This window comes from Xenopus laevis, chromosome 3S, assembly GCF_017654675.1.
Source record: "Xenopus laevis strain J_2021 chromosome 3S, Xenopus_laevis_v10.1, whole genome shotgun sequence".
NCBI lineage: Eukaryota > Metazoa > Chordata > Amphibia > Anura > Pipidae > Xenopus > Xenopus laevis.
The window spans coordinates 25,564,424-25,636,512 of record NC_054376.1 but is presented as its reverse complement, the minus strand read 5'-3'; the positions used below and the strand labels follow the sequence as shown (position 1 = coordinate 25,636,512).

General features: G+C 40.7%; 2 protein-coding genes across 2 annotated transcripts; both read right to left on the bottom strand.

Annotated features, from left to right (window-relative positions):
• Window positions 1–27,166: 27,166 nt before the first annotated feature.
• nkx3-1.S (NK3 homeobox 1 S homeolog) lies at window positions 27,167–28,571 on the bottom strand. The gene is made up of 2 exons (NM_001085700.1): window positions 28,340–28,571; window positions 27,167–27,576 (listed from the first exon to the last, which is right to left on the bottom strand). The coding sequence occupies exons 1-2, from the start codon at window positions 28,569–28,571 to the stop codon at window positions 27,167–27,169; spliced, it is 642 nt and encodes a 213-aa protein (NP_001079169.1).
• Window positions 28,572–46,198: 17,627 nt separating this feature from the next.
• On the bottom strand, window positions 46,199–54,180 carry nkx2-6.S (NK2 homeobox 6 S homeolog). Its single transcript, XM_018255087.2, has 2 exons — window positions 53,722–54,180; window positions 46,199–47,392 (listed from the first exon to the last, which is right to left on the bottom strand). The coding sequence occupies exons 1-2, from the start codon at window positions 53,954–53,956 to the stop codon at window positions 46,839–46,841; spliced, it is 789 nt and encodes a 262-aa protein (XP_018110576.1). The 5' UTR covers window positions 53,957–54,180; the 3' UTR covers window positions 46,199–46,838.
• Window positions 54,181–72,089: the final 17,909 nt, after the last annotated feature.

The following is a 72,089-nucleotide window of genomic DNA, read 5'->3' as shown; positions in this document are numbered from 1 at the left end:
CATATTGTCAATTTCCCAGCTGCCCCAGTCATGTGACTTGCGCCTGCACTTTAGGATGGAACTACTTTCTGGCAGGCTGTTATTTCTCCTACTTAGGGCTGGGACACACTGGGCGATTTGGGGAGATTTAGTCGCCTGGCGACTAATCGCTGCGTCTTTCCACGACCAATCTTCCCCGAATGCCTCCCCTCGCTCTGCGCCTGGCTAAAATGAAAAATCGTCTGCGCTAATCACACGCGGCGATTCGTTTTCCGAAGTCGCCCGAAGTTTCCTCGTGAGGCAACTTCGGGCGACTTCGGAAAACGAATCGCCGCGTGTGATTAGCGCAGGCGATTTTTCATTTTAGCCAGGCGCAGAGCGAGGGGAGGCATTCGGGGAGAAAAGTCGCGGCGATTAGTCGCCAGGCGACTAAATCTCCCCAAATCGCCCAGTGTGTCCCAGCCCTAAAGGTAACTGAATCAGTCTCAGTGGGACTTGGCTTTTACTATTGAGTGTACCAGGGAGCTGTTATCTTGTGTTAGGAAGCTGTTACCGTACCATTGTTCTTTTGTTTGGCTGGTGGGGGGGAAAGGGAGGAGGGCAGATATCACTCCAACTTGCAGTACAGCAGTAAAGAGTGAAGTTTATCAGAGCACAAGTCACATGACTGGGGGCAGCTGGGAAACTGACACTATGTCTAGCCCCATGTCAGATTTCAAAATTGAATATAAAAAAATCTGTTTGTTTGAAAAATGGATTTCAGTGCAGAATTCAGCTGGAGCAGCACCACTTTGAAAAAAAACATGTTTTTTCCATGACAGTATCCCTTTAAGGACATTTTTCTATTTCCAACCAAAATAATGCCCCCCCCTGAAAGTGCATTGTGAATAATGGGAATTTTATTATAAAATAATAATTATTTTCAAGTGATTTGTAATAGTTACTTTGAGCGAAATTATTCATATTGGTTATGCATTTAAATAATAAAATAATCTTAACGGGTAAGTTGCGTTTATATGCTGCACTGTAGCTGTTATTTTGACAGCTTGTTGGCATTTATAAATTAAGGGCTAATGTCTTTGCAGCAGCAGTATGGCAGCCCCCAACTGAATGTAAATTCAAATGTCCAGAAAGGCCCTGTGAGCAATAAGCAATATCCGCTATACATTTAAGGGGAAGTAAACCGAAGTCTGTTTTTTTTTTTATCCAGCAGTAAAAGTGCCTTGTTTGTCAAATGTTTACACTGTGCTGGATCTGTACGGTATAGTATATGCAAGACTGGGTTGGTTTCTTTTACAAGGGGGGGGGGCTTGTTTTACAGAGAGTGATGTAATCCCCTTCCCTATTGATCGGCTTTATGATGTCATATCCTGTTTCAATCGTGTCATGCTGCTTGTGTCTGAAACGCACAAATATCTGAATGTAACTTGAACTGGTGTGTGTGTCGTTAATGGAAGAATTGTATAATTGTGTAAGTGGGCACAGGGTTCTGACATTCATGTGTATTGTCTCCATGCTGCTACCGTAGACATGAGCTTTGGAGCATCAATAAAAGCTGTTTTTACTGTGTCACCAATTGCCATGGCTCTGATTGCTTTCCAGAGTGTGTGTGTATTTATCTGGTTGCTGATGCGGAACCTTTGCCGTTTGTTGGTGCTGATGAGATACTTCTGTTCCCATTGGGCTTTCTGCTGGTTTTTTTTGGATGGTAGTTTCCCTTGCACACCACCAGGTGGCTTTTGGAAAGATCTCTGTCCATTCACTTCAAAAGGATGAAGGTTAGGGCCACACAAAGGTTGATCTCCTTCTGTTCTTCTACTGTAGCTCTGTCTGCACACGAAAGTTTGCATTTCACTGCCGATATCAACCAAATCCGCCTGCACCTGAGCGGAGACAATGATTCCAGATGCAGGCACATCAACCAGAACAGCTGCAACGGAGGAGCGGATTCCTGTCCTGCTTTTCTCAAAAGGCTGAGATCCCCCTAGTGTGGCCCTAGCCTAAAGGTACTAGCCAATAGGCCTGGAGAACCAAAATCTGTTTCAGCTGGGCAAGTTTGATTTTCCCGATACATAGAAGACCCCATCTCCTACAGCCTTAATAGTGGCAGATGGACATATCAGTGAATGATCATATAATTAGCTTAATTCATATTATTATCTGTTATAGCACTAACATATTCAGCAGCGCTTTGCAGAGATTACATATCATTCACATCAGTCTCTGTCCCTATCACATTCACACACAGAAAATTCAATTATATCAGGAGCCAATTAAGCTGCCTCTATATGTATATGGGAGGAAACCAAGTTCCTGGTGGAAACCGGAGTGAGCCCCTGGTGGAAAACGACACAAACACGGGTATGGCAGGGGCATAGGGTTCCACTTAAATCCCCCCTACCTCCCCCCTCCATATCCTTTCTGGTGTACAGCTAGCCATAAGTTCTCAGATTTGGTCAGGATGATTTCTGCCCCCCCCCAGTGGCTGGCCATACTGTGTGACAATCAGGGCAAATATGGCCAGATATAAAGTCATTTAGGCCCATAGTTCTGATGGTTTGAGGATTATTGGCCCTGGTGGAAAATTTCTATTGGTCATCTTTCTGCATATCCAAACTTGTATTTTATGAATAAATTTGGCCTGTGGACTGCACAGTAAGTGCCCCATACTATTACCTGCATGCCATTGGCAGTGATTTAGACGGTACAACAATATTCATCTGGGTCAAGGACTAAAGCCATTGTGATGCTGAGCAGAACCAGGAGAGTGACTACTGCTGCATTGATGTTTGGCCCCTAAATACTCTCAAGCATAGAAAGATAAAAGGGGGGAGGGAGTGTATGGCACTTGTGTGTGTGTGTAGGTGCCCATAATGAGCATTAATGTATTACCCAAGCTATAGTATCTGAGATATTAAAGGGTAAATCCCCCCAAAGAATGAAACATCAGCCAAGAATCCATTTCCCCACAATGCTTTGGATGTTTAGCGCTTAATGGACCTAGAGCAGGGGTGCCCAAAAGGTAGATCAGGATCTACCAGTAGACCTTTAGTTGTGATCAGTAGATCTCAAGACACCGTCAACAAACAGCTTGTCTATATTACCCCCCTATTTGATGCTTTTCATTCAGATATTTATTACATTTAAGTTATACAAGAAATAATTGTTTCTTGAATATAGCAATATACATTTTCTCATAAATCAATATTTAAGTCATATTTTCCATGGAACAGAATGCTAACAATGCTTTTATGGATGTCGATCATAATGGGACAACATCCCTTAAATTAGACCCCGCAAGGATCGGAAAAGATGCAAAACATGGTGGGAGTCCATTCTTAGCAAGAGGATTGTTACTGTTCCTGTAACCAGGTTAGCAGCGAAAGGGAATTGCGATTGACAGAGAGTCATTTGAATGGCAGTTACAGTTTACCAAAAACTTCTCGCTGAAAATGCTTAATACTGGAATGTTGATTCGAGTGACGTTTTCTTTAATTATGCGGAAAACAAAATAGTTTTGAAACTTTGGCTGGACTTTCCCTTTAACAAGCTTGTCCATTCTATACCTAGAGGGCAGTAGTGGGTGAAATCTAAAAACCTAAGCTGACAGTTCCATGCTTAGCATGTTGGCTGCTACCCAGACTCCCCCTAGGTGAGTGACTGGGCTGATTAGCTCTGATTAGTTCTTTTTTTTTCTGCTCTCAGGTACAACTCACCTTTCATCACCCATTAGCCTGGCACGCTGGCGGCTAAATTGGGTAAAGCTCCGCCCATTGTGTGAGAGCCATACAATGAATGGCCAACTTTAGAAGCTTCTGAGGGCTGCAGTTATGGGCTGGACCATGTCTAGACTGAAATTCTGAATAGGCCTTAGCATTTAAAAGATAAGTAAACCTTTAAAATAAGTGTGTCAAATTGTTAAAAGTGTTATTCCAAGCACTTTTGTCATTTACATTCATTATTTATTTTCTTTTTTATTCCAAGATATTAAGGGATACTGTACATGTACTGTTACTATGTTCAAACAGCGCCACCTGCTTGTCGGTTTCTGACCAGTCCGACCACCAAGTAGTCAAGGAAGTTGTCAGGAGAGAGAAAGAAGCTGATCTGATGTTCTTCTGCTTAGGAAAACAATTAGAAACCTTTCTCAAATCTTTCTTAACCAGAAGAACATCAGATCCAGTCCTCTTTCTTTCTCCTGACAACTTCCTTAACTACTTGGTGATCAGACTGGTCAGAAACTGACCAGCAGGTGGAGCTGTTGGAACAAAATTCATTCATATCAACAGTACATGTTTCCCTTAGGGTAGGGACACACTGGACGATTTGTCGCCAACGTTTTAAAAAAGTAAATCGCGGCGACAAGACGATCGTCTTTTTTGAACAGACGATTCACAGCGACTATTGGCACAGAGCGATTTGTATCCCATTACTCTGTGCGGTACGTGCTCCACCCAAACCGGAAACGGTTTGTGCTTCCCGCTGTAACCTGGCGTCTTTGCGTTCTTGCGTCATTGCGTTCGCATTGTAATTTGAATACAATTGCTGCTACTTATCTGTATGTGTGTGCGTGTCTAGGAGATTTCAGTGCTTTTCTAAGTACATACTATTTCTGATATATCACTCGGAAAAGGGTCTCAGTGCGTTTTGGAGCTACAGGCGATTCACAAACGCGCTGTGGGCACAGGAGCTGGCGTCTTTCATTTGTTTTTGTTCAGAGACAAAACGAGCGATATGTCGCCGCGATTTACTTTTTTAAAACGTTGGCGACAAATCGTCCAGTGTGTCCCTACCCTAAATATCGTGGAATAAAAAGAAAATAAATAATGAATGTAAATTACAAAAGTGCTTAGAATAGCTCTCTCATCAATTTTACATTCACGTATTTTAAAGGTTTACTTATCCTTTAAGATACACAGAGGTCCAATAGTTGGTGAGTTTCTATTGTATCTTATGGCGATTGCCAGGTCGGGCCAACTGTTCCTCCAGCTGTTGTTGAAGTGCAACTCCCAGCATCCCCTGCTCATAGAAGTCCTGCTAATATTTAGAATATATTGAAAGGGCAGAGACTATATACTTACAGGGACTATTGCATGCAATATCTCTCTCTCTTCCTTCAGGCTCTGGATTCATTCTAAATGCAGTTTCCAAATTTGAGCTTGTGACCTACAGATTCCCTAAAGTTACTGCGCTTGCACTGAAATCCTGGAAATCCCCACCAAAAACTGCATTGTTCATCTCACAGCCCCGTCTCCAGCCGGCCAGGGATTCTGTTACCGTTTAGGAGGACATGTTTTGGAAGCAGCATGACCCCCTACAGGACCTTGTTGAAATTAAAAATCTTCTTCTGCTCCATTGCTCTTTTCTAGAAACATTGTTATTGGGAATAACGTCAAGTCTATTGGCACTGGCAGAAATTCTGAGTATCTCCTTACTGCCTAGTATGGGCTGCACTGTTGCTGCAAGAACATCTTTATACGAAGAAGCTAATGACTGCTCCATGCACTGCTGGGAATCCAAAGGGATATCCGTGTATCTGCTGCTTATTAACAGATGGATAAATATATTGGTGCAGGTCTCCAGGCCCCTAATGTATCCAGCTTAGAGCTGAGACCATGAACAGGAGAATGGAGGGAGAGGGATTCATTTTGTGGCCCAGGGTTTCTGCTTTGAACAATATATTCTTCCGTTAATAGGGAATTTCATTAGAATTTCTAGCCACCCAGACATTTCTTACAAATAGTGGGATGAGCAATATACAGTTTGATCCTCCAACAGGAGTCCTGCATGGAACCAATTTTTGAGACCCGCAGTCAGTGACCTGAAGTGTAATCCACATATTTACCCCCTTGGATCTGCTACCCGGCCCACAACTGCCTTATCTGCAACCCAATCTGCAACCCACCTACCACCATTAAACAGGAGTAAAATATAGTCAAAATATAGTCAGAATAACATAAGATAAGAAATATAGATGAGACCTGCAACCCAACCCACATTTATACCTGCACATGAAAATCCTGCCCTCATCCCACAGGATACCCGACCCCCTGCAGGACTCTACCTCCAACTACTGGAGAACTAATGGGGTGTCTTGGTTTTTTGTGGAGACATAATTGATCACTTGCTCAACAGAAAACAACAGATGCAATGTTTAGCCAGCAGCAGTACAAGTAGCAGCTACTGATCTCCCCATGCAATATTTAGGGATATGTCTCATGGCTATTCTCATTGCCACTATTAGTAGCACAGATTAAAATGCTCCCTGTTGCCAAATGCTTCTCATTGACCCTGATGGGAAGCACTAAGTAATGCACTACAGCTTTCAAATGGGGGTCAATGACCCCATCTTAAAAAAAGAAATGCTCTGTAAGTCTACAAGTGTATTGTTATTGCTACTTTTTATTACTCATCTTTCTATTCGGTCCATCTCCTATTTATATTCCAGTCTCTTATTTAAATCAGTGCATGGTTGCTAGGGTAGTTTACTCTAAAACTGCAAATATTACAAATTTAAAAACAATTTTACACATTTTCTCAGGATATCACTGTCTACATCATATTAAAAGTTGATTTAAGGGTGAACAACCCCTTTAAGCAAAAGGGCAACCCGACTGTAATGCTGGATGTTCCCACGCCATGATAGCTTGCATGGGTCAGATATTGAGAGGCACAGGGGGATAATGGGAATTTGTTCATTAATTGGTTGTCTTGGTGAGAATAATGCCCATGAGTTTGCCCCTGTGTGCTTATTATGAGAGTGACATCTCTGCTTATCCCTTATTATTGCACTTTCAGTGGAACACCCTCATTATGAGCAGAGATATAACAGATTTGTAGACAAACCTGAAATCCTCCGAATGAGCATAAATATCCGAAAATAGCCCATCCTGATGTTATCTACAGAACTTGTCAGTGGCATTTAGGGATTGTGCTCCTTGGTAATGGCCTGAGCAGCATTAGTGCAGAGCTGGAATGGACAATGGGATTAGCAGCTCCCCAGTGCAACGTCACCTATAAACTCAATAATCAAATGTGACGTCACTGGCCCCAGGCAAGGACAGTAAGTGTTTACTTACCCAGAGCAGAAACTCTTAGCATTACCAGTACCATTATAGGATTGCTGCTTAAATACCTCTTGTCTTAGCTGTTGTGCCGTTGCCCTGAAACCACTGCCACTAATGGTGGCCAGACACAGGCAGACGTTGGACGGATTCTCTCAGCAGGTGGGTCATAATACAATAATAACTTTCCCCATTCAGTTTCACATGTGGGACTGGTCAGATATTGATCTGGGAGACTGAAATGATGTGACCCTGCCCCCCTCCCCCCTGGCCTGCTGCTCTTCTACATATGATGCCTTCCCTGTAATCAGCTCCATTTGGCCAACCACATGGGCAGCCTAATTGGATCCGCTTGTTAGGAAATATGGCTAAATGAGCGGATAGCTTAAAGGAATTCTGTCATGATTTTTATGATGTAGTTTTTATTTCTAAATTACACTGTTTACACTGCAAATAATTCACTCTACCATATAAAATGAAACTCCTGAACCAAGTGCATTTTTTTAGTTATATTGGTGTGTAGGCGCCATCTCAGGTCATTTTTACTGGTCATGTGCTTTCAGAAAGAGCCAACACTTTAGGATGGAACTGCTTTCTGGCAGGCTGTTGTTTCTTTTATTTAATGTAACTGAATGTGTTACAGTGGGACCTGGATTTTACTATTGAGTGCTGTTCTTAGATCTACCAGGCAGCTGTTATCTTGTGTTAGGGAGCTGCTATCTGGTTACCTTCCCATTGTTCTGCTGTTAGGCTGCTGGGGGAAAGGGAGGGGGTGATATCACTCCAACTTGCAGTACAGCAATAAAGAGTGACTGAAGTTTATCAGAGCACAAGTCACATGAATGGAGGCAGCTGGGAAACTGACAATATGTCTAGTCCCATGTCAGATTTCTAAATTAAATATAAAAAAAAATCTTTTGGTTGCTCTTTTGAGAAATGGATTTCAGGGCAGAAACTGAAAAAAATTCCCTTTACAGTATACCTTTAACTTAGTAACAGACTTTAGGGGTCATTCAAAGTTGCATGGTAGGTGAATTGCTGCAGGTCCCTGCACTGCAAAACACAGCCCCCCATTAATACAATGCTGCCACCATTCGGATGTGCTGTACTTATGAGGGGTGGGCAGGGGAAGCACACAGGTGTCCCTCCAACCCGTCCCCTAAATTTCACATCATTCAGAGTTACATCTAGGTAGGGCCAGCAGGTAAGGGCCACAATGGAGCCCTGTACTTACTCCTTGTATTTTTATTATCCGGCTTGAGTGCAGCCAAACCATGTACAGAAGTTCTCTTTGAATAAGCACCAAGGTATGCACTTTTGAGTCACTTAGTACTCTTGCCCAGGGTCTTAGTTAATGATCCCTTACCCATGGCCAATGATATACTATTTACTATAACGCCTAGAATATTCAGTGAATATATAACTAGCAGGGAGCAGCCCCCATGGGCACAATCCCTGTTCAGGCCTCGGTATTCCTCTGAAAACAGAGGGGATCATTTATCAACACCTGCCAACTTTGCCCCAGAACACTAGCCAAGAGCAACCAAACAGAGATATTTTACTATTGTATATACTCGAGTATAAGCCGTCCCGAGTATAAGCCGAGGTACCTAATTTTACCTCCAAAAACTGGGAAAGCTTATTGACTCGAGTATAAGCCTAGGATGAGAAATGCAGCAGCTTCTGGTAAGTTTCAATCAAAAAATTGAGGGTTTCTGCTCCCATTGGAGGTGCCGGCATCTCATTTTTGGATGCCGGCAACCAGTCTTATTAAATTAAGCTTGGTGTTAGTAAATGAGCCTCGGTATGTGTTGATGCATATTGCAGTTAACTAGACAGAGAGAGGAACCCATACTAAGCAGTCGGATAGAGGACCACATCAATGAACCAATGCGGTCCTCGATCTGATGGGATTTTTAAAGGAGAACTAAACCCTAAAAATTAATATGGCTAAAGGTGCCATATTCTATATACTGAACTTATTGCACCAGCCTAAAGTTTCAGCTGCTCAATAGCAGCAATGAACCAGGATTTCAAACTTGTCACAGGGGGTCACCATTTTGGAAAGTGTCTGTGACACTCACATGCTCAGTGGGCTCTGAGCAGCTGTTGAGAAGCTAAGCTTAAGGGTCGTCATAAAATATCAAGCAGAAAATAAGGTTTGCCTGTAATATAAGCTGATGCTACAGGGCTGATTATTAAATTGAAATATTTCAATATTGAAATATTGATCGGGGAAGACCGTCAGAGGGCCCTATACACTGCTCCATAAGCTGCTGACGTAATCTGTTGACAGCTAATATCAGGACCATTATGTCCTTCTGGTAGAAAGAGCCATGTGTCTCCTTACAAGCTGCGGTTTACAGGCTGAGCAGGTTGGTAATCTGAGAGGCTGCTGTAGGAAGGGCAACCAAAACACAACAAACAAAAGCCACTTATTAGTTTTATGGGCTTTTGTGGTTCACAAAACCTTAGGAAACCAGCAGTTGGGCATGCACATCAGTTTTATAAAATGCCCCATGACTCCCACGCTACCAGATAAAGGCTAATGGTAGAAGACACACAGATACTTGTAGCACAAGCAGCATGAAAACCTGGTGCTCAATGTGTCTGAATGCAGCCCATGTGCAGTTACTCTGTAGCAGTACAGCAGTCTCACCACTCAGCAACCTCTCTGCACAGCGTATGCATATGCTCTCACCATGGCTTTGCAGAATCCAACCCATTTACTGGCATTGCTCAACCTGCCTATGTTATCTACTCTAGTACTGCTCAAATAAATCTCTGTCCTGTCTGATCACTCCCATGGCATCTAAAAATGTATAAGTGAAAGGGGGAGTCAACCCAGCTGTGCTCCATATTAATCACATGGTGACAGAGAAGTGGGGGGTTCTAGGCATTGCCTAAACAATGACTAATGGAGACAGTCATGCAGGATCATGTACTTCCCAACTTAAAAGCCTTACATTGTGCTGGAGGTCAGAGTTACAGTTGTAGGTATAGCAGAAAGCTAGAGCCCCCCATCATAATGGGAAGGGAAGGAAAGGATATGTAACTGAGGGATAGCCAGCCTCCCACCCTCCAGCAGTTTTATGAACTGCAATTCCCATCATGCCGTTGTTGAAAAAGTCAAACAATTATGTATATCATTTGTGTTTTCATTAATATTGTGCCACCAAGGGTTCCCTAGTGATGCCAAAGAAAATGCCCCCAAACCAGTCCCAATTTGGCCCAATACATAATTTCTGATTGTATGTATTATCTCACTACAGTATGTTACACTGTGGAATAAGGGATTTAGTGGTTTTAGGTTTGCAATTGGTCTTCACTTTTCATTTGTTGTTTCAGAATGATCTGTTTGTTGGCAGTCAATCATCTGGCTGGGGTGCTCACTAACCCTAGGGAAGGATGAATAAGAAATCGAATTTTTAGATACTAAGGCCACTGCCCCTAACAACTGGGTAGCACAATAGATTTCACTTTGGAGATCGGTGGCATAAAAAGAAACGCAACTTAGAAAACAAACTGAAGCCACTAAGGTTGCTTTTATCAGCAATCTACTAATATGCAATGGAAGGGTTAATAAAATAACCTATGTGAATCCTGGGGATCCAGAGTTTCTCAATAAAAGGTCACAATGCTGGAAGTGAGAGGGGTGTGCACCTTGGCAGTTCCACTCTTTGCCTGTTTTCTGGGTGTGGATAAAGCACGGGATGTCTCCCACAAATGCCTGTCCTTAACATGGTTGAAATGCCTCACAGTCTCTAAAGACAGTTGTATAACCACATTTTATCCCCTGCACTTTGCTGCCCAGGGAAGAGACAAAAAGACCTTTCAAAAGCTTAGCTGGAATTATGGTTTTCACGGCAGAATGGCGCAGCTTTTCTCCCATGTGAGATCCTGACCCTTCCAGGGCGGCGGGTGCAGTTAGATGTAGATAACTGATTAACCCTGGCAGAAAAGATGGATAATGCAAAATACAATACCTATCTTCCCAGGTTCTCCAAGTTTCCTGCCCGGTGTTTGGAAAAGAGGTCGGCACCTCTCCGATAATACAGTAAAAGAAGGCATGTGAAGCGGGGCGTTTATTCACGTCAGTTCATCTGAAATGTTACATCACTGCCGTGAATAAACACACAGGGGTTCGACCCGCTTTACATGCCTTTGAGTGTTTAGAAAAGATGGATAACCCAGAGCATTGTGAGAATATTATGCTATATAAATATATGATGATGATTAGGCCAATCTCGCCCAGAGCCACAGGTTGCCTGCAGAACAGTGGGTTGGGTGGTGTCGATGAGGTGACTCTGGTCCAGTGTTCAGCAGTGAACTAATCCGACCTTCAGGGCAAGGTGCAGGGTCAGACTGCAGGACCCAGTGGGCCCACCCGATCCATGCCTGCTCCCCCTGGACAATGGATTAGAAACCCTTCCCCGTCTCCTCATTCTCGTTCACAGCAACGGAGGAAGAAGGTAAAAGACTTGCCTTGCGTTGGGGGCCAGGGGTATTGCATAATTTTAACTTTCCAGACTATTAAATCAAAATGGGCATATCAAGGAGGCATGCATCACTCCCCACAAGGTCCTCTACACTCCTAGGCCCTGTAGCAGCTGCAGGGTCTGCTGCCCCTACTGGCTGATTATCTGTTTGGACAAGGTGGGATCTAGTGGCATCAAAAGGCAGGTTGTCAAAACTGCCTCCTTCCACCAACAAATTGCCAGTAACATGGAATTCAGCCACCCTGCCCAACCCTACCTTTATATGTAAGACCAACATAAGGCCGGAAAGAAGACTTTTAGAGTGAAGTGACTTTGTAGAGTAAAGCGTAAGCCAAGATTTGCATGACGACAAATAGACCCCGGTCTGTAATCAGGCCAGCGGTCTTAAACAATGTTATAGGACCATAGAGCAAAATCATTTTAGGACCCTCAAAGAAGATGACCTCTTTTAAAATTGAAGCTAAGGTTGCCACCTTTGCTGATGGCTAAACCCAAACACGGGGGAGGTTAAAATAACATTGGGGGTGGGGCAGTGATGTAGGAATAGGTATGATGACATCAGAGGTGGGCACAATGATGTTGGTGGAGTTATGACACCAGGGCAAGGTTACTGCATCACTTAGATGCAACTGGCTGGATTTCTATACAGTTTTGAATATTTTAAAGCAGGGTCCCCAACCACGGGGCTGCGGACAGTCCTGAACTGGGCCGCCAAGCCTAGCCCGCAATTAATGACGGCGTGCCAAAATGGATGGTAGCGCACCCGAATTGGATGCACGGCCCCCCGGTCCCTCCCGACCCCTCCTATCCCTCCGACCCCCCCACGGTCACTGCAAACATTTTTTCCTTTACACCAGTCCCTGAGCCAAAAAAGGTTGGGGACCGCTGTTTTAAAGTGTTCATGCCCAGTTCAAAACCACACAGATGGCACCCCCTATCTCTATCTATATTCGGCTTGATGATTAAGCCCAATCCTTTAATTACATGTATGAGATCTTTTATACAGAAATCAGTTATCCAGTAAGCTCTGAAATACAACAATGCTAATTTAGAAAAAAAATATTCTTATTTTTGATTGATTTGCTTTTTTTTTGTATATGTGATCATAAGAAAGGGGAGTATCTTAGTATTGAAATGCTTTTCATATACAGTATGGGCCAGATTATTGTTCTGGTTTCATAAGGTTGAAAACTGAACAAAAAGTTCAGACCCAAACAGGCCTTACAAAAACCGAACTGTTCGGGTCAAAACCGAACAGGTGGCAACCCTAATTAAAGCTGTTACCCCATGTGCCCGTTTTTACAGCATTTCTGCGATAGATTGACTATCTCCCTACCCATGGCCATGCAGGGAAAGCAGAACTGAATGCAAGATATAACAAGGGAAAGTGTCTCGCCTGTAGCAGGGTTACGTGATGGCATCTAATTGTATTAATAGCCTTACAAGGGCCTAATTAGAAGCTATAAGTACATATCCTGAGTAAATAGCATCACAGCCCCAGCAGGGAATCAATATTGACCCCCCTCGCCTTGTGGGATTATGGAGTCATTCAGTAGTGAATGTAGCTGCTAATTGCACATTCATTCTTTCTCGGGTTGAATTACTCAGCTCTCTGAGAATGCCAAGCACAACTGTACATTTAATAGGATTTGAATATTAACCTAAAGGCAAATATAGGCTTGCCATTCTCCAAAAGGGACATTCGGGTGTGATTAATATTTCCTTTTGACAACTCTCACATAGCTTCATGCAACCAAACTGCAAATCAGCAAACCATTATCATGAGTTTCTAGAGAGAGACACATATGCAGAACAAGTGTCTTAATAGTTCAGAGGATTTTCTCTCCACTCGTCTTCCACGTGATGGTCTGAAGTCCCAGTTGTGTGCTCTTTTTCTGTTCTGTATACTCCTGGTTGTTATTACAACACTTTAGGAACCAGTAGAGTTGTGTGCGCATGATGGCCTCATAGTAGCACAGAAAAGGACCAAGGAGTTGAGTCCAAGAAGTCTAAACTTTTTTTACTAGAGTCTACTAGACTTGTCCAACATGTGGCCCTTCAGCAGCATCTGGAGGGCTGATGTTTTTTCCACCCATGCTCTCAAATAACAATTAGGCATTTGTCTCAGGACTCACTATTCCCCTTGTAATATTTGTATCTAGTGTAAGGCAAAAGTATCAGTACAATGGAACAGGAGAAATATTTGTACAGCTGGGTAATGCTGGGTTTAAAATACAGTTTTTTAATGGCTTGACAGCATCGATGATGGTACCAGAGAGACTGTCCTTTGATTTATGTGGTGTAGTGTAACCCACAGACAGAGCAAATAACAAAGCTCCAACACTGATACTCTCTGATACTCAACACTGATACTCTCTGATACTCAACACTGATACTCTCTGATACTCAACACTGATACTCTCTGATACTCAACACTGATACTCAGATTAAACTTAAGATGTCCATTCAGGAACAGCCAGAGTCTCTTGGTTCAGTTGGCAGCCTGTAAGTGGGCCAGAACGCTTCGCCTTCCCCTATCTGATTGAGGCTCAGTTAGATACTATTAAGTCCCATTGGCTAAGGACAGCATTAACAGGAAACATTCAAATCAAAATCAGATTTTGCCCATCACTTGGGTGACTAAAACATGCAAATATCTGCTCAGTGGGTGAGATGGCCAAGCAAGCAGATTTTATATGTTCGGCCAACATAACTGCAGGCAGGGAAAAGTGTCAGGTCAATGGTGACCTAATTGTTTTATTTATATTAAACCAAGGGTATTTATAGCTAGACTAAATGTTGGTTCTACTTCTTTCTATTAAGTCTACAACACGTGTTCTTCTACTCCCCATCAGCCTGTAATAGACACACCACCCTCTTCAACATCAGCCTGCAGCAGGTGCCCCATCCCACTTATGTACTTTCTTGGATTTATTGCTTTGGATGGGAGCAAGGGATCAGGATTCCTGATTATATACTTTATTATAAGGAGGACTTTTTGGTAGGTGCACCATCCATTTCTCCATGTGCCTGCAGCAGGTCACCTACCTCTTTCTGTTGAGAAAGTGTCCCATTCTTTTGCCTGGAACAGGTGCCACTCTCTATTATCTTCCAGATCAGACTGCATCAGATGCTCCATTTAGCCTGCCTTGGAGTGCCCTATCCAGCCCTATCTGGGATACATGACCTAGCATCCCTCATGTGAATATACTCCCTAATGTGAATAACAACCTACCTGTAGACTAAGGGTCGGATTTATTAAGGGTTGAATTGAAAATTAGAATTAGAATTTTAGAATTTTTTTTATGGTCAAAATTCTCAAATTCGAAGATTTGAGTTTTAATTGAAGTAGAATTTTGAGATTTATCATACTCTGGCCCTTTAAGAACTTGAATTCGACTATTCGCCACCTAAAACCTGTTCATGTACAAGTCAATGTGAGAGGTAGATATTTAATTTTCTTTATTAAATAACCCCCAATCGAATTTCAAGTATATTCAAATTTAAACCTTTGATAAATATGCCTCCCTGTGTATTCCTTGTGAAATAATGTCCTGTGTGGCGGCGGCAAGCATCCAATGTCAGGACTTTTCCTCCTTCCCCCCTTATTATACAGAATAAATTAGGAATCAGTTATTTGTATTGTGTCCCACTTGTTGCCAGTTTCTGTACTACCTATTGATTTATAAACATTTCACTGCTGATTTGCTGAATAAGAAGCTCAGGAATCCCCAAAGGGAGACACTTGATATTAATTCCTCTTGGTTTGAGATGTTGGACAAGCCTTGGACAAGACTTGTCAAAGCTAAAGGATGTTGCTATGGGTTACTAGATTGAGCCAGACTTGTACCAAGTTACTGTACTCTATAACCCTGTCCAACTTCTAGAATAGCACAGTGTTTTCCACTTTGTACTTTTCTGATGTCCTTTTTGTGCTGGCAGCAGGTGGCAAGGGAGGAGAGAGCAGTAAGCCCTTCAAACAGGCCGGCATGGTGGTGCTTTGTGTGTCTTGGACCAGAACATTTTTGTGAGTCAGGAGCTGATAACGTGTATGTTTTACTCAGGGAAACACACCTGCCCATCTGTCTTGTTCTGCCATTGCTGTCAGGGAGAAATGCTTATCAAAATATGTCAGGATTAGTCTTTAGAGGTCTATGTAAATTCTGACCTTTCTTCTCCTTCGCTCTTCAAACAGAAGGTAAACTGCCAGCAGCAGCGATTGGCAGGGGTGTATGATTGCCAAGATCAGCACCTTGTATTCCCATCCAGCCTCTGCTCTCATGTGCCTTTGTAATGGGAATGTTCTCTTTCAAGGCCGAGTTTTGTTTGGAATCATAGCCACCAATTTACATTCATTGATGATTTAGTTATTATTTATAAAGCAGCACCAGTGATGGACTTGTCCCCCTATTTTAACATTCCCCTGAAATGACTGCCTAAAAAGTCGCCACACACTGGTCATTGTGCAGACACAATGATTGCAACAACAAAAAAGCAACTTGAGCACAAGCGTACAATGCGCTTATTTGTACCCTCATTTATCAACACAGGGCAAATTTGCCTGTGGGTGTTAAACCATAGCACCCAAACACCAATTGGCTTTTTCAGCCAGGTGCAGGTAGGGACAATGCAGGGAACAATGATTGCAAAAATTTGATTGGTTGCCATAGGTTACTGCCCGTAGGCAAATTTGCCCTGTGTTGATAAATGACCCCCAGTTGCTGGATGCCAGCTATTACGATTTATTTTTAAGGTGAAACATAGAATTGTAGGTAGAACACATGACTTTTTTTAGGTTTGTGTCAATAGCAGTGTCGGACTGGCCCATCAGGATACCAGGAAAACTCCCGGTGGGCCCAGGTGTCAGTGGACCCTCATGCTGCTAAACATTTGGCCTATTTCATGGTCATTCCCTATTTCTATAAGAACAAAGAGGCTAAATAGATGGAAAAATAGATTATAGTATGTAAAGAAAAGAGACTAGAAGAATAGAGGTTGAGTGAGAAGAGGAAGAAAATAGTACTAAGAGTGGACCCCTGGTCTAAGATTAATTGGTGGGCCCCTGATCAAAGGTTTTTAAGTGGGCCCCTGAGGTGCCAGTCCGACACTGGTCAATAGCATTACCCTTGTCTTCAGAAATAAACTCTAGTATTTGTATGTGCCATGTGCAAGAGTTAAATGAATGAATGCAATACAAATATGACATATACTGTATATACAGTATATATAAAAATAGATAGGTTGCACACCTCAATAGAAAATGAAACCTGTGTGCTCATTCATTGGAGTAAAATACGTGGCACCCACATGAATTGCACAACCAAATTGAATGAGTTTAAAGAAAAAAACTGGGTTTATTAATCCAATGTTTCGGCTCCTTGCAGGGGCCTTTGTCAAGGAGAACGTGCAGTGAAAGTGCAAGTGATGTGTAACCCCAGAAAAAAATGCCAGAATCTTTGCTTAGTAACCAGGAGACCCTCCCACACCAGTGACATCATAGTTCACACACAATTGAAAAAACCGTGAGGTAATATGAGACTAAAATAGGGAAAAGAGAATGAAGGGAATAAAACAATGGAAACATCTCCTAATGGTCATTAGGGATGTAGCGAACTGTTCGCCGGCGAACTTCGACTGTTCGCGTCCGCCGCAAGTTCGCGAACGTCGCGCGACGTTCGCCAATAGGCGTTCACGTCAAAATCGTTCGACCATTCGACCATTCGATCGCTAAAATCGAACGATTTTCGTTCGATTCGAACGAAAATCGTTCGATCGAACGATTAAAATCCTTCGATCGTTCGAATCGAACGATTTTCGGATGTTCGAAGTTCGCGAACAGTTCGCGAACTGTTCGCATTTTTTGCCGGTGTTCGCGAACGGCGTTCGCGAACACATACTCGGCGGTTCGCTACATCCCTAATGGTCATAACACCGGGGCATAAGTGCTGATATGCCCTCAGAGGCCCACTTGGATATTGCATAATTTTTAGGCAATATATTTCTGAGTAAACAGAATTTAAGTTCCCAATTATGGTAAAGGTGGACAGGCTGTTGTGACAATAAAACTGTGTCTGCTGATACAGAAGCCCTGATGGAGGATCAAGTATCCCAAGGGATCTGATGCAGTTTAACTAGCACCTTCCCTCAATGTGTCAACAGGGAGCACGGGTAGTGGAATTAACCTCTGTGCCCCTTTTCATGGTGCTCGGTGATAAGAGTTTTTCCCACAGGGAGATCCCCATCTGCCTTGTATCAGCATCCTGGAGGTGATATAACAGAGCAGAGACTCAGTATAAACACAGAGCAGTCATGTTGGGACACACATGGCCATGCAGTCTATTAACCCATTCCCATCTGGGACTTTCTGTCTCTTTAAATATTATTCCTTTCTCCGATGGAGCTTAAGGAAGAACTGCAGGACCCAGAAGAATTCTGCAAAAATATGTGCATAACTCTAGAGCATTCAAATGTATAAAGAGTTGGGGAGCAACACAAGCATGAAAATAAGTCCCTGTGGTGCCAAATAAAGTCTGTGATTGGCTATTTGTTACCTCCTATCTGGACTTGCGGCATATAGGAGGGTCTGTTTGGCCATACACCTGGTTTTTATATAACCAACACCTGCCTCCAAACTACTACTTCAAAAATAAGCACCTGCTTTGAGGCAACTGGAGGCAACATCCAAGGGGTTGGTTGAGGATCGCTACTCTAGAGACTAATGGGGGAATGTAATGTTTCGTTACTACTAAAAACGTTTTGCACCAAAATATTTAACGAAACTCCAGAGGAGGTGTTAAAACAAAAACGCCTTGCAATTTTTAATTACATTACCCCTTTAATATAATCATATGTACAGAAATTTTGGCAGATACATGGAACTAGAGTCCTGCAGCGGGTCAGGTACCCGCGGGTTACCCGCAAAAACCTGCGGTACCCTGCGGGTTGTGTGTAAAAGTTCCAGGTGCTGGTATAGACGCGGGTCGGTAGTTTATAATGACAGCACTTCCCGTTTTACTCCTTTATCTTAAATCTACTACCAACCTTTCTATAAAGTGCAGTAATTGTGCCGGATTGTACCTAATATAAGGTACTATTTTTGTTTTAATAGCCATAATTCACATTATCTATTTTTTATTTCCATTACTATGTTGTGCAATAAAGTACATATCTGTTACCTCCTCTCTCGACCGATAATAAAGTGTATTTATTGTGCATAACCATAGTATGGGCAATCTAAGCGACCCCATCCCTTTACCTTCAACTCCCATGTGCAACCCCTTTATAATCACAGGCGACAAATCTCCCCAAATCTCCTCATCGGCCACTGCCCTAAGGGCTCTTACACACGGCCGTTCCGACCTGCGCTCCCCTGCGTTCCGTTTTTTGGCGTTCAGCCGCAGGGGAGCGCAGGAATAGACGCAAGTCATGATTTGAAATGGGGCTGTACTCACTCAGGCGCGTGTAGGCGCCGAACGCAGGAAAAATGCAGCATGTTGCGTCTGAACCTGCGTTCGGTGCCTACACGCGCCTGAGTGAGTACAGCCCCATTGGAAAAAATGTAATGCGTCTATCCCTGCGCTCCCCTGCGGCTGAACGCAGAAAAACGGAACGCAGGGGAGCGCAGGTAAAAACGCTTGTCAGTAAGAGCCCTAAAAGCGCTAGTGGAAATGGTTGTCAGGTGAAATCTGGCAGTCATTTTTTGAAGAAACATTCCTCTGACATCCATCTTTCATTTATAGCAGGCAGTAAAGGGGCAATTTAGTGTAGTCTAGTGCCACTCCCTGGGATACTTAAAGTTGCAGGTGCCATTAACTTTAAGAGAATTAATTAGCAGTGCAACGAGATAAAAACCCTGAGAAATGCAAGGAAAGTAAACTCTGATATACTGGATATATGATGTACCTGTAAATGACTCAGCACTAATTAGAAGTGCGTGCAAATGAGACAAGAGGCAATTTGGAATGAGAATATCTGACAAACTGAAATTGAAAGGTTAATTGGCACTTGATTAAAGGGTTGTATTAAGCACCTCGCAGGCTGCAAATGAAAATTACAAGTTTCTCCCCCTAAAACAAAGATTTATATTTATTCTTTTTTTCTTATATTTAAGGTGGTTTAAAAAATCCTCAGGGGTTTAAAGCAGGGATATGATCATCCAGGAAAGTGCATGGGATGGTTATTGTAGTTATTAGGGAGATCTGGGCAAAGCCAACTGTCCGTTGTAGATTTTCATCTGTCATTCAAGGAATTTCATTGAGAGAATTTGCAGCAAAAGCAAAATATATATATATGGGCATTTTCACACCTTGGAGCATGCATGTAAAATGAAATACTTTTGTAAATTGTCTGAAAATATAAATGCCTACATCATACTAAAAGTTAACTTAAAGAGAAACTGACACCAGAAAATAAACTTTTTTTATATCTATCATAACATTGTCTTTGAATGCTATTAATAATCAGCATAACCTTTCGGTATCTTTTAATGTAGATTACTAAAAAATGAATGTAGCTAAAAATGCCATATTTTATATACTGAACTTATTGCACCAGCCTAAAATTTCTGCTTCTCAATAGCAGCAATGATCCAGGACTTCAAACTTGTCACAGGGGGTCACCATCTTGGAAAGTGCGACACTCACATGCTCAGTGGGCTCTGAGCAGCTGTTGAGAAGCTAAGCTTAGGGGTCGTTGCAAATTAACAAGCAGAAAATGAGGTTTGTCTGTAATATAAGCTGATGCTACAGGACTGATTATTAAATTCTGATGCTAATTGCACTGGTTTCTGTGCTGCCATGTAGTAATTATCTGTATTAATTACTAATCAGCCTTATATTGTGACATTTGTATTCTATGTGTACTGTATATTTTGAGTGGGTCCCTAAGCTCAGTAAGTGACAGCAGCACAGAGCATGTGCAGTGAATCAGCAGAAAAGAAGATGGGGAGCTACTGGGGCATCTTTGGAGACACAGATCTTTACCGCTAAAGGGCTGTAGTTGCCGTGGGCTGGTACAGAAGCCAAAAACATTATGTACAACATTTCTAGCTACTTCTTTAGTTAGACTTTAATTTTCCTTTAAGGGTGAAGACACACTTTTGAAGAAAAGAATTGTGGCAGCTAATTGCCATAATGCAAATGTCCCATGATTCATTGCAGGGACTTGTGCATCAACCTATGGCTGCAAAGTCGCCACAATCGTGGTTTTTTAAAATTCACTGCGACTTGCAGCAACAAATCACCCATCTGCCTTCGCCCTTAGTGTATGGCCATCTTAAGGGCTCTTACTGACGAGCGGTTGAAGCTGTGCTCCCCTGCGTTCCATTTTTCTGCGTTTTGCCACAGGGGAGCGCAGGAATAGACGCATTTAGCTTTTTTCAATGGGACTGTACTCACACAGGCGCGTGTAGCCGAACGCAGGTTGAGACGCAACATGATGCATTTTTCCTGGGTTCGGCGCCTACACGCTGTGAGTACAGCCCCATTGAAAAAAGCTAAATGTGTCTATTCCTGCGCTCCCCTGCGGCTGAACGCAGAAAAACAGAATGCAGGGGAGCGCAGCTTCAACCACTCGTCAGTAAGAGCCCTAAGCCTCCCCAAGCAAAAATAATCCTCCTCCTCCTATTCTTATGACAGTTAAAGGAAAAGTGGCACTAAAAAAAATTAAAGGAATGTCGGTGTACTGTTGTACAAACACACCAGTTGTACCAATGCAGCACAACAGTACATTATATTTTCATTACTTTAAAACACTTTCATTTTTTGGTGTTACTGTTCATTTAAAACTCATTCTCTTAGCAAGCAGCTCATAAAGTTATTGCATTATTTACAGTCAGTAGATGGTTTCTTCATCTATAATAGTGTATACAGTTTTTACATGGTTTTTAATACATGGTATAAATGTCTTAGGGTCCCTTAACTTTGGTAACTCAGTATGGACCCCGGGGCAACCAGTGGCTGCTGTGTAACATAGTAACATAGTAACATAGTAAGTAAGGTTGAAAAAAGACACATGTCCATCGACATTTTTTTTTTATTTTTTATTATTAACTACCTATCTGCCAGTTGATCCAGAGGAAGGCAAAAAAAAACCCATCTGAAGCCTCTCCAATTTGCCTCAGAGGGGGAAAAATTCCTTCCTAAATCCAAAATGGCAATCGGACTAGACCCTGGATCAACTTGGACTATGAGCTATTTCCCATAACCCTGTATTCCCTTACTTGCTAAAAAGCCATCCAACCTCTTCTTAAAGCTATCTAATGTATCAGCCTGTACAACTGATTCAGGGAGAGAATTCCACATCTTCACAGCTCTCACTGTAAAAAAACCCTTCCGAATATTTAGGCGGAACCTCTTTTCTTCTAATCGGAATGGCTGACCTTGTGTCAGCTGGAAAAACCTACTGGTAAATAAAGCATTACAGAGATTATTATATGATCCCCTTATATATTTATACATAGTCATCATATCACCCCTTAAGCGCCTCTTCTCCAGCGTGAACATCTCCAATTTGGCCAGTCTTTCCTCATAGCTAAGATTTTCAATACCTTTTACCAGCTTAGTTGCCCTTCTCTGTACCCTCTCTAATACAATAATGTCCTGTTTGATTGATGGAGACCAAAACTGTACGGCATATTCTAGATGGGGCCTTACAAGTGCTCTATACAGTGGAAGAATGACCCCCTCCTCCCTTGACTCTATGCCCCTTTTAATACAGCTCAAGACCTTATTTGCCCTTGATGCTGCAGACTGACATTGCTTGCTACAGCCAAGTTTATCATCTACAATGACTCCAAGGTCATTTTCCATTATGGATTTGCCTAGTGCAGTCCCATTAAGGGTATAAGTGGCTTGGATATTTTTACATCCCAGGTGCATGACTTTACATTTATCAACATTGAATCTCATTAGCCACTTAGCTGCCCAGATTGCCAGTTTGTCAAGATCATGTTGCAAGGATGCCGCATTCTGGATGGAATTAATTGGGCTGGATAGTTTTATGTCATCTGCAAACACTGATACATTACTTACAATACCCTCCCCTAAGTCATTAATGAACAAGTTAAATAAAAGTGGACCCAATACTGAGCCCTGGGGGACCCCACTAAGAACCTTACTCCAAGTAGAGAATGTCCCATTAACAACCACCCTCTGTACCCGATCCTGTAGCCAGTTTCCTATCCACGTTCAAACGACATCATTAAGCCCAACAGACCTTAGTTTAGAAAGCAGTCGTTTGTGGGGCACAGTATCAAATGCTTTGGCAAAATCCAAATAGATCACATCTACTGCCCCCCCACTGTCCAGAATCTTACTTACCTCATCATAAAATGCAATCAAATTCGTCTGACATGACCTATCCTTCATAAAGCCATGCTGATTGTTGCTCATAATGCCATTCATTAGGACAAAATTTTGAATGTGATCCCTTAACAAGCCTTCAAATAATTTGCCCACCACAGATGTCAATCTTACTGGCCTATAATTGCCAGGCTGAGATCGTAATCCCTTTTTAAATATTGGAACAACATCAGCTTTTCTCCAATCCATAGGCACCACACCAGATGACAGTGAATCTGGAAATAAGGGCTGGTCTAAAACTGAACTAAGCTCTCTTAGAACCCGGGGGTGTATGCCATCAGGCCCTGGAGCCTTGTTTACATTAATTTGTATTAAAGCTTTTTGAATCATATCCTGAGTCAGCCACTGACTAGATTGAGATGAGCCATCAGTGCAGTTATAAAGTGAGCCTGTGAACCCAGACTCCTCTATTGTATACTCTGAAGAAAAGAACTGATTTAACTGATTTGGTTTTTCTGTATCTGTTACAACCATACTGGTACCATTATTTAATGTCTCCTGTTTCAAATATTATACCCCTGAAATTCAGACCCATAGGTAGTGCACTTGGCTCAAAATTGTAAAATCCTTCTCCATTGGTATTTTCTGCCAGTAACATATTTGCCTTATCTAAGAATGTCTCTGGATTCCAAAAGGGGATTTAATTGTCTGCCCTGCCAGACCCCTCACTTCCCAGAGTGCATCTTATGCTCAGATAAACACCCTGATCTTTTCCCTCTCATCTCTGTCCCCTTATCATATTCCCCCTCCATTTGATGGATCGTATCTCCAGCTCCAGATCTTGCTTATTTATATTTCATACATTTTCCAACAAGAATGCCCCTGTATGTTTATACCTCAGGATGGAGATGCAGCTTGGATTTGAGCATGATTTGTCGGCTGACAGGTTGGGAGGTATTTCATTTGCACAGAAAGATGGCTAGGCTTTTGCTGAGCCAGTGATCCCCTAATACAGGCTTGTATTATGCCATTGCCTTCATTCTTGCTCCCAGAAGCCTCAGTGCAGGTGCTTATTATTGAATTGAAGGCATAAAGACACAAGTGTAATAAAAAAAACAGCCTCTTCCAAGCTGGCAACCACATGGGGATAGCAAACAACCAATCAAAGCCCATAAAGCTTCATATTTCTTACAAATGACTTATGGGTAAAAATAAAGTTGGAGAACTCTTATCTAAAGGTTAAAATTCATGATCATGTTATGTTCGCAAATTTAGATTAGTTTTATATAATCTAATTTACTTGTTTTAAATGTATGGATCAGTTATCCGGAAACCCGTTATCCAGAGAGCTGCAAATAAATCTCCCACAAATTCCATTTTAATCAAATGATTAAAAAAAATTTAAATTGATGATTTCATTTTTCCTTAAGAAGACAGCACCTTTTACTTGATTCAGACTTAAATATAATTTATCCTTACTGGAGCTCTTTTGGGTTTAATTTATTTTTCAATTAATTTTTTTCAGAAGGCTTAAAGTATGTAGATCCAAATTACAGAAAGATCCCTTATTTGAATATCCCCAGGTTTCAAGCATTCTGGATAATACATCCCATACCTGTATTGTCTTCTTTTGTAAGTTCCCAAACTGGGTTCTGTTTGGGCCTCTGTGTGCTTCAAATGCCAAAATAGACATTATGCCACCAGTGGGCCTAAAGGTGGCCATAGAAACATAGATAATATCGTAAAAAAAATTCATTTTTGTACAAATATTAGGTGCATGTAAGGTAGGAGATGAGCAGACCGATATTGACAGAAGACTTGGATAACCATTGGCTCATCGATCAGACTGGTCAGAAAATTTTGATTGGGCGCCTTTAAAGGCACCCGAATCATCAGATACAGGTGGAATTCTATTGCTTCTACCTGTATATCTGACAATTCAGCTCTACACGTGTGTATTGGAACGAACAATCTTTTTTGGATAGATCTTATCCAGGAAAGATCGTAATTGTAACATCTATGGCCACCTTTAGGCGATGTTCTAACTGGTGGCAGAGCTAGAATTAGGGGCAGGCAGAAGAGACAAGTGCCTAGGATGCAACAGTAGGGGGCGCTGGACATATACCTCTTCTGCCAGCATTCCCCTAACTTCTGACCTTATTTAAAGGATCAGTAACACCAAAAATTGAAAATGTATCCAAGTAATTAAAATATAATGTACTGTTGCTCTGCACTGGTAAAACTATTGTGTTTGCTTCAGAAAGACTACTATATTTTATATATTTCGGAAATCCAAGCGCCACGAGTGCATTAGCGCAGGCGATTCTTCATTCAAGCAGGCGGAAGGCAGTTCGGGGAGAATGTCGCCCTGCAGAAGAGGCGATTAGTCGCCAGGCGACTAAATCTCCCCGAATCTGCCCGTCTGCCCCAACCCTTAAAGGAGAAGGAAAGTCGTCTTGCACTTGGGGGTGCAGTAGAATTAAATAACCGACTTTTCAGTTAAAGTTCAGCTCAGGTGACCATATTATAAGGAAGGATGTGCTTAGTAGATGAGAGACCTGTGGTGTTTATACAAAGGGCCTGTAGAGTTATACTGTGTACTACATAGTACTTCTATACTGCTTAAAAGTATTAGAGTTGAAGTTACTGTTGAAGTGCAATGGCTGCATGAACCTGCTAATAAAGCACTGTTATACTCTACTCATCCTCGGCTAATAATAATAATAAACCAGCTACATTTTATACAATCTTTATTTATAAATAGTGTCAGCAGTTTCTGACTTGAAGGCATTTACTGCCCCACAACTCCCCAAAGGGGTGTCAGGGGGCTGATTGGCACATAACATAATGTTGTACATAAACATTTTTTTCCCCAGTATTCTCCCACCCAGGCTCAGCCACTAAACCAGATCTTGGTTTCTGCCTTGTATCACTGGTAAAAAGAGAAAGGTGAAAAACAAAATGCATGAATGAGAAGGGCTAAAGGGTAAACTAAAGACGGCATGAAGCATTAACGAAATATTAACATGATCAGTGCGCTGGAATAGAAGGGGAACAGGGGGGATGGGACATTTTGGAGAGTGACAGCAGAGACAGTTTTAAGAAATGTGTGGCAATCTCATAAAATATAATCCTCCAGATGTTAATGAACTACATCTCCCAGTATCCTTGACAGCCTTTGGATGATGATGGACACTGAGTTGTAGATCAACAACAGATACTGTAGAAGCCACATTTGCAGTAGAGTGTCTTTATCTTCCCATAGCTGCTTTGGGTGAAAAAAGGGAATTACTGCTTATTATGCCTGTGGCCAAAAAATAAAGCCCACATAGGATGAACTGGCCAAATCATAGTTATAGCAAATAAGGCCCATGATATTACAGAGCACATTCCCGCATTCTCCACCGTCATTATTCAGAGAAGTGCCAATATGTGCATTCCAACCTTGCACGGCCATATTCAGGCACTTCTCTGCTGGCTAAAATACTAGCCATGTGCCAGCTGCAGGGTTTCTTTGGTTATTGCTTCCCTGCAGGCTGCATTCTTTATAAGTTAAATGTTGGATGTTGGCTGCTTGCTATAGAAATACGACATCAAGAACAATGGATTTTAACAGGCGAAGAGACTTCTAAGTGCAAAGGTTACAGCAATGATCTAGCAGGCCGGAGGCACAGGGATAAAGCTCAGCCTGGGAATACCCAGCTAAGACTGAATACAGTCTGACCCTCCCTTAGAGAAAGAGATTAAGCTGATCACACTAAATTGGTTTGTAGCCCTTAATCCATAGATCCCCAATGTCAGAGCTCACAGAACAGGTTTTAGGATCTACTTATATGATTAAAGCTGGATAAGATTGTTCTTGTCATTGATACCCATGTGCCAATCTTAGGATTCTCAGGTCATGTAGGCAACGTGATGGGGCCTTGACATCTACCGTTACTTAAATCCCACCAATTTATTATATTATGAACCTCTTGTAGCAATGACTCTCAATCCCAACAGGAACCCTAAAAGCTTTGGCTAAATCACAGCTCCCACAATCACCCACGTTATTATTCAACAAGAGAGGTGTAGGAACTATAGCTTTGTGATCTACTAAAAGCAACAGGTGTTTTCAAGTCAATGTCTTATTGCAGCCATTCGTAAGTGGGTTTATTAATGTCTTTTAGTGCAATAATAATAATAGCTATTCACCCTACTACAACTCCTGACTACCACCCGTTGCCCAACAATTATTTTAAGCTAGATTTCAAGGTATCAAAATTAGTTATAAAATAGAAAAATATATTATAATTTATTAAGTCCCGGTAGCTTAAGTATGAGGTCACCAGAGAGGCGCAGGCCACCCTGCAAGGTAGTACAGGTAGGGGTATCTTTGATAGTTCTGGTAGAAGCTGAGGAGTGATGTTCTGCTGATGTTTGTGTCTCTGCACTGTGCAGGGTGAGCTGAGGACTTCTCTACCTCCTCCATATCAGTGGCCAACTGCTTCCTCTTGGTCTTGTACCTCCTGTTCTGGAACCAGATTTTCACTTGGGTCTCTGTCAGCTTCAGGCTCTTTGCAAGCTGGGCTCGCTCAGGGGCGGACAGGTACTTCTGGCTGGAGAACTTTCTTTCCAGCTCTATGACCTGGGAGTGAGAGAAGGCTGCCCTGGATCGTTTCTGTTGCTGCTTTGCCAGTTTATTTTCCACAGCGGTTATTGGCTGAGCCGTGTCTAGCTCCAGATTTTCATCAGCTGAGGAAAAGAGAGATGGAGTTAATAAAAGAAATATACAGTGAATTGTTTACTTTCCTATAGCATAATATAAGATATTAAAGTCACCATGAAGTAGTTCCGTGGCCATATAAAGACTATAAATAGGGGGACATAAGTATTTTTTTTAATAATGCACAAGCTTCAATAGTTCATGTTACTAAGTGACATCACTATATATGATGATATCATTAAGCACTATATCTGATAAAGAACAATATTTGCTTTTGTATATCAGAGGCAAGCTGGTCACGGTATAACAATTGAAAAAGTAAATTCTATAACTGCAGGGGTCGGAAGGACACAGTTGTGGGCACTATTAATATATATGCGCATGATATTCTAGAAAAATTATATTTAGATCCAGCTGCCTTAAATGTATCACTTCCATAAGCATCGATAATCTGTTGTTTGTCCTAAAAAAACTGTTTTATTTTATTATATAATTAAAAAAATAAGTAATAAGTTCCTTTAATTAAAGGAATACAACATTTTAAAAAAGGGACACATGCACAAGAAGGAAAGATTTGACGAGCACTCCATTCACTCGTTCGATTAAAAGAAGTAAATGTTTATTTCAGCATATTAAAAACATCCATTCCCTGACGTGTTTCGTATCATCCGATACGTAGTCATAGGTGACGTCCCTGCAGACAAGGGACTGTGGACTTTCCTGTTTCTGAACTACTGATCCCCACATCCCAGCTCACCTATGTGGAATGGCAAGAAGTAGGCTATCACTGACCTTCCATATGGCTGTGGTGGATCTCTGCAGGTTGGGAAGATGATTGTAGCTTTTCTGATGCGTATTTCTCCTCTGTGTCCCTCAAGGATGAATCCTGGTCTTGGTCTGTCTTTGGGAAGCCCAGGCTCTTCTCCTTGCTCCCAGGTCCCATATGTGACAGAATGTCTTGGATGAGGAAGGATCTCAGTGGCTTGACTGGATGGGACATGTCTTCTGTTCGCAGCTTGGACATCCTCGCTATGCTCTGGGCTGGGATATTAGAGGCACCAAACCTAATTCTCGTGAGTAAAACAGGCAAGGGGAGAAGCAACTTCAAAATGTTTTAGGCTTTTGAAATAAAAACGTTAAATGTCTTTTCAAGGGGAGGGTGGTTAAGTTCTATGCTGCTAGCTACCCTATCTTTGCCCACCAACTCGCCTTTCCCTCTGCTCTGTCATATCCCTAACAGCCTCTCCATCTCCAGTTCATATAGCTCTCCAGTATTAAACCAGCCTTCTGCTGATTGGCCAGCATTACACCCCTGCCTTCCCACAGACTGCCCCACACAGGTACTGCAGCTTATGTTACACCCAGGGGAGGAATCACCAAATCCTTATCTCTCCCCTCCCTGCTGGAACAGCTACTGTGCAAGACACTGCTACTTTGTGCTCCCATAAGCCGGACAGCTCCATACTCCAATTCATGTGTGTGTGTGTGTACGTATGTATATATATATTTACAGGTTGAATGCCATTCACATATAATATATATATATTCATCAAAACTGGAGCACTCTTGTAGAGAAAATTTCCCTGATGAAAGTTCCTGTGTGGAACTGAAACGTTGGAATCAGTAAACCTAAATTTTTCTTGCCTCAAAAACTTTGCTATTAACTCACCTTAGTACATATATATATATATATATATATATATATATATATATATATATATATATATATATATATATATATATATATATATCTGAACGAGCAGGAACGCACGACCATGAATGCTGCAAGGGCCGGGTGCCAGTATGTAAACACATACAAAATCCCTCCAATGACGGCACTCCAGAATCAGTCACGCTTGAGTCAGTAGATAACGATCATAATGGTTTATTAAGGTACAGACCTGTGTGGTATCGAAACGTTGGTCCACCTTATTAAACCTTTATGATCGTTATCTACTGACTCAAGCGTGACTCATTCTGGAGTGCCGTCATTGGAGGGATTTTATATATATATATAAAATATATATATATATATATAAATAAATATATATATATATACATATATATATATATACACACACATACAAATATATACACATATATACATAGAAGATATATAGTGATGGCACTCACAGGATTTTTACACAAAAAAACAAAAAATATAAAATGGAAAATGTTTATATTAGTTTATTGGACTAATACATTTTTTCCTTTTTATACTTTTTGTCTACAAATCCTGTGAGTGCCAGCACTATGTATCTTCGTTATACTTTCCTGCATGAGCACCCAGGTCTCGACTACATTCAGGGTCCATATACGCTGTTCCACATATATACATATATACATATAAATACATATATACATATAAATACATATATACACATATATATATATATTTTTTTTTAGATTGGTACCAGAAAGACCATTACAGCGTTCTTACAGTGATTGCCAGACTAAGCTGTTTAACTAACACAATAATTGTCATCATTAGCAGCATAATGAGCTTAAAGAGTCCTCAGGCACTGGCACATTAGTGGCTATCCTCTCACTCATCCTTGCATATCCATGTACCATTTGTTTACAGGGTAAACATTTCCTACTCCATGTAAATCTGCTATGGGTGTAATTTGGATGGATGAAGTCGATCCCAATGTACTCTCATTGTATGGCCATACCCTCATACAGAGAAGAACCAATGAGGATTCCAGCCAGTTTCAAGTTAATTCGGACTGGCAGGTATCCCTCTAGTTGCTGCTTGACTACATTTCCCAGAAACCCCTGTCAACAGCAAACAACATGCAGAGGTCCCCACATGGTCAACATAAATACTTATGACCCCCTTTGCAAACAGTTTACTACTATATTATTGTATATAATGGCAGTGTCGGACTGGGATGCCAGGGGCCCACCAGAAAACCCTAGACCGGGCCCACCAGAAAACTTTAGACCATGGGCCCACTTTCCAAACTATTATTCCTCTCTTCATTTAACCTCTTTATTCTCCTAGTTTTTTATATCTCCTTACTATACTCTAGTCTTTCAATATTAAGCCTATTTTGAAGAAACAGGGAATGACCATGAAATAGACTAAATGGTTAGAAGCAAGAGGGCCCACTGACACCTGGGCCCACCGGGTGTTTTCCTGGTTATCCCGGTGGGCTAGTCCGACACTGAATTATGGTACGAATATTATGCTGTGCACCCTAGTGCAGATGCAACCCCTGTAACTATAAGGGAAGCATGCCCTATGCATCCTGGAAAGTCCAAGAGCTATGGAGGCTCAGTGAGGCACTGAAAAATAAGAAATATAAGAAATAAATTATTTCCAAAAATTAGGGGCCTTAAAATGAGTTTTCTGTTTAGTTCTCTGTATGCCACAGGACTGCAGTCCCAACTGACCAATTACTCTTCAGATTTCCGTTTGCTTCAACCAATTGTGCTGTTCTAAACTACAACTCCCATCAATCTCTGTTAGCCAATGATTGGTGAGAGCTGTAGTTCAGACATTGTGCCTGCTGGGGGTTCAGAAGAAATGGAGTTTAGGGGGGTATATTGCTATAAACCCACCCAATCTCTATTCCTCATGGTGAGGGGCAGATTTGTTTTCTCAGGTGCACATGGTCTATAACATGTATTCACTCCCCAGAATGCTTTTCTGGTTACAGCTATCATTAGTCATTGGCGACAATATTTAATTATAGTTCAGGTAATTACAGCACCCAGTGCCTGCACAGCCGCACGCTTGGGCACAGACAGCCTGTCACTGGTCAGACTTGCTTCCTGGGCATAATCCTTATTGTACTCGTCTTTGCCTTTCAGTCTCAGCCTCTTGGGTTGCTTCCTTTTCACATGTAGAAACTCTTTCCACTCCAGGGGTTTCTGGATTAGAGCTGAATAATTATATATACATATGTATATGCTTTTCCCTGCTATAAACAGGAACATTGAAGTCAGACTTGTATTGTGTCTGGACAGTGCTAATATCTCTCCCATAGGGAAGCGAGGCCAATTCTGTGCTCTTCACTCACAGATATTTTATAGGAGTTTTGGCACAGAAGAAGGTTTCTGTTGTTGCAGAAATAGCAGAGATCAGAACAGCAGGCTGCAAGTCTGGGGCTGCCACCTTGTGCCAATGCTAAATCTAAAAGTTTGTGATAAAATCAATGGTGCACCAAAAAGGAGTTCACCAGTTAAGGTGGCCATACACAGCCAAATTCACTTGTTTGGTCAGGTTGCCAAAACCAACCATATACCAGGCCAAATCAGGCTGATTCAATTGTTGGCCCTAGGGCCCCATTCATGGGCAGATAAGATAGGATAAATAAAACAGCAATTCCTGGCCATTCAACTATGCCTTCCAAAGTTATGTACCTTCATATTCCCTACACATACGTCATGAAGCCAGAAAAGTATGATTGCACAGAGAAGAAGGAGTCCTGTTGTTACTGACATAGAGCAGGTGCTACTAATAGGGCTTAGTGCAGTCAATATATTACACTCTTATAAAGGAGCCCCCCTTCGTCTCCCCCTAATATTATATCCAATCAACTATGATCAAGCTCAATCCTAAATCTTGCCATTTCAGAGCATAGGAGGGTGCTAAATGCCTTATTAAAGCCAGGATAAGCTTTAGCCACTGCTCCACCCTGATCTATCACGTTAGTTAAACAATTTTAAAGAATTCACTAGATTTGTGTGATATTATCTTCTAGCAGTAAAACCACGCTGCTTTGGATCCTGTAAGCCATTATGTGACTTAAAGTGCTCAACTGTATTATGTATTTATTTCTTTTAATGGATCCCTTTGGTTTCCCCGCTATTGCAGTAAGTTGCACAGGTTCCTAGCTGCCGTGATCTGCTCCAATACCTGTTTTATAAACCCTTCAACCCCTTATAAACCCTTCAACTGTAAATACTCTGGGCCAATAGCAACCCTATGGCCCAGAGCACAAGGGGCATCTATCTCTACAAAGGCCAAAAGAATGTTAGTATGTACTGTATACTGTATAAAGGACCCATTAATTGAACAGACATATAATTCAATCAAATACAAATCAATGTTTAGATGGCACCCATCTCTGAAAAGTAGAGAAGAACTGGAAAATGTCTAAGGAAGGGCAAGCACACCATTTAAATCAATGGATGATCTAACTTAGGGTGTCTGGAGTGTATCCTATAGCCATATTCAGCCTTCCAAAATAATTGTATGGCCCAAGCATGCCCAGGATCTCCATAGTCCATTCTGTATGACATTATTTTCTATAATAATCTGGTGTGAAATAGCGCAGCATGGTATATCTTGGATAACACTGATCTATTGTAGACTAAAAGTCTTGACAACTGGCGTTTTCTACCTAGGAAGAAGCCACCTCAGAGGGGGAAATAGAATAGCAGAAGAGAAAGAGATGAGACATTAAAACATAAGGAGGAAAGGGGTTAGATGGGCTGGGTGCAGGGGTGTAACTACAGAGGAAGCAGACCCTGCCCGGGAGGCATAGGGGGCCTCATAAGGCCCTAATTAATGAGTGATTTTAATATATATTGGTAATATAGGGCAACCACTGGATATTCTGGGAGCCCTTAAATTATTTTTCTGTGGGGCCCAGTAACATCTAGTTACACCACTGGTTGGGAGAAAAGAGAACAGGAATAAAAGGAACATATCTAATCTAGGATTAGGTAGATGAGAGAATGGGAGACTAAAGAACAACATAACAATTAGGAAAAAATATTTTGGCACAACTTTTCTAATACAGTATATCAAAAAACCCCAGCGGTGCACCTACTATTTCAAAGCATCATGCTGAAGGGATTGGGCAATAGTAAGTCCAAATGGTCAGCTGAGGGCCCCATTCACAAAGAATTAGGCTGCTAACATAATGAGCAGATTGGAAAATCATTTTGAATGGCAGCGACTTTGTACTGACCTATCAGAGCTCCTGATGGGCAAAGGACCTAAAACAAATTTTACTTTAGGTCTAAACAACATAAAGTGTTGGTAACAGCAGCCCCTCAATATCAGTTTCTCTGGGAGGGCTCTGTGGGGGGGGGGCATGCATTGGATCATGTCATTTGGCTCTGCATGGGCCCACCTTGTGAATGAACAGATTAATCCAATTTTGCTCAGCATTTTGGTGGGCAGATATCAACTTGTTAGACCACCTCGAGGAATTTATATGTATGGCTAAACTATTTAAGTTATTTTTTGGCCACCATCTTTGATGTGCATTTACTCAATAAAAATCACTTCCTTTCATGCAAAGAAGCATTTCCTTCTTTGGTCCTTAATGTGACGAGCACCAAGCATAATCCTATACTGATGCACTTACTAATGGTATCATTGGGCTAACCCATCTGTATCTCATTAAAGGATATTGGCCAAATCGTACATTGCATGCCTATGCTGGAATAGGGGGATCACTGTTTTTGCTGGAGACCCTTCCCTCCCTATTCTTGCCAGACCTGTATGGGACACACATTAATGCTATCCAGCATTTCCACCACTGTTTATCACCCCACTGAGGCCATTTTGTTGCCGATTTATGAGGCAATTGACACCATATTGTATTTAGTGAGCCTTCCCCATGTCATGGCCTCTGATCTCCACTCTCCTGGTTCCTGGGAGCTAATTACAACAATCCAAGCTCACCCTAAGACTACACAGCAGCCAGTCTGGGTGGCCTCATAAGGGTTCAACACCAGTCTGCTCAACAGCTTAAAGTCACCTTGGCCTGCAACACATATTGCACTGTTTGTTTGGGATGTTGTGCACCCAGAGAGGGGAGGGCAGCTCCACTCCCATGTTCACTGGAATAATAGGCAGACCTTTGAATCTTATTGTATGGTGGGATATTGACTTTTAATGCAAATTAATGTTCCTTTCTTTGGACTTTTGGTGGTCTATAGTGGAGCATATTTGAATACCAATATTAGAAATGTTATTTGGGTGTGTGACTTTCAATGGTGCAAGCTGCAAACTTTGTATAAGAACTATGACTACTAGAAACCAGAAAATTTACCATAGTTCTAGGAATTGGAGTTCAGCAGCATCAGTATAGCAAAGCAGTTGTACAGTATATTTGGCTTCACTTTTTACTGGGGGTTTATCAATGTTCTGTTCCATCACTTGTGTTTACCACCCCATGCTGTTGTAGAATTACTATTACTATTAACTAACTGCAGCATTGAGTATTGTCCTGACCAGCTAAAGTCTGTCAAGAGGACCTTGGGAATCATATTCCAAAAGCAGTGTAGAATCCATAGGTTAGATGCAACTGATTTAGGTAATTCCAATTCCAATGGTTGCAACCCATCTTCCAGTGGGCCCTTATTTTATTTAAATCTGACTGCTAGATGGTCACAGATATAATTATATTAAGCTGATATGGACTGTGCCGGACTGCAAGAAGACTCTGGCTCACACATACGGACTCATTCTGGCCCAGAACATTGGCATATGTTAGACCAGTATTGCCACACTGGCTAGTATTGTCTACCTATGTGTGTGGCTCATGTTTTTATTTGGTTTACCCTGGGAGAATGGGGCTGCCATACAGTGACAGGCAATCAGTGCCCCCCCCCCGGTGAGTCCATTTATTAGCTAAACATTGCATGGGGTGGCAGGTTCCCTGAGGGGTAAGGAGATGAGGCAAGGCAGCCTTAGTTTGGCCATGCATGGCCTGTATTACCTGGTATTTTTATATTAACATTCAGATATGGTGTTCTGTACTTTCTCCATTACCTTGGTGGCCTATGTGAGCCTGCTACTGGGCACTGATAGATTCCCTGCAAGGCATCATATGTTTGTAGGGAGGTAGAAATTAAAGCAAAGTTATACCACTCACTATGAGAGCCAATTGCTAGTTGCAGTCCCACTCACTGTGAGCCAGGGTCACTCAGAGGGACAGTCCCATTGGATGCGAGGGAGGGTCATTTTTGTAGGTAGCTTTGAGGTTACTCACTTGGCACATTTCCATCCACTCTTAGGTACTGTCAGTCATTGGGGCAGCCTTACTCACATTCAGTCACTTGGGGTAGCCTTACTCACTGTACTGTCAGTCATTTGGGGCAAACTTACTTACTGTCAGTCATTTGGGGTAGACTTACTGTCAGTCATTTGGGGTTGCCTTACTCACTGTCAGTCATTTGGGGTAGCCTTACTCACTGTCAGTCATTTAGGGTAGCCTTACTCACTGTCAGTCATTTGGGGTTGCCTCACTCACCGTCAGTCATTTGGGGCTGCCTTACTCACTGTCAGTCATTTGGGGTAGCCTTACTCACTGTCAGTCATTTGGGGTTACCTTACTCACTGTCAGTCATTTGGGGTAGCCTTACTCACTATCAGTCATTTGGGGTAGACTTACTCACTGTGAGTCATTTGGGGTTGACTTACTTACTGTCAGTCATTTGAGGTTGCCTTATTCACCGCCAGTCATTTGGGGTAGCCTTATACACTGTCAGTCATTTGGGGTTGCCTTACTCACTGTCAGTCATTTGGGGTAGCCTTACTCACTGTCAGTCATTTGGGGTAGCCTTACTCACTGTCAGTCATTTGGGGTAGCCTTACTCACTGTCAGTCATTTGGGGTAGCCTTACTCACTGTCAGTCATTTGGGGTAGCCTTACTCACGGTCAGTCATTTGGGGTAGCCTTACTCACTGTCAGTCATTTGGGTTAGCCTTACTCACTGTCAGTCATTTGGGGTTGCGTTGCTTACTTTTAGTAATTGGGGTAGGCACTGTTAGGTATTGGAGTAACCCTACTCATTGTCAGTCACTGGAGCAGCCCTACTCACTGTGTGATAGTCATTGGATCATTCTTGGGAGCAGTCCCACTCACCAATGTTGGAGTGGGCCTACTAATCTGGCCCTTTCACTAACCAAAAACTCATGTCAGTCTTTAGGCACAGTGCCCTCTCAGAGATGTCAAATATCCCCATGTTATTAGGATGATAATTGCCCACTCACTGCATTTTTGGGACCTTATTTCAGTCGCACTGCTTAGTATGAAGAGGAATCCTGGTGAAGCAAATCCAGAACTGGATCATTAAAGCCCTAATGAATTGGTTTAGTTGGTTTAGGTGATATCTGGGCATTGTCTGTGTAGCAGTGACACTCTCTAGGGGCATGCCCAGTAATTGTGAGGTAGGGTCAGACGAAGAAGGCAAATAGTTAAAGAACTATAAAAAATAAATAATGTAGACCAATTGAAAAGTTGCTTACAATTGGCAATTTTATAACTGGCTAACAGTTAACTAAAAGGTGAAAAACCCCTTTAATGCAAGTTGTTGCATTTTGTGTGCTCAAAATACATGAAAACATATTAAGTAAATGCCGTCAATATATGAAAACATATTAAATTCATTTACTTGCCTTTAGACATTCAATATAAAGGCAAAACTACGCATTGTGACCTGTTCAGCTTGCACATTCAAACTACCAGCCAGATATCAAATCTACATCCTGCACAATCAATTAGCAACTAATTTAGATGCATGCTGCAGACTGAACTGATTTATGTGCGGCCATGCAGCAAACATCTAAATGAATTGATAATTGGCCATGCCCAATGTGGATTCAATATGTATTAAAAGGGTGAGGTGGCCACCCTGATTCAAACATCTGTGTGTAAGGGCCCTTATCAGGCTCAAGGTGACAGATTCCCATAGCGGGAGCCCTTCCCTTTGGCTACAAGCCGAGAGGCTCACCCCCTGCCCCTGACGAGGTGACATGAGTGTGTTTTCCTTTTGCAGTTTGTTAACAAGGGTGGTAGGAGCATGAGCTGGGCTGTAATTAGGAGCTCACACATAGAGCCACTGATGACTAGCACAGATATCCTATTTGCACTCACTGAATGGACATAATTGGTTTTTAATGAGCGAGGTTTGTCGAGCAATTACTGCAAGTCTCTTGTGGGTCTATCCGACTGCTGAAACTGAGAAACACATTTCCCTGCTAAGAGCATCAACCCTAGGCAATTATGCTAAGCTTCCTTACCCCCCCCAACCCTTTCACTGCTGGAGTGGCCCTTTCTCATTAGTTACAAACCCTGCTCCGTCTGCTCCTTCTTCCACCATCAGGGAGGGGTTCACATTACATTCACATGCTAATGCACACTCACACTCTGGTGTTAATCCAGATACAGTCTGACCCAATACTGGTGGCCCCAATGATAAATATACATTATTTATACTAAATTTATTTCCCCAAGAAGAAGGAAATACAAACATAACTAACTGTATACACATAAAATCCTGTATATTATCAGCAGAGTTGAAGACTGGGAGCTGCCATATTGCTACATATATGATACAATTCCATAGAAGCTGCAGCATGGAATTTCTGAATGCCATTTCAAGGAGTTGCAACCAATGATAGATAGATAGATAGATAGATAGATAGATAGAAGATAGATGGATGGATGGATGGATGGATAGATGGATAGATAGATAGATGATGGATAGATAGATAGATAGATGATAGATAGATAAATTATAGATAGATAGATAGATAGATGATAGATAGATAGATAGATAGATAGATAGATAGATAGATAGATAGATTGAAGATAGATAGATAGATGGATGGATAGATGGATAGATAGATGATGGATAGATAGATAGATAGATGATAGATAGATCGATAGATAGACAATAGATAGATAGATGATAGATAGATAGATGATAGATAGATAGATGATAGATAGATAAATGATAGATAGATAGATAGATAGATGATAGATAGATAGAAGATAGATAGATGGATAGATGGATAGATAGATAGATGATGGATAGATAGATAGATAGATCGATAGATAGACAATAGATAGATAGATGATAGATAGATAGATGATAGATAGATAAATGATAGATAGATGATAGATAGATAGATAGATAGATAGATAGAGCAGTTGTTCAGCTGGGGGCCCCAAGGACTGAGGGGGCCCATGATTGACAAACTGTGCTCCCAATATCACTGTAGGCAGGGGTGCTTCGCCAATGAGGCAAGTTGAGGCTGTCGCCTCAGGGGGCAGCACCCCACTAGGTACCAGGGGCAGCAAAAATGCTGCTCCTGGTACTTTAAGAGCGAATTTTCGGGGGGGGGGCAGCAGCAGTAAGGCGGCGGAGGGGCCAGGATCGCCCCTGACTGTAGGTACATAGCCTGTAAGTGAATGGAGAAAAGCAGATTCTATTTTAAGATCGTAACAGTTTTCCTCAGTGGGGAGTTATTAAACAGATTGTGATAACCTCTGTAATTTAAAGGTTACTGACCCCTGCTCCCTATGTGCCACTCCAAATGGAAAGTAATCCCCCTACTGATGAGATTAACAGCCACAGGCCAACCACCAGCTAGCTGCTGAGATATGTAGGCAGCAATAGCGCCATCCAGTGGCAGATCATATGTACATTTTCTTAGATATGACAGTGCTGGAGAGCCAAACCTGTAGGCCCATTTTTACCTCCACCCCACCCCTATATAGCAGCTCAGACAAGTTGGTGGAACAAAAACTTTTCCTCCAAACCCCTGGGTTCAGTCCCAGATGTGCAGGTTAATACTCACCACTGGCTAAAGGGATACATTAAATTAATATTATGTATTATAATTGATGCTTTTTACTGTAATAAAGTTAAAAGGTGGGTAGTTGTGAATTGTACAAGTAGATTATATACAGGTGTGGGACCTGTTATCCAGAATGCTTGGGACCTGGGGTTTTCAGGATAATGGATCTTTCTGTAATTTGGATCTTCATACCATGATTCTACAAGAAAACCATGCAAACAATAAATAAACCCAATAGGCTGGTTTTGCTTCCAATAAGGATTAATTATATCTTATTTTGGATCAAGTACAATGTACTGTTTTATTATTACAGAGAAAAAGGAAATAATTTTTAAAAATTTGTCTTATTTAGAAAAAAGGAGTCTATGGGAGACAGACATTCTGTAATTCAGATCTTTCTGAATAATGGATCCCATACCTGTACCAGCTTTCTTTGTGGCAGTAAAGTCCCATGCTGGGTGGGGTATGAGAGGAAAAGCATATTCCATGACTTCACTAAAGATATGGTGGGAAGATCTATATGGGCAGAAAGGGAGTTGCTTAACCCCTGCTCTGCTGTATAGAGAAGTAATGGAAAGCCAGTATTATAGAAGAATTCATCCAGCATCCTGATTGGAGGATGTGCTGCATGTATATTAAATGGGTATACCTGCAGGCAAAGGATATCAGGGGGCTGCAATGAGGGAACCCCAATAAGGAATAATAAAACAAACAGAAGATATAGACTTGCATGAGCAGGAGTGCAGCTGTACTCGATACAAAGACAGTAGCACAGGTGGATCATAAGAAAATGGATAATAGTGACTTCTCCATCTGTGTTGCAGAAACATCGTCCAATGGAAGGTCCCCTAGTACAGTGCTGGTCAGTTTGTGCCTTTTTAGATGTTATCAAACGACAGCTCTCGACAGCCACCTGAATGCACTGCTGTCATGTACTAGCTACCATTAATATATGAAATATGTATTCCCAAGAACAAATTTCTACAAGCAGGTCCGGATTTCTAAATGGTGCGGCCACTAGACCCGATCGCACACACTCTGCACACTCAGGCGCAATTGCACATCCTCTGCACCCCTGAGTGAACTGAAAACAGAACTTGCACAAAGTGAGGTCCATACAGAATGGGGTTTCTGGCCAGCACCCAACTCAACCAGGCCTGATCCCCAAAACCAGTTCCAAGGCTCACTAATGCGCTTGTGGCCAAATGGAAGCAAATCCTACCAACAGTGATCCAACATTTAGTGAAGCATCTTTCCAGAAGAGTATAGAGAAAGGGAGGGCCAATCAGTATTCATGTTTGGGGATGGGTACAAGGGCTCACCCTAAATACAATATGCCAGACACAGATATCAATATTCATTGGAACTTCATGGTGCATTTGGGGTGCAAAGACCTGCGGGCAGGGCAGTGTGCAAATATAGTGCAAAATTATGGCGAATTGTACAGTGTTTTTGCACTTTTAACCCATCCTTTACTTTGAGTAGGCCTCAGATGTTGGGCAGGTAGAGGTTTGGATACTTATGGTAATATAGTATATGTCCCATGAATCTGATATATTGGTTAACTCTAGTATCCCTGCTGGGCCAGATTTACAGGAGTTTTTCTGAGCTAAATGTCTCTGCCCTTGTCTAACCCTGATCCTGGGAAGGAACCAAACACAGAAAGTGACAAACTAAGGACCCAAAGTGAGTTTAGAATATAATCCTCCATTTAGATACCTATTAATTTACAGGATCCTGCTCCACCCTCTAATCTCTCAATCCTTCTCTGGGCAGCACTTTAGCCCTCCCTCTGCCTCTTGCTGACACTGGCACATAGGGACAGATTTACACAACGGGAAAAAAATCTGCTTTTATGCCTCCCAACAGCATATGAAACATTTGGGAAGTTGCCATATAATTCAGTGTCCTGTGACTGAGGCCATGTAGCAGGAACTTACAGGCAAAGTCGTGCAAAACTGACACTGGCCAAACCAAATGACCATTTCAGTGAAGTAAAGTTCTTGGAATTAAAAGAAAATAAATAATGAATGTAAATGTAAACAAAAGTGCTTAGAATAGCACTCTATATTCCAGTTGGGAATGCAGGTCCCTTGGCAGTTCGGTAGTTAGCTGTGGGGTGTCACAATTCTCCTTGTTTATAAAAAGGGGAGTCTGCATGTGCTTGATCTCTTTGGCCTTCCACTTGTAGGAGGAAGTATTGCTGGAAGCCTGGGATGGATATAGGGTCCAGCAGGAGTAGTAAGTGCTAGGAAGATCTGTAATAGTTCACTGTAGGAGTAAGAGACAGGATCAGTGTAGTAAGTAGAGCAGTCAGAGGCTCCAACATAGAGGCTAGTATGAGTTAATACACTGACAGTATAGGGACTCAAGCATTCGGGCTTTGTAGCAGACAACTCATCAACAACTAATCCTAATTACTGACCCAGACAATACAAAGACAATACACAGAATATTATTTAACAGAACTATTGGGATGTAGTAGTTTGATACATATGATATAGATACAAGGGGAACATTATATCTGAGATTGTCCTGAAACATGTCATGAGACACTTACTTAACTGGCTCTGCAGCACCACCTGCTGGTTCCCTGTGTAACACTATAAATGCTTTTTACAGTATGGATAACAGCCCCATGTGACACTGTTGCCATTGAGTGATTTATTTGTAGTTATATTTCATATGGAAAGCAAGAAATTGAGTAAAAAATACATTATATTGTTGAACCTTTCATGATGTTTAAAACTTGCCCTTGCTAAGTTTTTTCTCTATACTGTGACATAGGGCAACGCTATCTGTTTATGGGATCCAGATATTCATATACAGGTATGGGACCTGTTATCCAGAATGCTGGGGACCTGGAGCTTTCAGAATAACGGATCTTGCTGTAACTTGGATCTTCATACCTGAAGTCTACTAGAAAATCTTGTAAATATTAATCCCAATAGGCTGGTTCTGCCTACAATAAGAATTAATTATATCTTCGTTTGGATCATAGACACTGCCTTTTTGTAATTCTGAGCTTTCTGGATAATGGGTTTCCGGATAACAGATGCCGTACCTATAGCTGAAAGGTGACTATTATGGGGCAGGCAGTGATCCTGCAGTATAAATGGGGCTGGTGCACCTCCTCACCAGACTTGGATTTACAGTAAGGCCACAAAGGCAGCAAGATTTTAGGGGTGTCATGCAGCCCAGCTGCTTTTTAATGCACCTGTATGTGTAATCACCAGAGTTGTTGGAGAAACTGGCACATTAACACGAGGGGAGGTGCCAGGACCCTGTGGTTTAGGGGTGGCCTGACTGGAAATCTGCGTCTGCTCCTCACTATAGAAAACACTGCGTGAGACCCTATTCCAGCGAGTGCCATTTTGCCATCTTGTTGCCTGTCCCAGCAATCCCTTAAGGTGGCCATAGACGTAGAAATCTCTCCCAGGCCCGGATTTGTGGAGAGGCCACCAAGGCCCAGGCCTAGGGCGGCAGGATTTTAGGGGGCGGCATGCATTGGTTCAGAAACACTGGGGATGTGCAGGAGATACAATAGTTTTTTAAATTTCCCATATGCCATTCAGCGTTGCTCAGATCCCGATGATGAAAAATGAGCAAATAAAAGGAATGTAATGGAGGCGATGGACGATGTCGGGCCCAGGGGTGCCCGTTATGTAAATCAGGCCCTGATCTCTCCCCCATATGCCCACATTGAAGTGGGCGATATCAGAATGGATCCGATACGGGCAGTCAGATCGCGGGACCGCATAGAAGAACAGATGTGGCAGCGATCCGACAGAATTTTTTAACCTGCCCGATCGAGATGGCCAGATATCGATCGGGGAAGCCCGTCGGATGGCCCCACACACGGGCCAATAAGCTGCCGAATCGGTCTGTTGGCAGCTTTGTTCAGCCCTTGTATGGGGGCCTTTAGGGCTGTGCGGGGCATGCGGGGCCCAGGACCAGGGCAGCCATCAGGGTGGGACAGGGGGGAGAGTTGTAGGGGGCCCCGAGGGTAAGGGGGGCCCGGCCACGTCACACTTACTTGATTAGCCGGGCCCCTCACCTTTCTGAGAGCTGCTGACTTTGGGAAGGCATGGAGGGGGCCCTGGAGGGGGCCCTGGCCACCAATTTTCTTATAATGTGGGGGGGGCCTGGCCACCAATTTTTTTTTTCTCATGTGGGGTCCTAGCCACCAATATGTTTTAATGGGGAGCCCCTGGCCACAAATGTTTTTTTATGTGGGAACTCTAGCCACCAAAATTTTTTTTTGTTTTTTTACTGTGTGGTGGGGGGCGGACCTGTGGGGTGGGGAGGGCGGACCTGTGGGGTGAGGAGGGCGGACCTGTAGGTGGAGCTTGAGGTGGGAACAGTCCAGGGGACCCAGGAAATTTTGACATATAGGGCCCTGTGATTTCTGATGGCGGTCCTGCCCAGGACCACAGGTAAGACCCCAAATATAGAAAATAAGATGGCAGCATGGTGCTCACTGCAATGGTACCAGGCCGGTACATTATTCCAAGTCTGAAAGGTCTGCAGTTAGAGATTATTATCACTGGGAGGTATCTAATAAATTAATTAAGCCTTTACTTATACTTAAATGCTAATGGCACACATTCTCCTGCCAGCAAAGAAAATGCCAATGCTGCTCCCTAATAACCCAGTGTCTGTAGGCAGTGTTGACAGTAGAATTCATCTGTCACTTCATTCATGGGGTGGATTTCATTTCAAAGGCAGCTCTCACAGACTGTATATTCTAAGACTGTTTACTGTTGCACTGGGTGTACTGTACAGGTAGGGGCTCTGTTATCTAGAATGCTCGGGACCTGGGGGTTTCTGGATAAGGGGTCTTTCTGTAATTTATATCTTCATACCTTAAGTCTACTAGAAAATCATCTAAAAATTAGATAAACCTAATCGGCTGGTTTTGCTTCCAATAAGATTAATTATATCTTAGTAGGGATCAAGTACAAGCTTCTGTTTTATTATTACAAAGATAAAGGAAATCATTTTAAAACTTTTTGATTATAAGATTGTAATGTAGTCTGGGAGACAGCCTTTTCGTAATTCGGAGCTTTTTGGATAACAAGTTTTCCGGATACCAGATCCCATACCTGTAAATGGATGTGGGGCTGCAGAATACCAGATGTCCTATGGGTGTGTCTAGTGAGTTGCCTGTATATTGTCCCTGAGAGAGGCAATCCATCACAATATACAGTACAGTCATTTATCCATGCACTGCCCTGGGCCCTGTTAGGGGCATCTTCATTGTGTCTAAGATTAGTATATGGGCTCAGGGAAGATGGATGAGCTTCCCAAGGACCAGATTGCTCGCAAGATGGAATTCCATGTTTGTTCCACAGGCCTCAAGGAGCCATGTATTCACTGTAGTCTTGTTTGGTCAGCCCTGCCCACTGGCTGGTTAATATGGCACCTCAACTTCTGTAGCTGCCACAAACATCTGGGACCCTTGAGGTTCAGGTTTGGTTGCTGACAGCAATGCATCTATTCTGAATATAAAGATTCATCCTGTATATATGACAGACAGAAGGTTTAGGAAATGGCATAGGCTTATTGTATTTATCAATTGTAGTGTCTCCTAGGGACCAGGTGGATCATTCAGTAGGATTGTAAGCTCACTGGGGCAGGGACTGATGGGTATGATGTACAATCTTATGGCATATTGTAACAAAGAATGTGGCATGTGGTGGCTGAAGGGTTAACTGAGGCTGATCCTTCAATGTCCAGTCCCAGGCCGGCCCATACCTTCTCCCCAACCTAATAGATGGGATCAGCAAGTGAATGGATGAGGTGGAGGGAGCCAGGCTGTCTGGGAGTTTGTTTACCTTTCTACCTGTGCTGGGTAAGAAGCTGCCAGTGGTCAGGTAGGAAAGTGACCGGTCTGTCTTCTTTTGAAGAGTTTGTTGTGTCAGAGGCCAATGACTTCCTATCCCCGGACTTGTGAACATTAGGAGAGCGGTGATTAGTGAGATAAAGGGATAATTAGCTGCTCAGCTCAGCGTAACCTGCCAAAATACTGATACTGATGAGTAGCCCAGCGGCGGACGCAGGAGATCAGAGCCAAAGGCCTGGCTGGAGAGTAATGAGGGCAAAATACAGTCTATTAGCAGCCAGTTAAAAGCTCGTTGAGGAAAACACCTTTAATGGCTTTGTGCCCTTATGGGGGAGTGTGTTTTCTATACAAATATATAAATAGTCGCACAGACATTCCTTAGGCCAACATCACAGCCATGGAATGAGAACTCACTGGGGCGTTACTGGATATTTTTGGCAGGTTTCACCATGAAAAAAACATCCAGAGATCCCAATGTATTGTAAAAAAAAAAAATGCACAGCTTGGAAAGAGTCACAGCCAAAAAAACAACCATTGACTTCAATATGTTCTGCAAAATTACAAGAATTTGGTAAAGCAAAACAGGACAGATTTGCCCATCAGAAGTAGCCACCTCTAATAAGATCTCTACCTCACCTAATGGAAAGCAGACATATGTTAAAGCTGCAAGTTAAATTAAAAATTAAGGGGTAATTTATCAAAATCCGAACCCATCTGAGTATTTTCTGAAAACTACTCCGACCAAATCTGCACGTTTTTTTTCCCCGTTATTTATCAATACAATTTTCCAAAAATTTCCTGTTCGGGAAAAAACTCGAAAGAATCGTGAAAAAATCGAATCTTATGAATTTTTTGGATTTTTGCCCAAAAACCACAAAATCTTCACATTATTGCACGAAACCCAATGCAGATCAGAATATCTTTGGGACATCTCTCGCAATTAATAATACTGGTATCTTCATATAATATGTGACTTAAATGACATCACTAAGCAACAATTATAACTGATTATGTCTCTAAGCAACGGTACTTAGTGATGTCATCAGTTATAATTGATGCTTAGTGATGTAATAAATTATAAGGATATCATTAACAGGATATTCATCACATATAAGGTTATAAAAACGCAAGAGCTTATTTTAAAGTAGGGGGTACATAATTCCCTGTATTTTATAAAGGTAATTATCTATATTCTTTACTTTTGTATTTTCAAGAAAAAATGCTGTGGACACTCATAGTGAACTATGTTTTCTGTGCCATATACACAGACAGATGCTACGCAGCCCCACAGGCACCAAGTCAATATGATAATTGTGTTTTTTTTTCCCATTTCTGTTAACTTTTTATTGTATGGTACTGTACACACTGTAAATACATTTTATTAGCAAATAGATATTTTCATACATTGTTAGTATATATATTTTACACTAACGCTGAATTATGGGAAAGAAATACGAAGAGTCACATCCAAGCACGGAACAGAGCAGTTGCTATCATTCATCCTCATCAGACGTCCAGCCCAGGGTGTGGGTACGGTTAATGTATTTGTAGACAGTCCCAAATTGGAGGAAATACTTTGCAGTTGTGGAGAATAGGCCCCATGCTGGAAATCATATTATTTATAAAAGGATTGATTGGCTGTATATCCCAGAAGCCTCTGAAACATTTTTGTTTTTAAATCAATCAGTACACACTTGGCAAAGCTCAACTGAGCAGTTGTAAAGAAGTCTATCCTGCTGCATATTAATAATTAATGCCAAGCCATAGCACGGTGGGTGCCATCTTGCAAATGTGAGTGATGCCTCTTGAGAGAATAAGCAAGTCCACCATTGGGCAGATCTGGGTGTGGTACCCTGGAGATGCAGAACCCAAAGCCATTGTTCCCCTCCTCACCAGGCCCTGATCCCTTGCAGTGTGGCCTGTAACTGTCCCTGCTGGGCACTGCTTGGCACAGATGTGGTGTTCATACTGATCAACTGGGCAGGACTTCCCATGGTGGACACACTGGGTGCACCTGAGTAATAAGGACTGTTGGTGTAATTGCCATAGCAGACTGGGTAAGTGTAAGGATTGGCAGAGATATTATAAGGAGAAGCAAATGTCTGAGTGGGCCCGAGGCAAGGTTTGCCATCCCTAACCAGCACTGGCACTGCCACCCTGCGTGGAGGGATTGGGTGCCCTGCAAGCTCCAGGGACCTGTCCTGTTTCTGTCTCTTGCACTTGTATCTTCTGTTCTGGAACCAGATCTTCACCTGGGTGGATGTGAGCTTCAAGGCCAGTGCCAGCTGCTCCCTCTCAGGGGCGGACAGGTACCGCTGCTGCTTGAACCTTCGCTCCAATTCAAACACCTGCATCTGGGAGAAGAGCACTCTGGGCTTCCTCCTCTGCCTGTGCTGAAGCCGCTCTGGGGGGCCCCCTCTCACTGTGCCCCCAAAATAGCCACCTAGATTAGAAGAGAGAGAAACCGAGTTACACCCACGTTTTCCATTCATTGTACATACAAGACATTGCTCTAATGCAGAACTATGGAATTAAAGGAAAGTATTTTTATAACCTTATTATTCTCAACCACAAGGGCTTTCCTTCTGTACACTCTTATTCTTTCCTTACCTGGTTATAGTTCAAGAACTAAACTTGTTTTTCAGAGTGGAATAATTCTTTTGTCCTGCTGTTTCATATACACACCATCCACTGTGTATTAGTATTCACAAATAAAGAAAGTTGAAACAGACTGGAACATAGGCAGCAAAAGCATTGCTCCACTCAATTAAGGTATCAGTCAGTCCAAAGATCTCAGTGGGGTGTGCCCCCATTTCTTCTAGTTTGTTGATGGCCAAGGGAAGTATTCAACTTTTATGTCCACTCCAGACTGATATTCTATTGGATCACATGAAAACTGAAGATTCAAGGTCCATAGATCTAACAGTATGGTCAGCTCAAATCCTGCCCCAGTCAATACAACAACATAGTATCAGTTGTGATTCCCAGGCAGATGCTTATGCATTTACGGATTGAATAAACTATAGCAGTTATTTGGGGAATATTAGCAAGACCCTTTTGCTGGATAAAATGTTTTTCCTGGATGATAGACAGACCCCTGTAACTCAGTTGTCCCCATACTGTGGAACTGGCTTCCCCTTAGGACTCTGGAGTAGCAATTGTGTCCATTCTTTAAATCAGTTAGTGTGAAATTTGAAAAGAATTTGGAGAGCATCAGCGGTGCCCCTGGGCCTCAATCATGTCCCCCTCACCCCATCTAGGCTTACCTCTTGCATTGGATTGAGGCTTCAGGTAAAGAACTCCAAAAGGGCTTCAAGTGCTGCGCTACGCAAAATATTGGCACTATATAAATACAAGTTAATACTAAAAGTATCCTTAGTTTTAGTTTTTCTGAAATATATCACTAAATGTGATGTCCAATTTAAGTTCACTTCATGAGGATATACTGTATATTAGAGTTTATTCAGTTTTATGCATTAAACACTGTTGTAAAAATACAAGGATTAGAAGCGCCAAGGTGTTCTAACCAGATTAAGCCATAGGGCTGCAATAAGAGAGACACTCCATGCAACGAATTGTTAGATTTTTTTTTAAAACGATTGTAGTGCACTATTCTTTCGCAAAAAACGTTAGAATTTCAAGATTTTTCGCAACTTTTTCGCCAATTTTTTTGGTGAAGCGAAATGGGAGAAATTTGCCCATCACTAGTGACACTGTATACATTCCCCACAACAGCCCTTTCCTCTGCAATCTTTTTACACATCTGTACAGTATTATATTTTAGTTCCTGTTGTTTTGCACAACAGATAACAAGACAAAAAAAGAAGTGACCAAATAGGGACCCAAAAATCAGAGGCAAGAATATGCTGATGGGTTTAGTTCAATAAGGTACAATATTTCAGATTGTGCCCTGTTATCGCAAGAAATAACATACATAACATAATAAAAACCATAGATATGTAAAACAATAGGCAAAAGCAATGTTCAGTACAAGTCCTATTCCTTAAAGGGATTGTGCATCTTTTAGTTTGATGTAGAGAGTGATATTCTGAGACAATTTTCAGTTGTTTTTCATTTTATATTACTTGTGTTTTTTTTTTATTTAGCTTTTTATTCAGCAGCTGTAAAGTTTGCAATTTCAGCAATCTAGTTGCTTGGGTCAAAACTACCCTAGCAACCATGCATTGATTTGAATAAGATTAAGAGATATTTATCAAAGTCCGAATTTATCTCAATATTTTCTGAAAAAACACTGACCAAATCCACACAGATTTTTGGGCTTATTTATTAATACACTTTCACAAAAATTTTGTTTGCGGGAAAAAATGTAAAAAAATTGTGAAAAAATCAGAAAATTCTGAATTTTGCCGAAAACTCCAAAAACTTAGGGGTATTGGCAAAAACTCAGTGCCCATCAAAAAATCATTGGGACTTCTTCCATTGACTTATATGCAACCTCGACAGGTCTGAGATGCCGGATTTTCAGATTCTGACTTTTCCCATCCTCTGGGTTTAATAAATTCAGAAAAATTTGTGATTGTTTTTTTAAAGTTCGATTTTATACATAATATATTTTTTTGGTGATTTTTGCATTCGGAGTTTAGTAAATAACCACCTAAATGTGTAGCTTTGCAGAGTATGTGTTTTTTTAAGATTTAAGATGGGGCCAGTGGTCCCCATTTGAAAGCTGAAAGGGGTCAGAAGAAGGCAAATAAATACAAAACTATAAAAAAATAAAAAAAAAATAATAATAATATTAAAGAGCAATTAAAAAGTTAGAACTGACAGTTCTATAACATACTTAGGGGCAGATTTATCAAGGGTCGAAGTGAAGGTTCGAAGTTAGAAACTTCGAATTTCAAAGTAATTTTTGGGTACTTCGACCATCGAATAGTCCAGCTTCGATTCGAAGTTGAAAAAAACTTGGAAATTCGAAATTTATGTACTGTCTCTTTAAAACGTCGACTTCGACCATTCGCCACCTAAAAGTGCTGCCAAAGTGCTGTTTTAGCCTATGAGGGACCTCCTAGAACCTGTATGGAGGCAATTGGGGAGGTTTGGGAGAGCGAATGTCGAAGTTAAAAAAACTTCGAATCGAAGTAGATCGAAGTAGCGCTACTTCTAATTGTACGTTTCGAAGTAGGCCCACTTCGACCACAAAAAACTTCGACCACCATTCGGTTGGTCTTTTTGAATTCGAAGTTCGAAGTTTTTTAATTGATAAATCTGCCCTTTAAAGTTAAGGTAAAGTTGAGCCACTCCTTTAAACTCATTTTGTAAATAGTCATTTCACCATAACTTTTAAAAGTAGAAAACACAATACTAATTTATACAGAGGTGTGTGTGTTAAGTGCTGAAAACATTTTTTTTTTCTTTTTTGCCTTTTGGTCAAATAATGAAACCTCTATTTGGCATTTTACATTTTATATGGTATGTTTGAACTATGTGTGAGTGTAAATACATTTTTGGCTCTTTTTAAACCCTTTTCCCCAATAACTGGTATTACTGTTTGGTATTACTGAAGAGGAGCGGAAGTGGAGTTTCGGTAAGTTATTTATTAATAAAGGCTTTGTGATTTTAAAGTTTAATTTGTCTTGGTGGTTGTTTCGATGTATACTAACAAATTTTTTTCAAAAAAATTTGATGTTACTGGTCCTTTAATATGGCTTGAAACCAGGTTTTAAGCCTAGTGAATAGAAGTAATAATTTTACAATTTTGGGTAATACGTTTTCCCTACAGATATTAGCATGTTATGGGTTAGTTCCAGGGGTGATCCTGGCCCCTCCGCTGCCTGAGGCAGCAGCAGTTTCTGCTGCCCCCCCCTCCCCTGGAAATTTGCTCTTACCAGGAGCAGCATTTTTGCTGCCCCTGGAACCTAGTGGGGTGCTGCCGCCTGAGGCGACAGCCTCAATTTGCCTCATTGGCGAAGCACCCCTGGTTAGTTCACACAAGGAGATTCAGGGAGATTTTGTCGCCTGACGACTAATCGCCTCGTCTTCTGAGCGACAACCTAAGGGTTCGTTCACACGAGGAGATTCGGGAAGATTGTCGCTAGTCGCCGAATCTCCCCGAATCTCCTCTTGTGAACTAACCTTTAAGGTAAGGCCACACGAGGAGATTCAGGGAGATTTTGTCACCTGGCTACTAATCGCCTCGTCTTTTAAGCAACTATCTCCCTGAACTGCGTTTTTCCCCATAGGCTACAATGAAAAGTTGCCTGCGTTAATGCACACACGGCGATGCGTTTTTAATAGTTGCCTGAAATTGCCTCACTGAGGCAACTTTGGGCAACTATTGAAAACGCATCGCTGCGTGTGCATTAGCGCAGGCGACTTTTCATTGTAGCCTATGGGGAAAAACGCTGAGGCAGTTCAGGGAGATAGTTGCTCAAAAGACGAGGCGATTAGTAGCCAGGCGACAAAATCTCCCTGAATCTCCTCGTGTGGACTAGCCCTTAGGTTTGTTTTTTTTTTAAATCCCAGAGATAGATAGTTTTATTGGAAGGAGAATTGGTGATTGGTGCTACTGTTTTGTTAATGGGCCCCTAGTATTTGATCTCATATATCACTACACCTTTGTAGTAAGTCAATTCTGGATTCTGGGAAATATAGAAAACCATAGCTGGCAAAGTGCTGTGGTGCTGGGAGCTGTAGAAAGAATTGAGATCAACACTTTTATTTTTCCCCCCTCTCCACTTATCCCTGCCCTGAGGATATAAAAAGTCATGGAAATCACCCTAAAGTTGAAATGTATTACTTACAACAACCCGACAGCCCCCACCCTACTTTTTCCATTTTTTTTATATATATATATATATATATATATATATATATATATATATATATATATACATACATACATACATACATACATACATACATACATATATATATATATATATATATATATATATATATATATATATACACACACATATTTTTTTTTTTTTTAATTATAAGCGTTGGGGTGATTTTAATTTTTCGGTGAGAGCCCATAAACAAAAATGTAACACACGTGTGTAATTCGCCTTTACCTACAATTATTAACAAATACAGAAATGTCTATTTGCTTTTTTAAAAACGTAGAATATGTTTCATATTACCGGACGCAATTAGAACTAGGCGCACGATTATTGGTCGAATTGCGAAAAGATTTTATTCTATTCCGTTTTAATCATTTTTTTCTAGTAAATACTATAATCATGTAACCCCCCTTTCTGACTGCATAGCTCGTCCAAGAAAGACAAGAACAATATTATATCAGTTACAGAAATAATCCCCAATACTTCGCAAATGATTTAAAAAATTGCTCAGGCGAGTATTTCTGCAACTCTGCTGGTTATTTCAAAATGAACGCGATCTTACGAATCAGCAACATATTTCGTCTCTACTATGATCTCTAAATGCAAATATTTCGAATTTCTCTGTATTGATTTTGACATTATCGTTTTGAATGCGCATTTTAGGCAAACACCATTGCTGTCCGATAACGTTTACATCCTCTTTTTTTTCCTTCCTATTTACATTTTTATTTAAAGTCTTTAATAAAGGCTTTTCGGTTTTAAAGTTTAATTGGTTTTGGTGTTTATTTTTCGTTGTATACTAACGAATTTAAAAAAAAAAATGTTTGATGTTACTGGTGTTTAAAAGCCTGTACAGGGAAATGTACAATAAATAAAGAATATTTTTTTTTCTATAGGTATTTTGCATTTTTTACTTTATGTATTTTGCTATTATGGTAGATATTAATAAGGGTTTACGAAATGTGAAGAATAGTTGCAATAATTATATTATTTCCTACATATTTAAAATATATTTTTAAGCAGAATTTTGCAGTACAAGAAATAAAAACCTGCTAAAATACGCACACACCGACTGTGATGAATCAGGAAATAATTAGTAATACTTGTAGCACTATTTTTTTTATTATTATTATTTTATGAATAGATAGTTACATCAATGACATAAATGTGCACTATTAACAAGATGTGTCCTGATCCCTTCGCTTTACAAAAGAATGTAGGTGCAGCTGCTGTTAAATGTATGTACTGTATATAAATCCGTATATAAATTGCATGGAAAATAATTTCTAACTATTTACACTGTACATGAAACGAACTGAAATGAAACAGCACGTGTACTGTGTATAACTGGAGTGTAATTGCCTATTAGGTGTTTAAATAATAAATGCTAGAGAAACATCATTTCATATGGTGAAGGCAGCAAATTAATACTTATATAATCCTATACATCATTCAAGACACCCAAACATAATTTTTGGGTCTATTTGGGAAGAAGTTGATCATAGGAAATCGATTACTTGCTCTATTTGAATGTCAGATCCTGATAACCGGTTTCTCTCTCTCTCTCTCTCTCTCTCTATATATATACACACACACACACGCGCACATATATAAATATATATATAATACAGCAACCAAATACATTCCAGAAAAGTCGGTTATCAGGATCTGACATTCAAATAGAGCATGTAATCGATTTCCTATGATCAAATACACAGATACTCAAATTTCCTATGTCTAATACACACACAGATACATAATATATATATATATATATATATATATATATATATATATATATATATATATATATATATATATACATATATATATACATATATATATATATATATATATATATATATATATATATATATATATATATATATATATATATATATATATATATATATATGTGTGTGTGTATGCGATTTTTTTTACCAAATAAGCAGATCATTTGATCACTCACTTTGCTCCTGGGAGAAATCCGGATCTTCAATTTGGGGGGATTCACAGGAAACTCCCGGGGACTCCCTGTCCCTCTCTGTGAGTTCGTTCCTTCCAGGTAAGATATGTGGGGGGTCGGTGCCAGGGTGGGTTCGTACAGGGGCGATCTCCACTTGCCCAGCGCTGTGTTGGACGTGCTCCAGCCTCAGGATGTCCTTAACTGAGAAGGGGGTAGAGGTGGCGGGGCTGGGGAGCATGTTTGGGGGTAAGAGCTGCTCAGGCTCCCCAGTGTATAGCAGGGTGGATAGAAGGGATCATAGGGGCAAAGCGGTCTCCCTTATCACCTGAGGGGGGCTCTGTCTCTAGGTGTGACTCTCTGAGTGTCTGTAATGAGCCTGTGACCAGCCCTACTATACCTATTGGCCAATGTCCCACCTCAAGAGGCGACCTCCCCCAATTACCCACCCAGTTAGAATTCCTCTCTATCCCTATTCCCTACTGAGTGTAAATACCCTGTACAGCCCTGCGCCTGTATCATTTGTGCCCTACAGTGAAACAATCCATGCGACATGCAGAGTTGGGGGGAGGCTCATTATTTAGCCCAGAGATTAACATCCCAGATATGGGAGCAATCAGGCAGGAAACCACAGCTGATCCCACAACACAGGCTGTTCTACAGTAAACTGATCTCTCAATCACATCAGGGACATCCCAGGCTGCTCTACTGCCCTGAATTACTACAAGGTGACAAAACGCATCCTCAGCCAATCCATGAGCGCCTTTGCGCTCCACATAAATCTGTGCTTTCCTCTGTCTCCATCAATATCTGTGTCTCATTGGCCTCATTGAGACAATTTGCAATTTGTTTTAATTTTATAATTTGTGATGTTTGGGTTATTTAGATATGTATTCAGCAGCAGGGGCATAACTACAGAGGAAGCAGACCCTGCAGCTGCTGAGGGGCCGCCCAGGGGTATAGGGGCCTCATGAAATCCTAATTATTGAGCAATTTCAATACACATTGGTAAAACAGGACCCTAAAATGAATCTGCTGTGGGGCCCAGTAACATCTAGTTATGCCACTGTTCAGCAGATCTTCAGTTAGCAATTTTTGCAATCTGATTGCTAGGGTCCAAAATACCCTAGCAACCATGCATTGGTTGGAATAAGCGACAAAGCATGAATAGGAGAGGGCCTGAATAGAAAGATGAATAACAATACAGTTGTAGCCTTACAGAGCATTTGTTTTTTTTAGATGGGGTCAGTGACCCTCTTTGAAAGTTGGAAAGGGTTAGAAGAAGAAGGTGAATAATTCAAAAACTATAAAAAAAATGAAGGCCAATTGAAAAGTTGCTGTTGTGGAACACCTAACATAAAGTTGGCCATAGACGCAAAGATGCAGTAGTAGAAAAGGAAGATTCGTACAATTTTCAGTGTGTGGCATGCCCTGACATTTTTCGTACCATGGCAAATGGGCTTCCTAGTGTGCCCGGCTGGTTCACCTCAGCTCTGTCTGCATGTATCTGACGATGTCAATGGATGACTGTCACTGACATGACTTTTGTACGATTGCTGCCCAGGGCCGCCTTTAGAAATTACTGAGTCCCATACAACAACATTTTCAGGGCCCCCTGGACCCCGCCCACCCCAGCTCCCAAGCCCCACCCCAGATCCCGCCCACCCCACACCACAGTTAAAAGACATCAGCACTGAAAATGGTAAACCCGGCACAGCTTCGGCGCTGTGAAGGGGGGCCCGGCTCTTTTAAAATGTGCAGCACAGCCGGGCCCCCCTTTAGGCCCGGGCCCGGTATAGGAGTGCTCCCCTTATGGCGGCCCTGTTGCTGTCTCTTAATTATTGGCCAGAACATCATCTGATTTGTTACTACTTATTCTAATCTGAATGTTTAATGGTAGATTGTTTGACTGAAACAAACAAGCATTCGCTGCAAAAAGAATACAATCTGCACGTCTGGGATGGCCGTGGATGTGATTTACTTAGACTTTGCTAAAGCATTTGATACAGTGCCACACAAAAGGTTACTGGTTAAATTAAGGAATGTTGGCCTGGAACATAGTATTTGTACCTGGATAGAGAACTGGCTAAAAGATAGACTACAAAGAGTGGTGGTAAATGGAACATTTTCTAATTGGACCAGTGTTGTTAGTGGAGTACCGCAGGGCTCTGTACTAGGTCCCTTGCTTTTCAACTTGTTTATTAATGACTTGGAGGTGGGCATTGAAAGTACTGTTTCTATTTTTGCAGATGATACGAAATTGTGCAGAACTATAGGTTCCATGCAGGATGCTGCCACTTTGCAGAGTGATTTGTCTAAACTGGAAAACTGGGCAGCAAACTGGAAAATGAGGTTCAATGTTGATAAATGCAGGTTATGCACTTTGGCAAAAATAATATAAATGCAAGTTATACACTAAATGGCAGTGTGTTGGGAGTTTCCTTAAATGAGAAGGATCTAGGGGTCTTTGTAGATAACACATTGTCTAATTCTGGGCAGTGTCATTCTGTGGCCACTAAAGCAAATAAAGTTCTGTCTTGCATAAAAAAGGGCATTAACTCAAGGGATGAAAACATAATTATGCCTCTTTATAGGTCCCTGGTAAGGCCTCATCTGGAGTATGCAGTGCAGTTTTGGACTCCAGTCCTTAAGAGGGATATAAATGAGCTGGAGAGAGTGCAGAGACGTGCAACTAAATTGGTTAGAGGGATGGAAGACTTAAATTATGAGGGTAGACTGTCAAGGTTGGGGTTGTTTTCTCTAGAAAAAAGGCACTTGCGAGGGGACGTGATTACACTTTACAAGTACATTAGAGGACATTATAAACAAATCACAGGGGACCTTTTTACCCAGAAAGTGGATCACCATACCAGAGGCCTCCCCTTCAGACTAGAAGAAAAGAACTTTCATTTGAAGCAACGTAGGTGGTTCTTCACAGTCAGGACAGTGAGGTTGTGGAATGCACTGCCGGGTGATGTTGTAAATAGGGATGTAGCGAACGGCGGAAAAAATGTTCGCGAACATATTCGCGAACTTGCGTCAAAAATGCGAACGGTTCGCGAACGTCGCGAACCCCATAGACTTCAATGGGAAGGCGAATTTTAAAAGCTAGAAAAGACATTTCTGGCCAGAAAAATGATTTTAAAGTTGTTTAAAGGGTGCAACGACCTGGACAGTGGCATGCCAGAGGGGGTTCAAGGGCAAAAATGTATCTGAAAAATACATTGTTGACACAGCGCTGCGTTTTGTGCTGTAAAGGGCAGAAATCACACTACGTCACTCAGGTGATGTTTCTGGACACGGAATGTGAAAAAGCTCACACAGCTAGGTGGCACTTGGTTAAAGACTGGGCAAACAATGCCTGCAAGGGCAACGTATACAGTAGTGGATACGGAATATATTATTGCTGTTTGGAAAACGTCACTCAGGTGGTGTTTCTGGAGACGGTATTATTATTGATATTTAGACAGAATGTGAAAAAGCTCACACAGCTAGGTGGCAGTTGTTTGAAGAACACACTGGGCAAACAATGCCTGCAAGGTCAACGTATACACTACAGCAGTGGATACGGAATATATTATTGCTGCTTGGAAAACGTCACTCAGGTGGTGTTTCTGGAGACGGTATTATTATTGATATTTAGACAGAATGTGAAAAAGCTCACACAGCTAGGCGGCAGTTGTTTGAAGAACACACTGGGCAAACAATGCCTGCAAGTGCACTACTATTGGTGCACTACTATGAAGAACAGCAAACAGCACTGGACACGTAAAAAGAACAGTAAGATAAGTAAAATAAAAAAATATATATATGTATATTAAAAAAAAAAAATTACTCTGGTTGGTGCTGAACTACTAGGAGCAGCACACCAGTCCCACTCCCCAACACAGCTAGACTAATAGCACTGGGCTCTTATAGTAGCAAAGTAAAAAAACAAAAAAGAAAATAAAAGCAGTCCTTACAAGGACTATTGGGTTACAGGCAGCAGTCAGCAGATGAGAGATCAGCAGCAGGACAGCTGCCCACAGCAGCTACATACAGAGCACTGCAGTAGAAGGTAGATTACTAGCCAGCAAAGCTACCTAACCTAAAATGTCCCTCAAATCCCTGCAGAGTTCTGTCCCTACAATACAGAGCAGTATCAAGTAGATTACTAGCCAGCAAAGTTACTATCAACTGTCCCTCAAATCACTCAACAGCTCTCTCCCTACACTAGCTCTTCCAAGCACACACAGGCAGAATGAAAAAACGCTGCAGGGCTTCAGTTTATATATGGAAGGGGAGTGGTCCAGGGGGTGTGGGGGTGGTCCAGGAGGGAGAGCTTCCTGATTGGCTGCCATGTATCTGCTGGTCTGGGGTGAGAGGTCAAAAATAAGCTCCAGCTAAGGCGAACCCAAATTGGCGAACGTCGTGCGACGTTCGCAAACATTCGGCGGACGCGAACAGTCGATGTTCGCGCGAATTAGTTCGCGGGCGAACAGTCCGCGACATCCCTAGTTGTAAAGGCTGATTCAGTTAATGCCTTTATGAATGGCTTGGATGATTTTTTGGACAGACATAATATCAAAGGCTATTGTGATACTAAGCTCTATAGTTAGTATAGGTATGGGTATATAGAATTCAATTAAAAGTAGGGAGGGGTGTGTGTATGGATGCTGGGTTTTAATTTTGAGGGGTTGAACTTGATGGACTTTGTCTTTTTTCAACCCAATTTAACTATATAGCTACGTCTATGGCCATCTTAAAACATTCTTGTTGTATAAATACTTTGAATGTGTTGTATACGGAGTAGACCTATAAAGCATTTCCCCCATACAGTGGTGCCCCATTGGCTGTCCTGATATTCCAAAATAAACTGGTATTACCATAAAGCCCTGTTAACTTCAATGGTATAATTTTTTTGTATTGTCCTGTAAATTGTACTGGTTCCAGTGTACACAGCCATGTAAAGGTCTGCAGCATTGTGGAATGTGTTATCACTATATAAACAGAGGATAGTAATAACATGCACCTAATAATAACAGATAATAATGACTTACAGCTCTGTTAATTGTATTGGGGTCCCCATTATTAGAGCATTAATCATGTATATTTCCCTGGTGTGATTACAGTAGTCCTGATTAATTCTGTTACTCTGCTTGAACCCTATAACTAAGATGATGATAGTGTTCTGCAAATGTCACTGGTATTAGTACTTAGAGCCCTGTGAGTACTTCAATATTGATGCTTTTATATGACTATTAGAGGCAAGTTTCCTCTTGCTGGACTCATGTAACATGGTGCTTGGCAATTGTTCTGTAGATTGGTGATTGCTCCCGCACACCTGTCTGTGCAGATAAATCCAAATCCACTTGGTGCTCAGCGATTGAGGTAACCGGCAACCTCAAATCAGATACTGAAAAAAGGCACACTGGCACACAAGTTGTGAATGCAGGTGAAAACCTTGCAAAATATTTATTACCGGAAGTGCAACGTTTCGGGGCAAGCCCCTTTGTCAAGCATAATGGATCTGTGTAAAATGGTACATTTATAGGTGCATCAATCAATTAATTCACAAGGGCATTCAATTAGTGAAATTGAAACCCTTTTTTTTTTTTTATAAAAAAATCCTTAATAACTGTGAAGAAATAACGAAAAAACTATAACAAAAAACAAGAAGCATAAGTCTTTGATTAGTTTCCCAAATAATAAAGTTCATAGTCCAGAGAGAAAAGATATAAGTGCAATGCTTCAAATGCAGCAAACAATTCAAACAATGTTGCAGTACCTATAAAACAAACATGGACATAAAAATGGTTACACTGTGTAACTATATAGTCTTACCCTGTCTCTGAAGGAAAAAATAGAAGAATACCTGTCCCTGCATCAGGATTTTGTACAAAGTTTTCTTATCTGAAAAGATTAATTAAAGATAGTTAGTTTAACCAAGGTAAAGTAAATTCATGGATAGCAAGCCATACTGAACTCTTCATTAAGACCTTTAGGATATTTAGTCTGGAGTAACCAGATCCAATAACACTCTCTCTGCAATAAAATTCTCTTTTTATCCTGTCCTTGTTGTGTTTTTATTTTCTCTAAAACTTGCCAGCGGAGTTGTGCTACTCTGTGGCCGTTTGTAAAAAAATGTTTGGCAAGCCATGTTTCTTTTTTACATTTACTTGAGGCTGTTGGTTCGACATTTTCAATTCTTTGAGGCTGATAGTTGCGGATAGTCGATTTATATTCATTTAGCCTTGTTTTTATGGGTCTTGAAGTTTGCCCTATATAGGCTAAGCCGCATGGGCATTTAATGCAATAAATAACGTCTGAACTATCGCATGTAAAAAATCCATTAATTTCATGTTTCGTGCCCTGTTGCGGATGTGTAACTGTGTTGCCCGATATTATTCCATTACAATGTCAGCAGTTTCTGCAGGGAAAGGTGCCCTTATTGTGCGTTACACCGACCACCTGTAACTTGCGTTTTTGAGGTTTAATAAGTTGTCCAATATTTTTACCCCGTCTATAAGAGAAAAGAGGGGGAGCCTGGAACATATGACCAAATTTTGCATCTGTTTTTAATATGTCCCAATGTCTTAAGTTAGTATTTCGGATTGCCTTAGAATTTTTATCATATGAACTAATAAAAGGGATTCTTGATGTTGTGGTTGTAGATGAAGGCTTTTTTTTTGGACAGTAGTTTATCCCTAGGGATTCTACGTACCTCCTCATATTTTTCTTGTAGACTGTTTAAGTTGTGTCCCTTCTCTTTAAATTTTCCTATCATTTTAGTTGCTTCAGATTCATATAGCTCATCCGTAGATGCTATGTGTCTTGCCCGTAAAAATTGACTTTTTGGGAGACCTTTTACTAAGCCTGGTGGGTGAAAACTATTAATAGGTAATAAATTATTTCTGTCTGTGGGCTTAGTAAACACGCTTGTAACAAATGCTGAGCCTGTAGATTGAATGTTAACGTCCAAAAAATGTATTTCAGTGGGACTAACCTCTAAAGTAAATTCAATCGAAGCATGTACTTCATTAAGATATTTGAGGAAATTATCCAAGGTTTCGCGACTACCTGACCACAGAAAAAAAGTGTCATCCATGTAGCGCATATATTCACGGATATACTGTTTGTACTCGTTATTGCAGAATATAAAGCTTTTTTCAAAAAAATCCATGAAGATGTTGGCATAGGCAGGTGCCATGTTCGCACCCATGGCACAGCCTTGCAATTGTAAATAAAAGACCTGGTTAAATTGGAAGTAATTTTTCCTCAATACATTATCTAACAGATCACAGATAAAATTTATTTTGTAGTTGGGCAACTTCCCTTGGGACAGGCATTCTATTCCTTCGTCATGGGGTATAGACGTAAAAAGATCTTTTACGTCTAAAGAGCAAAGAAAGAAATCACTCGATGGTAATGTTACCTTCTCTAGCCTAGTCAGGAAATCGGTAGTATCAATTAGACATGTAGTTAAAGTGGGGAGAATATCTTGCAAAAACATATCAATGTAAATGGCTAGGGGTTGCCATATAGAGCCCACATTGGAAACGATAGGTCTGTAAGGAGGGTTTGTTTGACTTTTGTGGATCTTAAGAAGGAAATACACATATGGAATATTCCATATGTAATGGTTATAATATAATTATGTAATGTAATTATGTAATAATATAATTGTTCTGCAGCCCCAGGTAGAACTTGGCCTCTGGCCGCGGGTTTCTTTCTAGAGCATTGGAGAGGGGGGGAGGTTGGCCTGACTGTGATGTACTGTTGCTGCTCACAGGTCAATGTTTGTTTTGCCTGTCAGAGAACACTTGTAGTGTGGCATCTCAGTGGGAATTCTCAGCCTGGCTGCCTGCTAATCCAGTCTCCCAATCCATTAGGGACATGCTGGTAAAATAACAGATTAAGATCAACTACTAAAAACCCATGGCTATCCAAATATAATGACCAGTCCCTTTTCTGCGTAATTCAAAATCATTGTTTTATTAACATATTGTATGAAAAGAACAGAGGCGCCAAAAGAATAAAAAAATATAAACGAGTTTAAAAACCAAAACTTGGTAATCAGAGGAGGCAGTAGTGGACTTACCTCCTCCAAGCAGACACAAGACGACTGTAATTAAGCAGTCAAAATTTATTAACGAACTCCAATCAGTACAACGCGTTTCACGGGCTCAGACCCGCTTCTTCAGGCAATAAACATAGGAGTTACAGCATCTGGCAGTAGTATACACACTTAGCGCCTCTGTCCCCACCTGCCTTTACAGTGGTTGCCTATTGGTAACCCTGGTTTGTGAGTATATGTTATCTACTCTTATTTCATTATCCCTTACCAATACATATTACACTATTGGGGCTCTTGGTGTTCCTTTTGTTTTATTAACATATATCCATTGTTCCAGGAGTACAGAGAAAATGGCAAAAGGAGGGTCAAGAGAGTAACAGCTTAAAGGAAAACTATACCCCCAAAATGAATACTTAAGCAACAGATAGTTTATATTAAATTGAATGACATATTAAAGAATCTTACCAAAATGGAATATATATTTACATAAATATTGCCCTTTTACATCTCTTGCCTTGAACCACCATTTCGTGACTCTATCTGTGCTGCCTCAGAGATCACCTGACCAGAAATACTACAACACTAACTGTAACAGGAAGAAGTGAGGAAGCAAAAGGCAGAACTCTGTCTATTAATTGGCTCATGTGACCTTACATGTGGTTTGTATGTGTGCACAGTGAATCCTACGATCCCAGGGGGCGGCCCTTATTTTTTAAAATGGCAATTTTCTATTTATGATTACCCAATGGCACATACTACTAAAAAAGTATATTATTATGAAAATGGTTTATTTACATGAAGCAGGGTTTTACACATGAGCTGTTTTACTCAGTATCTTTTAATAGAGACCTACATTGTTTGGGGGGTATAGTTTTCCTTTAACATAGAAACTGTTGGGAAACCTATTAAAACAAAGTTACCTCTTGATAGTCCGGGAAGCATCTATTCTATACCACAACTTAAGTTATGATAATAACCACTGGGAAGGGACTGCGGCTATTGGATAAAAAAGATTGTGCCTATAGTAGCAGTAGGATAATAGTCGATGGGAAGGGAGTGTGACTGTGAAATAGCAGGTATAGTAGGGAGAGATGGTGCCTATAGTTGCAGTGGGATAATAGTCTCCAGGATTAAACTGTGGCTGTGGAATAGCAGGTATAGTAGGGAGAGATTGTGCCTATAGTAGCAGAGGGATAATAGTCTCTGGGAAGGGAGTGTGGCTGTGGGATAGCAGGTATAGTAGGGAAAGATGGTGCCTATAGTAACAGTGGGATAATAGTCTCTGGGAAGGGAGTTTGACTGTGGGATAGCAGGTATAGTAGGGAGAGATGGTGTCTATAGTAACAGTGGGATAAAAGCCTCTGGGAAGGGAGTGTGGCTGTGGGATAGCAGGTATAGTAGGGAGAGATGGTGCCTATAGTAACAGTGGGATGATAGAAAAGTGATCACGCCTTCGCTATACATTCAATTGGCACTATTATCCAATTGGTCTTATATAATGGCCATGATTACTGGGCAGTGTATGGCCACATTAAATGGACAGATATGTGAGCGCAAATGGTACAAGCACCTACTGTATGTGTAGCTAAAACTTTACTGGACAACATGGGGGCAAGCTTAGAAACCATCTATAAAAATCTCTCTCAAACTTTTTTTTATAACCATTTCCCTTACTTACTGTTGTCCCTGTTTCTCTGGGAGCTTATGTCGAGCCCATCACAGGAAGCTATCAGGCTTCTTATCTGCTCTGGTCTTTGCACTTCCTGAAGTGTCACTTCCATTTAAATTCTTTGCTAGTGCCAAACTGGGTGTTGGTGGATGGGGGTGGCAGGTAGAGATATATGTGGCAAAGAGAAAAGGAAGTATTTGAACTTCACACTTAGAGAATAATAAACAATCTGATTGGTCAGGCTGGCCTTGTGCCCTACAGCGCTCAGAGGGATCTAATGAAGTCACATCATAAATAATAATTGGTATTGGCAGTAGCAATTCATTGGAACTGGGCACTGATTGAAAATTAGAAACAGGGGTCAAGATTTCGGGCAGCATTGGCCTCCTGACCCCTCTGGTTCTGATTCTGAAGGAGTGTGCGGTTATAATTGCATCTGCTTTAGATAAAATCATTTTTCCCCGCAGAACTCATCAGGCCTATTTTTGCCATTCATACCCCTTAAAAAACACGGTTTTAATCTTAAAGGGGAAGTAAACCCCAAAATCACGCTTTGCATAATTAAAGAAAATATCGCTGCAATCAACTTTTCACTGTGCACTCATCTGACATCTCCAGCGGTCTAAAGCTTTTTATAAACATAACTGCAATCTCAATGTCAGTTTCAGCACAACTAGAACAATGTAACAGCTCCCTTCAGCTGTCTTCTGCTATGTTGTTTTAAAAGTCAGACCCACCAGGGTAGCGAACAGAAATGAGAAATACTGTGGAGCAGGCACTCCAATGAAGACAATCTTCCACCAAGTAGTTGAAGCAAAGTAGAAAAGTTTACTGTGGACACAATAAACTTTTCTTCTTTTTTTCAACTACTTGGTGAAAGATTTTGATTTGAGTGCCTGCTCCACAGTATTTTTCAGTTTATCTGCTCCCCGTGATGAGGGCTCAAGGCTGTGCACCAGGGCCACTTCCTTAAAGGACCAGTAATGTAAATTTTTTTTAAAAAAATGTGTTTGTATAGAACTAAAAAAAAACACCAAGGGGCCCATTCACTAAGCTCGAGTGAAAAATAGAGGAACAATAGTTTGAATTTCTAATGGTTTTTTTGGCTACTTCGACCATCGAATTGGCTACTTCGACCTTTGACTACGACCTTCGAATCGAACGATTCGAACTAAAAATCGTTTGAATATTCGACCATTTGATAATCGAAGTACTGTCTCTTTAAAAAAAAACTTCGACCCCCTAGTTCGCCACCTAAAACCTATCGAGGCCAATGTTAGCCTATGGGGAAGGTCCCTATGGGCTTTAAAAGGTTTTTCTGATCGAAGGATAATCCTTCGATCAATGGATTAAAATCCTTTGAATCGTTTGATCGAACGAATTGCTCTAAATCCTTCGATTTCGATATTCGAAGTCGAAGGATTTTAATTAGGCAGTCGAATATCGAGGGTTAATTAACCCTCGATATTCGACCCTAGGTAAATTTGCCCCTAAGACATATGTCACTTTAAAATCGCAAAGTCTTTATTAAAAAATAACTTACCAAAAACTCTGCTTGCACTCCTCTTCAAAAAAGCCTACAGGGCGACGATCCATTGTGTGGCGCTTGATTTCTCCTACCTGGCTATGTCCTATAGAAGGCAGGGAGGAGAAATCAAGCTCCGTATGATGGATCATCGCCATGTCACCTTTTCTGAAGAGGAGCGCAAGCTGAGTTTCAGTAAGTTATGTTTTTTAATGAAGACTTTGCAATTTTAAAGTTACATATGGCTTGGTGTTTTTTTCCCGTTCTATACAAACAAATTTAAAAAAAAAAAAAAAATTGATGTTATTGGTCCTTTAATGTGGTGAGTAAATACTTTACCTTGTTTATCTTGGAGACCCTATTCAAGTTTTATCATAATAGAGAGCAGCAACTGTCAGACAGATGTTGCTTTCCATACCAATTACATTTACAGATACATTTTAAACCACTGAAAATATGTAATGAATATACAGTATATTGGACAATTGCCAAGAATTATGTTTTTTTTGTTGGGCAAGATGTTATTTGGGCTTTACATTCCCTTTAAAGGGGTTGTTCACCTTCCAGTGTTTTATTTTCAGTTCAGCTGGTTTTTGGATAGTTCACCAGATTTTTTTTTCAATTACTTTCCATTTTATAAATGTGAATGTTTTAATAAAATTGAAGGTAAAGTTTAATTTCTTAACTCTTATGTTTTTCTAAAGCAGCTCTGAGGGGGGGGCACTAACGGTTTTAAATCGATACATTTAGTTGATACGTTTCTTATCTTTGTCCCTGCTGAACTGAATCCCTGAGTTTCTGTTACAATTGATACAATAGTTGCTAATGTTCCAACGTTGCTGTTGAGAAATGTGGCAAATTGTAACAGATCAGAATCTGCACCTGGATCATTGAGCTGCCAGACTCTAACATAAGGGACAGGATACTAAAAATGTTAGTTTAAATTTTGGAAAAAAAAAAGATAAAAGATGGAAAGCAATAAAAAAAAAAAAAATCTTTATTTATGGTAAAAAAAAACTGAAAACAACAAAACTGAAAAAGAGTTTGGAAGGTGAACAACCAGTGCAGCTATAACTTCTAAAGGCACTAACTGGACTCACATGTGACAGGTGAACCTATTAAAACCCTCACTTCAGAGGTGCACCTGCCACTGCTAAGTCTGCCTTCAAGCACAGTGTTTCCCATATTACTACCAGAAATGATGTCAGATGGCAGAGTATGATAGATACACGTAGATAGATAGATAGATAGATAGATAGATAGATAGATAGATAGATAGATAGATAGATAGATAGATAGATGATAGATAGATAGATAGATAGATAGATAGATGGATTGATGGATGGATATTGATAGAGATAGATAGATAGATAGCTAGATAGATAAAAATTGATAGCGATAGATAGATAGAAAGATAGACAGATAGATAGATAAAAATTGATAGAGATAGATAGATAGATATTGATAGATGATAGATAGATAAATAGATAGATAGATAGATAGATAGATAGATAGATAGATAGATAGATAGATAGATAGATATTGATAGAGATAGATGATAGATAGATAGATGGATGGATGGATGGATAGATAGATAGATAGATAGATAGATAGATAGATAGATGGATGGATGGATGGATAGATAGATGATAGATAGATAGATAGATAGATAGATAGATAGATAGATAGATAGATAGATAGATATTGATTGATAGATAGATAGATGATGGATGGATGGATGGATGGATGGATGGATAGATATTGATAGAGATAGAGAGAGAGAGAGAGAGAGAGAGAGAGAGAGAGAGAGAGAGAAATGGATAGACAAACATGGCAGATAGAGAGAGAGATGGGTAGACAGATAAGGGTCAGATAGAGAAATAGATAGATAGATAGATAGATAGATAGATAGATAGATAGATAGATAGATATTGATAGATATTGATAGATGATAGATAGATAGATAGATAGATAGACAGACAGACAGACAGATAGATAGATATTGATAGATAGATGAGAGAGAGAGAGAGAGAGAGAGAGAGAAATGGATAGACAACATGGCAGATAGAGAGAGATGGGTAGACAGATAAGAGTCAGATAGAGAGATAGGTAGAGAGAGGGATATGGTTATGTGCAGCAGGCTCAGGCTTATTTCCATAAAGAGAAAGAACAAATGACATATATGTGTGTGAGAGAGACTCAGTACCAGTGACTTACATTACAGACAACATGAGGGAGGGAAAAAGGAAAGGGTGTGGCATTAGGACCCAGAAGGGTTAAGGGCTCTTCCTTCCACTAATCTCTACTGTCACCTTGGTGAAATGTTCCTTAGCCGATAATGGTACATTCCAATGGGCACTTTTTTAACACCACCAAGATGGGGATTTTCCAGGCATGGGCAGCTGAGAGATGTGACTGTGTCTCCTTCCCTCTCCTGTTGTGTGTGTGAGTCTCAGTGTTTGTACTGTATGGAGGCAACTGATGCCCAGTCATATTGTCCCCCTGTCCCCCCTATACAGACACAGGTGTGAGTGTCCGAGGAGCTGCTGGAACCCATTGTCATGTAATAAATGGCGATAGAAGCCGACGCCCCGCGCTGCTGCTGATACAGAGATGGCGCCAGAGGTGAGAGATACTTGTCGGGATTGCGGCCGGCAGGAAGGAGGGGAAGTACCATTATCCTCTGCTAATGACCATTATCTGCTGCGGGAGATAAGAGCCCCACTCACTGATAAGACTTGAGCAGTCCCAACGTGTCCTCCCTCATTATTCCTTTAAATGGGATCCCAGCGCAGCTCCTTGGGGGGAGGGGGGTCGCCGCATTGTGTCCTGTTATGGGAAGGGGATATAGTGGGACTCAGCTCTCCTGAGGATTGGGGAGGATTCCTGCCTTTCTTCTTCCCACACACCACTGCTTACTTGTGAGTCTGTAAGTACTACCCCCCCCTCCTTGGCACCAACAGCTCTAATCCTCCCATTGGGTTACCGACTGCCTGTGACACCCCCCATCCCACCCCATTTGGCTCTGCCCGTCGGAACGTCACAATGAAAGGCTTTACATGTTTATTATAACAACAGCACTCACACCTAATAACAATAATAATACTAATAATAATAATAACTGCTCATCATAATAGTGTTTCAGTTGCTCAAGCGACTCTCACATCTACATGATTTCTTTTTTTTTGCCAATCCTCAATCGCGAAATTACATTTTATTATTATTCTTTTTAGATAAAGAATATTTTGCTCTTTCATATATATATATATATATATATATATATATATATATATATATATATATATATATATATATATATATATCATAATATGTATCTAATTTATCTAAAAAGAATAATAAATAAATATATATACAGTGAAATACCAACTATTATATAGTATATAACTACATTCGATCTAATCTATCTATACATCAATATATATATATCCATCACTCTGTTTATCTTGTTTCGATAAAATCCTTTTTTTTGCGCCGGTTTTATCTCCTGCGTAATATAAACAGAAAAAAATGAAAATTCTATTTAAACAGGAGAATAAAAAGTATTTCATGTGCTGTTGCTTTCTCTTTTCCTTTTATAAGATGCCAAGATAAAGCATGATAGTTCCTTGCGCTTAGAGCCCAGAGGGTGAGACAGTTACTTTAGGAAAGGTTTCTGGGGGTTCCGCTGGGGTACAGGAGAGATGACTTTTTGTGCCGTTAGATAAACGAAGAAGGTAACGAAATAAAGTAAAATAATGCTGGATTTCTGAATGCGGTGGCCGCTAGAATTCGTAGAGAGCGCGTGTCGGGACGAGGAGCGGGCAGCGCCGGACAGTTGAGAACAAGGAACGTTTCTGCACGTTTTTATACAAAAAAATAGGCGATACGAGTTTTTGCTGGTCTGAAAGCTTTTCTCAGTCAGTTGTGCAAATGCCCTTTAAATTTGCAAGCGAAACGGGGCTCATGTCTCTTTCTTCTCCCATCTCGGATGAATAATCTTTTATTATAACTAATCAACATATTCACATTGATGGTAACGTTATTTTTCGTGAGCTGGTTATTCAATCTCTCTCGCTCTCTTGTTTCATCATAATTGCTTGTTCGACCCTATTCCGACTTTGTTTCAGAGTATGGCACCAAAGACTTTGTCTCCAATTTAATTTAATTTTTTTTAATTTAATTCTATCAGTTTATAATTTTTAGGTACTATCTATCAAATGATAATTTCCATCTATATCCATACAGATACATTAATGCATCTATCTATCTATCTATCTATCTATCTATCTATCTATCTATCTATCTATCTATCTATCATCTATCTATCTATCTATCTATCTATCTATCTATCTATCTATCTATCTATCTATCTATCTATCTATCTATCTATCTATCTCTATCCATCCATTATCTATCTATCTATCTATCTATCTATCTATCTATCTATCTATCTATCTATCTATCTATCATTTATCTATCTATCTCCATCCATTATCATCTATCTATCTATCTATCTATCTATCTATCTATCTATCTATCTATCTATCTATCTATCTATCTATCTATCTATCTATCTATCTATCTATCTATCATCTATCTATCTCTATCCATCCATTATCTATCTATCTATCTATCTATCTATCTATCTATCTATCTATCTATCTATCTATCTATCTATCTATCTATCTATCTATCTATCTATCTATCTATCTATCTATCTATCTATCATTTATCTATCTATCTCCATCCATCCATTATCTATCTATCTATCTATCTATCTATCTATCTATCTATCTATCTATCTATCTATCTATCTCTCTCTCTCTCTCTCTCTCTCTCTCTCTCTCTCTCTCTCTCTCTCTCTCTCTCTCTATCTATCTATCTATCTATCTAGACAATGATTTCTTTTATTATAGTGGTTTTTGAGTTATTTAGCTTTTTTTTCAGCAGCTCTCTAGTTTGCAATTTCAGCAAGCTGGTTGCTAGGGTCCAAAGTACCCTAGAAACCATGCATTAATTGATTTGAATAAGAGGATGGAATTTGAATAGGAAATCAACTGATAAGAAAGACGAAAACGTAGAAACAGCAATACATTTAGATAAGTAGCAGCAACAATACATTTTTATCCTTACAGCACATTTGTTTTTTAAGATTAGATGGGGTCAGTGACCCGCATTTGAAAGAGTCCGAAGAAGAAGGCACATCATTTAAAAACTATTAAAAAGAAAAAATGAAGGCCAATTGAATTGAAAAGTTACTTAGGATTAGCCATTCTATAGCATACTAATAGTTAACTTAAAAGTGAACCACACAACATTATTTTTACAGTAAGCACTGGGGTGACACAATTCCAGCCCCTTTCATATCTGCTTATTTTTTGGCAACACCCACAGGAAGGATCCTTAGATTTATTCTCACATATATTCCTGTATACCCATTCTTCTGCTCAAGCTCAAGCTACACTGGCTGACCCTTCAAGATATCCGACCAATCAGCTTGTGAGCCAAAATTGCATTCATCAGGTGCCTAAGCCTAACTAGAGAGGGGTTTAATTCTCCTTTTTTCATTCAAGCAGTAAAGCAAAGTACAGCTGTTCAATGGGACATGAGCTCCCTCTATTGGAATAAGCCCTAAAACACAATGCCCGCCAAAAAATGCTGAAGGTAATGGTATTTGAAGTGCTGTTCTAAATGGGCTTACTTATAATGATTAGTGACGGGTGAATAAATTCTGCAATGAATTTCAGTATCGAGCTTAAAGGGCGTGTAAAGTCTTAAATAGAACAAGGCTAAAAATGCTGTATTTTGTATACTAAATATAAACATGAACTTACTGCACCACAAGCCTAATCAAACAAATGATTTATGCTTTCAAAGTTGGCTACAGGGGGTCACCATCTTGTAACTTTGTTAAACATCTTTGCAAGACTAAGACTGTGCACATGCTCAGTGTGGTCTGGGCTGCTTAGGGATCGTCATAAACAAAGCTGCTTGAGTTCTGCATAGTCGGGAAGTTGTGCGGGGGCTCCCCCTGCTGTTCATAAGTATGATTGTTTCCCTGCTCAGCAGTTAGGGACCATCTGACAATTCCTATCCACACCAGTAAATGAAGGGAGAATTTCACTGCATACAGTCAGGTTTCTTATAAAAACGGTACACATTTTTTAATTAAAGCATATTGGAGAAAGGTTTCTTTTTCATTAAAAAAAGTAAAAATGGGATTTTATTTTTTTGCCTTTACATGCCCTTTAATTAATTCCAAATGATTTATTAATTCCTATAGCATGTAGTCACTTTGAATCTATGAAATCCTTCTTGGGGAATTAAGGAAATAATACAGAGTCACTTTATTATGGATTTATTTATTTGCTATATATGTATTTTTAATCAAATGAAATTTGAGGCACAGCACTTTATTAGAGGGAAAGTTGCAATTTATAAATAATTGTTTTATCTAACTTATGTACAAGCACTAAACATATTTGATCTATATATAAGTGGCAATCCATTTTTTAACGTACAAATAAGTGAATTAGTCGTTAAAACAAAAGTAGTTAATGAACACAGCACTATTTGATTTGGAGACTATAATTAATTGGTAGAGTGATTGGTGATGAATGAAATAATTTCTTAATATACAATTATTGTAAACAATTAATTTGATGATTGTTTAAAGGTTGTGGAATTACAGAGTATCTTTATTCTTCTTTATAAAGAAAACATTTTGTTCTCACTTCACTAGAAAGATTCAGTTTTATTCCCTGCTATTCTTCTAACACCTTTATTATTGTGGCTTAAATGACAAAATAAAAAAGGAACTGTGCTGTAGGCAGTGCTACGCAATATGTTGGCGCTATATAAATACATGTTAATAATAATAGGAAGCTAAAATTTGTTAGTATAGCAATATTATAGTACAATATTGCACTAGATAGAATTCCTGTGCAACAGTAAAATGCTTATAGTGCCATATTTATTATTCTACCCTAAATTTAATTCCATAATTCAAAGCAATACTGTATGGAGGGGTCAAATACATTATGTTTATGCTAGTACCTGTCTACGACCACAGGAGGGAGGGACAATCCAGCACCCTTATAAGATAAGTATTCTAAGCACTATTG

What these genes read in the sequence shown, in the direction of transcription:
- nkx3-1.S (NM_001085700.1), bottom strand. Translation starts at nt 28,571, where the DNA reads ATGTCCAAGCTGCGAACAGAAGACATGTCCCATCCAGTCAAGCCACTG. An exon ending in CCACCACAGCCATATGGAAG is followed by an intron (nt 27,577 to 28,339) that starts GTCAGTGATAGC and finishes TCTTTTCCTCAG; the next exon opens with CTGATGAAAATCTGGAGCTA.
- nkx2-6.S (XM_018255087.2), bottom strand. Translation starts at nt 53,956, where the DNA reads ATGCTCCCCAGCCCCGCCACCTCTACCCCCTTCTCAGTTAAGGACATC. An exon ending in GGATTTCTCCCAGGAGCAAA is followed by an intron (nt 47,393 to 53,721) that starts GTGAGTGATCAA and finishes CTTCTAATCTAG; the next exon opens with GTGGCTATTTTGGGGGCACA.